The 72,089-nt window shown below is 37.0% G+C and overlaps 6 non-coding genes across 6 annotated transcripts; 1 reads left to right on the forward strand and 5 right to left on the reverse strand.

Moving 5' to 3' along the window:
• Nucleotides 1-30,813: 30,813 nt before the first annotated feature.
• Nucleotides 30,814-30,885, reverse strand: Trnae-uuc (transfer RNA glutamic acid (anticodon UUC)). The gene has a single exon. It is a non-coding gene; the product is annotated as a tRNA-Glu (tRNA).
• A 352-nt stretch (nt 30,886-31,237) lies between these two features.
• On the reverse strand, nt 31,238-31,309 carry Trnae-uuc (transfer RNA glutamic acid (anticodon UUC)). The gene has a single exon. It is a non-coding gene; the product is annotated as a tRNA-Glu (tRNA).
• Nucleotides 31,310-31,616: 307 nt separating this feature from the next.
• On the reverse strand, nt 31,617-31,688 carry Trnae-uuc (transfer RNA glutamic acid (anticodon UUC)). Its single transcript has one exon. It is a non-coding gene; the product is annotated as a tRNA-Glu (tRNA).
• A 437-nt stretch (nt 31,689-32,125) lies between these two features.
• Nucleotides 32,126-32,197, reverse strand: Trnae-uuc (transfer RNA glutamic acid (anticodon UUC)). Its single transcript has one exon. It is a non-coding gene; the product is annotated as a tRNA-Glu (tRNA).
• Nucleotides 32,198-32,560: 363 nt separating this feature from the next.
• Trnae-uuc (transfer RNA glutamic acid (anticodon UUC)) lies at nt 32,561-32,632 on the reverse strand. The gene has a single exon. It is a non-coding gene; the product is annotated as a tRNA-Glu (tRNA).
• A 16,666-nt stretch (nt 32,633-49,298) lies between these two features.
• Nucleotides 49,299-55,993, forward strand: LOC115066210 (uncharacterized). The gene is made up of 3 exons (XR_007422735.1): nt 49,299-50,055; nt 52,370-52,749; nt 55,826-55,993. It is a non-coding gene; the product is annotated as an uncharacterized LOC115066210 (transcript).
• The last annotated feature ends 16,096 nt before the right edge of the window (nt 55,994-72,089 follow it).

Consider the following 72,089-nt stretch of genomic DNA (forward strand, 5'->3'; position numbering starts at 1 on the left):
TCCAGTTACGATCCCTTATAACAGAACACTACCTCAATGGCCGATTGTCAGCCTTACTAAAAGCCAGCAGTCCAAATTTTTCATTCTACTGTGGGCCAGAAGTCTTTCGCAACCCCACAAATGCTGTTTGCTGACCAATGCTTGATGAGTTCGCGCGAAGTCCATAGATTCAACAATTGAATGCTCGAAGACAGGGGAACATCCGTGCTTGTTCCAATCCTGATGGAATTTGGATATAGGTGTCTTTTCTCGAAAGCTCATCGGCTTTATAATTTCCTACGATGCCGCTGTGTCCAGGAACCCAGATAAGTCTAATATGGAAGTAGCTTAATGGTGCTGGTAATGAAGTTAAGCACTCCTGGACTAGCTACGAGCTTGCTGAGAGCGAGCTCAAGGCCTGTACAGCAGGAAACCTCCCTAAAGCAGACGGAAAATACAACTGCCGCTAACTTTATAGCTGCTACTTCTGTTTGAAAGACACTGTTTGGCAGTCTGAAACACGAGTTGATTGAGAGCTGGCCGCAGAAGACTTCCGCGCCCACTTTTTCTTTGAGCTGCGATACATTCGTGGGATAATAAAGGGTGTATCAATCACTGAAGTTCCATTTCCATAACTGACAGTTCTATGCAACCCATAGGAACCCATATTTAAGTCAAATACACTACCTTAATCTCATAAATTATTTTTAGTGCCTTTCATCCTATCACATCTAACAAAACTAGTACAATTATTATCAATCCTCGAAAGAAATTGAGTACCTTGAAGTTATTCCGATTCAAAATTCTCTTTTTGGGATCTCACCTAAAGCATTAATCGTGAATCGTGTTTAGAAAATAATAGAGGTGAGATGAGTTGAAATAACTCAAATCAGGTTAAGGAGAAAAAAAGAGGTGAGCTTAAGTTTAGCGAGTAAATGATTGGTGAGTTCATATCAGCTGTTTTATTTGTGTGGTGAGATAAGGTAAGTTTTAGGTGTGAGTTTCCCAACACTGATAGGCTCACAGGAATTACGATGTCTATGTCAACCAACTTAAAAATAAATAGGCGCAGCTAAAGGAGCTTCTGAAACTTGGTATTAGATACCAATGAGGCCAATCACCAGACGCTGTTTTAATGAGACTCCTAATAAACTTATGTTTCAGATGTGACTGGACTGAATAATTGGAGGATAAAGAGATGCGATCGACAAATTTTCCAGCACAAATTATACATGCGGTTTCAGTATCTTGAGGCATATTTCTGTAGCTGTGCAAAGAATATGTCTGAATTTCGGGTTTCAGCGACTTTTGATCTTTAGTTTATGGTTTCGGAATATTTGTGAATACTTCAGAAATCTGCAAGGGTCTTATAAGTACAACTACGATGAAGAATAACAATGCTAGACCGTAGAAATAGTTAGGCAAACTTGCTTGAGATTACCACCACGAAATAATGAAGTAAGAATGAGCCACTCTGCTGTTTAGTTCCTATTAAGTTTGAGGGACATAGCTGGGAACATTAACTACGAGCTTTCGCAAAATATTTTTTCCACTTTTTATAAGTCTTATCAGATTAGATCGAGAACTCCAAAAATATTTGAAATTGAAAAAAATGTTTCAGCAATCAGCATAGACTTTGACGAGCTCACTCATAGATCCAGTTACTAATTTAATTAACAGAAAAGCGATACAGCGATATGATATTTTGTCCAAAAATAAATAACCTCAATTAATCTTTCAACAGAAATATCAAAATTAATTAATAATATGTATAACTTTAGCTTGGTTATGGCCAATATGTCTGCCTTGATTGACACTTGCAATATTGAAATAATTGAAATGATATTTCGCACACATTTATATTTATTTGTCCACTTAACATGAAAAGTGCTTTGGGGACCATTTAACCAACACATACATACATACATTTCCACACACGTACAAGAAAACCATTCAATTGAGTTAGTCAGAACTGACACATGGACACATGAATTGCCATGCAATTTTGAAGTTGAGGTCACTGTAAATGAAACCGAGCGCTTTCTGTTTAGAAAGAACAACAACAACCAAAAGATTGCAGTCCGTTCAATGATTTTTCAAAAGCGTGCGGTTCCATTCGACCCCTTCTAAAACGCACTCGTGCACTCATTGCCAACAGTTGAGTAAATTATGTTCGAAATTGTGGCCTTGATTGCAACGCACTTGCCACAACAGCTGAGTGACAGAATTGATCAGAAGTACTTATTGCATATTAATATGCAGAGAACCAAAAAATTGATTATATCAAGAAACAGCTGTTCTCCTTAATTTTTTGTTATTTTATTCGAGTCCTTTGACCACTAAGCTTCGGGTGTCTTTAAAGCGGTCCCTTCAACTCGCTGGACTATGAAGGGATAACAATCATTACGTACCAAGTTCACTCGATTATCAAATTACTAACAGTTCTTTAGTCATGCTTATATTCTCTCTTTCTTTAAATACATTCCTGGGCACCTGGACGACTGCGTTGCAGCGGACTCTCTTCGGCTACTCGGTAGTTTTTTTGTCTTGTAAAGACGTAGGGACGGTTTGTCTTCAGTAAGTAGCTCTCCGTCAACATTAGTTTTAGGTTTGCGAACTTCAGAAGTATCTTTCAGGTAGAATTGGCTGCTTTCAAAGAAGCAGTATACTTGCAGCTCCGAAGTACAGCTTCTTCCAGAGCGGCAGTACTAACGTTGAGCTCGCAAACTGTGCGCTCAAAGTTAGTCAATGAGTGTCTAACCTCACTCGATAGACCTAGGCGTCTGGTCTTTAGCGGGTTGCTGAAAACTGCGATGAGCAAGAGGGGTCATCTTAACCCCGCTCAAACGTGTTGAGTCTCTGTTGTTGTCTTTTACTCTAATACTGGACATATGGATCTCGCGAGGCCTTAGGAGGCGTTGGTTGATGATCAGCCACTGTGCGACTGCGGAATGCTTCCGGCTTAAAGTAGAACATAGGAGATTTACTAAACTACTTGCCTTTAACAAAGTTCATATTGAAGTAATCGTAAGAGTTTTTACTGAATATTCTCATGCTATAAGACCAAAAATTCAGTCGGACGCAAACTGTCAACGTTTTACAGAAGAAAGCGAAGTGGAAACATCCAGCCACTTTATCTGTCATTGTCCAATTTATGCAAGTTTTAGGTAAAAATAACTTTCGTCGATTTATGAGAATAGACGTTTTAGATATCGAGACCGACCGTCTGTAAGCTGTCGAAGTGAGATCCCTGTTAGGATCGACCTATCTTAACAGTTACTTCCATAATCACTAAAACTTTCACTACTCCCCTTTGTATTCTCAAAATCCGCTAATCTACTGACACAAATTGCATGTTGCAACAGTGAAACTAGAGCCAAAATGTGCCACCAAATCCACAGATGAACCACAGAGCCTCTCGCTGCATTGACTATGCGTGCCGTTCCACTTAAATGGCATACAATGGTAGATAATAGAAACATCACTGATGCTCCAATAACCCGTGGTGCCATACACGCTTCCATGAAAACTCATCAGCGAGAGCCACGAGCCCGGAGCTATTCGCACAACAAAGGACCACAAAAAAAGATTAATGACTGTCGCTGAATTCGAATAGCGCGTTGTGCGACATTTTGAGGGTAATACATACAGACGTTTAGCCATATATACATATGTATGTAAAATGAATGCCATGAAACCTGAAAATAGAACAATTATAACCGATGCGACAGGCGAGCGAGACGCTATTGTATGCTGAACAAAATTACTTCTCCATAATATTTGGACTCACACATACACATTCGTGCTCACACAAGAGCTTTCATTAGTCTTCGAACCTTTGGGAAGCCGATGGAATGCTCAATGCAGCCACGACGCGGGGTCAGGTCGAAATCAATGTGACACAATGCTGTCTAACAATAAGCAAACCGCATTTGCGGCTCTTACAAATATCGAGATTTATTAATAAAAAGAACAGTCGCACAAAGCAGATTCATAAAAACAGCCATATTGGAGCATGGGTGTGACTTTGTTTGGGAGAAGCTTTTGTGGGCACGTGCAAAGCTGAAAATTACACGTTTGGAAAATAAAAAAAGAAATTAACTGTATTGTTTAATACCAATAACAATTCTGAACTCAGAACCAGCCGAATTTAAGACAAGTATAATTTTTATCTGGACCCAATTTTACGAATTTGCAAGCCATAAGTTCAATACAACCTTCCGCCCGTAGATTGATATGACGGAGAAGAGAACTTTTAGTAGCCTTCGATCAGCTGATTAGTTTAACGAGAAGCGTATTGAGAGAAGATACGTCATTACCTGCAGAGAGGCGCGAAGTTATAATAAAACTTTGTTAATGTTAAATGGAAGATCGGGTTCGAACCCACATCCCACCTACATCGCGGAAGGAAATTCTATGAAAAGCTTGTCAGAAAAAAGTTCGAAGCTTCAATCTGTATTCAAGTCCAAATAGCTAAAGCAGTAATTGGTATAAGGGATCTGTAGGACCGTATCACAATCTCCTTACGCACAGCTGCAAAAGAGACCATTGGTTTTCGGAAAATGGAAAACAACAGTTGGTACGACGACGAGTGCCGTGTCACAATGAAGAGAAAACAGACTGCCTATCTCGCAACGTTACAATCGACCACAACACGTCCGGGATGGCATAGATACCGTGAGTTGAAGAGGGAAATTTCCAGACAAAAAAAAGAGAGACCGAAATGTGACTAACAGAATGTTAAAAACCGGAGCATACTCTGTAGAAGCCCAAAAGGCAGTCTAGTGACTGATGTCCAGAGCTTACCAAAATTATGGAGGAAACACTTCCAGCCTGCTGAATGGCAGTGAAAGTATATCACCAGAAAATGTGAACCTGATTTGCCAATCCATTACGACGGAGCGAACGGAGCGGACATCAGCTTCATTATAGAATATGGTCGAACGAAAGCATGTCCGACGATTGGAATTTAAGTGTGCTCTGCCGAATCCATAAAAAGAGAGACTCCACAATCTGCGACAACTCTAACTAAATCTCAACAAACAGCCGTCGCACTCGCAACTTGGCTCCAACTTCGAAGTCGTAGATAATTTTGTCTATCTTGAAACCATCTACCACCTAAGACCTACAACAATAACAGCCCCCAACGCAGAATAAATCTTTTCAACAGGTGCTACTTCGGACTGAGTAGGCTAAGCATAGTGCTCTCTCGGCGAACAGAAACCAAAGTCTATAAGTCCCTTATCATCCCCGTCCTGCTATATGGTGCAGAAGCTCGGACGACGAGTTGACGTTACGAGTTTTCGAGACAAATAGTCTGCGGAAGATTTATGGTCTATTGAGCATTGCCAAAGGCAAATATCGCATTCGATGAAACATGAGCCGTACCCGCCGGGGAATCAGAGGAAGACCTCTCTCGTTTGGAAAGATCAGGAAGAGAAGGACCTGACCTAGCGCCAAGCTGAGAAAAGGAAGAACGAATGGCGTGCTGTTGTAAACTCGGCAATAACCGTGTAATTGGTCTCTACAAAATTAAAGAAAAAGATAAGAGAACTTCGATATTACTTGATTCTTTTACAGTTTTCAAGTGATTGTAAAGAGCTATCGACTTCTTTAAGAGTTCATATGATTTGATTAAGTTACCGCGGAAATGCCAATTGTCACAAAATCATTATCAGTTCAGTTATGAACCCCTAGACAGACAAAGCAAACTCTCTTCATCCAAAGCAGTCGCATTACAGCTTCGAAGAGAAATACATGACTCATGAGCCTCTATAAATTTTAAGAATTCATCACACGCCCTCAATCTTAACAAAATCCATTAAACTGCATTCACAGCACAGCTACCGACCACCTCTTGGCGTAATAATCATTGATGTAATGTAAATACAAAATCTCTATGCCACAATGCGCTTTTATCGCATTACCCCAACCGTTCGACTTCATTAAATTGCAGCCAACAAAACGCAACCGCAAACTCCGGCTGAACTCCACAAACGAAGAAATTCCTCCTCTACGGCTGACCTCATTAGAGGCGGGTGGAGCTCGGTTTGCGGAAAGCGCCAGCAATTGCTGTGCTGCCAGTTTTTCAACTTAACAGAATTGCTAACACAACGGCAGCGCACGGAAGAGGTCAACAGCAGGATACTGAGGGCAGCGGCGCGGCACAAAGGAAATGGCAGGATATGAGGGATTTTCAGAGGCCGCACTGGAGCGCAAACATTGGAAAACACTTAAGGCGTTTTCAACAAAGTTGCGGTCGAAGTGCAAAAGGTAGCGCTGGGACTAAATGCAGCCAGCACACGCACACACACACACACACAGCGGTACTTGTGTGAGTTAGCGGAAAGTAGGCAACCGCATAGCAGACGGCAAAATTCGATTTGCTGTGGCGCACCGTCGCCGACAGAACGAGATCAGGATATGACTGTGTCAACAGAAGCTTGCGGTGTTTGCGTGCAAGCGCACGAATGATGCATTGCCAGGCTTTGTTGTAAGTTGTTGTATGTTTGTATACCGCGTGCATGTGTGCATTAAAATAATAAAAGGCCACAGCAAAGGAAAATAATAAGAAGTAAGTAGAGCTTCCTTTGTAATACATGCTTTTATACCCAATGATTAGATTTGGCGTGGCTATGGGTAGTTTGTGTCTTCGCACGAATAAGTTTAACGGAAGACTGTGAAGTTATTGACCTCACTGGTTGGAGTGTGCAAAAAAAAATTTTATTTCGAAATGGTAGGAATAGAGAGAGATGACGCATTTAAGTCTTCCTTAGGTAAAGACTTCACTCTACCACAGGTCCGCGTCATACATATATTCTGCAGAAGCTGATGAAGCAGCCAGGACAGGCATCTTCCTACAATTACACTCCGGAAAAGACGGGATTTATATGTCTCTCACTATGTACTTGTAGTTATTTAATCTATAAACAGGTTATAAATGTATATAAGTAGCTGAGTCTCGGTGGAGACAATCCCTGACTTGCCCAACAAGAAGTCATATCAGTAGAGGGTTCTTGGCGATATCTCGGAAGTTTCGCACATAAAACTTTTTCAGTTGATCAACTTCATAAGGAGCACAGCGTGATACTTTCCCCGTGGTTTAGCTTTACAAAATTCATCCTACCACCAACAGTTAGAGACCAAAGTATTTTTTACGGATCCTTCTTCGAAAGCGAACGCTTTCTTATGCTGACGTCCGCGTTTTCCAACTTCTGTATGGAAAATTTTCTGGCACCAAGAATACAAGTATAGACTAACACGCGGACCACAAATGTTATATAGAACGAGTATTTATTACAAATCTCAAACCGATGGTTTCAACGCATTCAAGAAATAGATTTGTTACAAAAGTTTGACAAAAGAAACTGGATTAGCGCCCTTCAAACACCAAAAGTGTAATCGTCATTAGGAAGTTCAAGGTTATTCTCTGCAGTATGGCTGAATGGAAGGATTCAGCTCTCAACCTACTGCTTAGGGATAGTACAATCATGTGGTACTTAGACGGCTCGAAGGCATCGGATGGAATTGGCGCAGGGGTCGCAGGACCACACATTAAACTCTCCATAACTGTGGGTAGTTTTCGGAGCATATTCCACACAGAGGTCTTTGCTATAAGCCGATGCGTATGGATAAACCTCCAACGCAGCTATAGCAATGAACGTTTAGTTATACTCAGGAATAGTCCAGCGGTACTTAAAGCAATCTCTGCCCACGAGATCAAATCACTATTGGTGCAGAAGTGAATAGCACGACTGAACCGTCTATCAGATCGCAACCAAGTACAAAAGTGTAGCCGAGGATAAACTGGCTTATGAGCTGGCCCGCTCCGCAGCATCTGCGAACATGGTAAGACCCGAACCTTTCATTGCGGTTGGTCCCCATACCATAAACGAGATGATCCGCAAAGATGAAGCAGTGGGTAGGGAGAGGTCAACGATACCTAGACATGCGTCATGCCAAGTTTCTAATGGGTGATTTCATTCTTTAAATATGTAAGCAACCTTCCAAGGGATAAACTCAGGCAATTTTCGCCTTTTACATTGGTCATTGTAATCTCAAGAAGCACTAATAAAAAATCGACCTAGCCTCATGGGCATATTGCCATTTCTGTGACATGTAGTCTAAAACTCCAGAACACCTGCTACTCGACTTCACAACATTTTGTAGGCGCAGGATAAAGTCCCTTGGTTCCAAGTTTCCAAATAGAGTTCACATCGCCTCAATAGCACCCAGCAGTGTGTAGGAATTTTTCAATTTTCAAGGGTCTAGGTGAGTGGTTGTGACTTAGGAGAGGGCACAATAGACTATAGCCTTATTCAGATAGTTATTTTCTTTAGAACAAACTCAGCCAAACCAAGGAAAGTAAGCTTTTCCAATATATGGATCTCAAGCCGACCGTATTCTATACATAGCGTCTTGTGATTATTATAGGACAAAGTAGAGCCAGCCTTAACATGTTGCAATTGACTCAAAAGCATTCTTATACATTACTAACATAAAACCACATGCACTGGGTATAATAAAAAACTATAACAACACACCGCTAGCAATAACAACAACAGCTAACAACTGCATGCACTTTCCTGCCCACCACAAAGGAATAAAATTGCAATGCATTTCACGAAAGGAGCCGATAAAGCGCCGTTAAAATAAATAAAAATACATACCAACGGTATTAGATATTTAGGATCATACATTACGGCATACACACACCCAAACACATATGTTGCGGGAAAAATGTGGAAAAAGTAACGGTTGGCAATATGCCCAATAAAGCTGCTCCCATGCGCCTAGTTCTCGGCACAGACACCATCCCATTGCGCCATCCAACAGGCGTTTGTAGCGCCGTCCGACCTGTTGGCTGACTCCACGACCAACTAGCCGACTGTGTGATTTCTATCTCTTCTAAATGCCGGTTTGTCTGTCTGTTTGTACGTCAGTCGATATGAATGCCCGTTGACCGCCAACGAGTCAACGGGTTCAACGCAGTTCATATGTAAAACAGACAGCGACACAAACTTCGTTACACTCGTGCCGACCGTCTACAAGTGGGCCAAAGACCAGTTAAGTGCTGCAATAATAACAGCAACAAGCAAAACCAACAACAGCAGCAACAAATGCAACACAATGCGCTCGTTAGTGTCAGGCAAATGCAAATGCCGCCCTCTGCGCCGCATTTTACCTTAACTGCTTGTATATATGTATATATATATAGTAGATCTATGCAATATATAGTAAATATATATATGTACACATGAGTGCAGCAACGAAAAATGATATTTTATAAGCACCGAGTACTTAGCCCGTAGGACCAAATTGGCAAGTTATCAACTGCATAAAGCTGCCGAGTGAGCTCGTTGCGCCTTATCAATTTCATATTTTCGGTGCTTGTGTTTACAAATGTTGCACTAAATACATACATAAATACATACAGTTAGATTTATAGTTCCCCTGAAATGCCGAAATGCACAAATGGAAAATAAAAAGTTTTTGGCTTCTAATAAAGTTAGACAATTCAAATGATGAGTGGGCATTTCAAAGGCAACTGGAGGCCAGGGTTGGTGAGCAGACCACATTCCTGGGTTTGATAGCAAATATGTTTGGAAATTGGTAAACGAACGCATTTCGAATTATTAAATCGTTTAGTTGGAATTCTAAAACAATAACAGCAACAATTATGTTCTGAAATTAATTTTGAGTTAGTTTGATAAAGTTTTTTGTCGAAAATTTATATTGGAAGTAAAGCTGTTGAAATTATTTGAATATCGAGTTAACATTAAACGATTAATTCTATACGAATAGTCGTAATATTTTGCTACTGAGAGAATTCGAATAGTTGCCTTTCGTCTTGCCCTCATTCACTGCCAGAGCCATTTCCTTCGCTTCTTTGTCCAACCTGGGAAAGCCATTGTTGTGGTCAATGATATCGATATCATCGGCGTACGCCAGCAGTGTTTAATCCAGCAGAAGATTTAACTTTGTCTATTCAGATCTGCAGCTCGAATTATTTTCTCTAGAAGTAGATTGAAGAATTTCTAGAAGCTGAGAGCGCTCCTTCTCGATCCTGACGAAGCTTTTGATATTGCTCAACGTCAGTTTACACAGCCGTATTAGTTTTGCGGGGATACCAAATTCAGACAAAGCAGCAGTTTTGTAATCGACGAATAAGTAGTGTGTGTTGGTCCTCTTCTCACGGCTCTTTTCCAAGATTTGGCGCATGGTGAATATCTGGTCAGTTGTTGACTTTCCAGATCTAAAGCCACACTGCTAAGTTTTACGGCTTCAGTCTTTCACACAGTACGTTCGATAGAATCTTAGAGGCTTATCACAAGGTAGATGGCGCAGATTGTGGAGTCTCCCTTTTTGTGGATTACCTTCAGTGTGCTCTGGGCATTACTCAGTAGATCACCTCTGGGAGTTCTACAAGCGTATCTCCGCTGCGACACAGCAGTCCTCATCGTACCAGCTGTTTTTTAGCATTTTCCGAAAACCAATGGTTTCGGTTGCATCTGTATGTAAGAAGCTTGAAATGCCGTCCCACAGTTCCCTTTTACTGAGTTGTTGATGAGTGCTACCAGAGAGCAGGAGTACAAGTCGAGCAGAAAATCGTTCGGCTGTCAGTAGTAATTGCAGCCTGTCGACGTCGAACGTTCCTTGTGTTTGTTGGCGTCCATTTTTTGCTGCAAAGAGGCGGATGCGTATCTTGGTGGCGCGAATCAATGCTAGCACATGAAAGTGTACGTATATCTAAGCCACTGAATACGTGTTTTCCGTCTATCACAACAAGATCGATTAGTCTATCACAACATTGGTGGCTTTTCCGATCTAGAGACAGCCTGGTAGCTTAATAAATTTTCCTATGCTGGAGTCTAGTACTACAGATAACAATATATCGAGCCCCGGCGAATTCGACCGCTTCAACTCATTTCGCGATGTTTCATCAAGAGACGGAATTTACCGATCGTTGGGCCAAAGATACCTACTTTGCCCACCCTGGCGTTAAAGTCGCTAAGCATGTTTTTGTGGCGGGGGCAGCTCTCATAGGTGCACTCCAAGTGCTCATAACTCATATGACATCTTTGGTCATATCAGCTTTTTCTTCGGTCGAGGCTTTAATGCGTATTGTGGCTAGACGTTCATCCACCGGGGTGAATGCCAGTACACGGCGATGGAGTCTCTCTCCCACCACGAATTACACACCAAATTGTGTATGGTCACTGTATTAAATGCTACAAAAAGCTATTTGCCCCAGTCCTTGTCCCATCCATCGCATTACTTGGACGGCGGTGATGTCAGCCTTTACTCTAACGAGGACATCCATCAGCTGGGGAGCGACACCTTCCCAATTAAGGGATCGGACATTCCAGGTGCATGCCTTAAAATCGTAATCCGTAGTTGGTTTGCAGTGGTCGTCGTCAAAAGTAGGTCTCTCTGTTCCGATGCTGTTGTCTACTTTCATTGGGAGCGCTTTTTACGTCGCGAGTCCCAAACCCAGCGTAAAACAATGGTTAGGGATGTTTCGCCTCCTCATTTTAGCTCGCCTTCAAACGGATTGTTTTTTGAATACTTGGTCTAAGACCGGAAGTCGTGTGCTGCTTGAGCCATATGTAAAGGTTCGTTTCTGGCCACTCTCAAGTGAATGGCAATCAGAGAGCTTTCCTCACTTACGGGAACTTCTACACATGACTCCATCCTTAGTAATAATAAATTTAATAATATTAGATAAAATATACTCAAATTCTTTATATTCCATTGTTGGGTTTATGAAAAATTGTAGGTTCTCGTAAGTTTGAGTTAAAACTTCGAGAAAAAGGTCGGCAAAATGAGTGTCTTTTGAAATGCAGTTTTCTATTAATAGGCCTGTCATACAATTTTTACACCGTTAACTCTTTTGCATTCGAGTCAGTCTTCAGATGACTGTCGCAAAATAAGGTCTTCTCATATGACTCTTTTCGAAGATCGAACCTTTTCGACTACTATTCGGTAGTTTCTTCAACCACATTCATCTAACGTATAATTCGAATTAGACTAGGCGTTTTAAGCCACCTACTTAATATATAGTATGTAATGATTTCATGGAATAAAGCTCTTAAGATGCCTTCAGTTCTAAACGAAAAAAGTTGAATAACTGACATATTTTTCCAGATTTATTTCATATATTCCAAAACTATTCGTAAAACAAATTTCAAATAATATTATTTTTACAATTTGTTCCATTTTTCGTTGTTTTCCATTAGCAATGCCTTCCGCTTCCCGGCCGCTGACATTGTTTTCGAACGAATTCTACAACTTGTCACTTGTCATAGCCAAATCAAATTAATGCCGTCATAAACAATGATCGATTTCAATGCAGCGAATTGAAGACTGCAGACAAACAGGTAGACAGTTACAGCTAAATATATATATATGTATGTATCATCATGTACATACATATGCATGGAAGTACAAGTAGTGCGCTCCTTTTGTGAAATCATTTAAAAAGCCAAATAGCATTACAGCGATCCACATATACATACATACATATATGTAACAGTAGTTGCAAAATCCAACGGTTTGTCATTGCAGAGTGGCGGTGGCTTTGTGCTGGACAGACAAGTGAGACGATAGGCCTAAGCCAGACTGCGCTCATTTCCCAGTTTGCCTTCTCGATGATGACAAGTCAGACCGCGAGCCAGCCAACCAGCCTGCAAGTGGGGAACACAAACTCAAACGTAAACAACGGCAAAACTGTTATAAGCAGATGAGGAATGTCCATAAGCACGAGTGTGTTTGTATGTTTTTGAGTTTTGTTGTCATCGGCGAATCAATGAATGCTGCCTGGCAACAGTTTTTGTTCGGCGACAACAATACGAATTTGAAATGATAGAAGACGTAGTCAACATATGTATGTACTAGGGTGGTTACTTAGTTGAAAAAAAAACACTGTTACTTAGTAGAGAGGAATATCGCCTCCGGAGATCTTGAAACTCCTTACGAAGAACTGTAAAGTTCCACTGGTCTTCAGAAGCTTTCCTCATTAACATTATTCCACATTCTATTATTCCCGGACTACCTTTCTGCATTCCGTTCTTCGAAAACCACATACTGGGGATCTCCGGAGCTACAAAAGCTTTCCACATTAAGTGCCAAAATTCGTAAGGTTCTTTACCCAGACTACCTTTCAGCAGTCCGTTCTTAGAAGACCATCACATTACTTTATTTAGACTACCTTTCAGCAATCCGTTCTTAGAAGACCACATACTGGGGATCTCCGGAGCTACAAAAGTGCCAAAATTCGAAGGTTCTTTACCCAGACTACCTTTCAGCAATCCGTTCTTAGAAGACCACATACTGGGATCTCCGGAGATCTTGCAACTTCTTACGAAGCACAGCAAAGTTCCACTGGTCTTCAAAATGTTTCCACATTAAGTGACAAAATTCATAAGGTTCTTTATCCGGATTACCTTTCTGCAGTCCGTGGTTAGAAAACGACTAACTGGGATTTCTTCCCTAAACTGTCGCATAAAATGTTGGACTAACAGAGTTTCATGTTTCAAGTTTGAAAGGTAAATAAAGGCTTTCAGAATTGGTGAACACTGAAACTCCAAAGGATCAGATAGTCACATATTCGTATTAGAACCAAGATACTATACAAGGATCTATCACAATTTTGAAGGATCAACTATTTTCTTTCTAGTTAATCAACAAATAGAGAGCCCTGCACTCGAAGGTCCCACAAGAGTCAAGAAGAGGATTTTACGCTTTCCAGTTCACATACTTCAGCCACTCAAACAAGATTCTTCCCTATGTTAGCCTCACATAGCGCTACCAAATACCTCTAACTGTGGAAAAATTATGATGAAGACCTTATAAAATTTCAGGAAAGGTCTTGAATTAAAAAGTCGAGAGTCAGTCAGTCGACATAAAACTCGAATCTCTACGTTCCCTAAGGTCATTATCGAAGAAACCAACCTTATCTACTCATTGGTCATACTTAAAAAGCAGCAAAGCTACCGAAATCTATTCAATGCTGAAACGACAACCCTAAACCTGGACAACAACCAATAAATATGTAGCTGGTCGGTAGCTTACACAACTCGCGTCCGATGACAGCGATCCAGTTGTTTTCACTTTCATTCATTACTCTCTACTTACTTGCGGAAGCGTCAAATGAGCGCCTCACATTTCATTCAGCAAAGGCCAGAGCAAAGCGACCAGCGCGTGGAATCAAATTAGGGCAAATCAACAATTGCGATTGCAGCCAAACGCACTCCAACACACGTTTACGCTTATAGAGGCAACGCATTTCGCATAAAAGCACTTTTCGGCGGTGGAGGCACTACTCCGGTTGCACATAAAAGGAGGTTAGGAGTGCGTTAGCGCGTTGCCTTGGTTATGAGCGCGCGCCACAATGGGCTGTCGGCACAGCTGCTGCTGCTAGCCATAACTGTAACAACAAGCGCAGTAAGCGTTAGCAAAGTGCCGAAACGGCAATCGTAATAATTGCGACCATGCGGCAAGCGTTTGTCGCACCACGCCATTGCCATCGTGATAGCCATCAGCAGCAGCAGCCGCTTCGATTGCCTGGCCTAACTGGCTAACTGCCTGCGTTTGCCATTAACGCACTGAACCGTTCGCAGCTTGGGCATAAATTAGAGCAAATACGCGTTGTTAACACGACACAACAACTGCGCCGACAACAACATCGCTTAAAGGCATTAACAATTGCATGCCGCAAAAGTGAAGGTAAACCGGTTGCAGTGTCGCCGCTCCTTCGCTCCATGGCTTACTTGGTCGCCCCGTTACTCTCCATGCAAAGTTGGCCGCATGCATGCTTATGAGCTTCCCAACCGCCACCACCTCCCACAAGCTTGTCGCCGTTGAGGCGTGATTGTCACACTGGCGGTCCAAGCGACAAAATGCCCTGTCGTCAGGCTCCGATTTCGGTGAGCTGCTAGCGTCGTCGGTGCTCTTGGTTGGCGGCTTTTGTCGGGCAGGCCATGCGTGCCGCACCATTCTTGGCGTAGCGCTTTCCGCCTGACCATTTAACGGCAAATATGTTTGTGTAGTGTGGAGTCGGCTTTAGGGTTGGGTCCGTCCACAGCGCTTTGATTGCAATTTAGCTAATTGCGAGGCATTGCATATTTTCGGCTCAAAACGGTTATGTGCGTAAACAGTTATGCACAATTTATGCGCTTTTTTTCTAAGCAATCATTTCAAGATTTATATGTCTCGTCGTTGCAACATTGTAAAGCACTTCACTTTGCAATCTATTTTGCTTGACACTTTTGAATCAATTAAATGTATGAAGCTATGGAATGAACGATTGGACTGAAGTTGCATAGCCTCACTATCAATGTCATCGAACTGCCTGAAGATAAGGCTAATCAGGGTACATGGCTATTCGTGCCAATCATTTTCGGCCCATGGTGGAATTGAAGGGAATAAAAGAACTGATGAGCTTCCAAGGGAAGGAGTTTCTGAATGAGAACAAGTTGAAGCTCCGCTGCCTTCCTACAGTCAACTGATGGATAGCAGAGTTTCAGCTGAATTTAGCGAATCAGATTAGGTTAGGTTAGATGACTGATCCCTCAGAATGACAGGATATCACACTTAGACAGATGAAAAACTTCTATAGTTGAATATCAGCTATCGACAAAAACTTCATGAACCCATCACAAATGTGCTTAAGTTTACTGTTTCTAGTTTCGCTGTTTTACCTTAATGTCTAGAAGTATAAGATTCGCGGTGATATTGCTTTAATCCGGCAAAAGTGGGATATTCGAGGAGGAAGCTTTGAGATGATTTGATCTCATCTCCTTCTTAACAGCTGAAGCAGCTTACGACCGTTAAGAAGTTTATGCAGTGTTCGGTTAGAACTCCTACAATCATGGAAAGGTGGACCTTGCTGAAAGCGAAGATTTCCTTATGCCTCTTATGATTTACCCTCGGTCAGAAGGACCTCGACGCTGCTAGTAGTTGAGCAACGCTTACTGAGCTAGCCTGAGCTCCAGCAGTACAGTAGTTAACCATCATGAGTCAATAGGGCTCCTACCTCTTCTTATTCGGCAGTTATTGCGACTGCTGAAGTACCTGTCCCAGCAAGCTCATCAGCCTTGCAGTTCCCCACAACCTGGCCAGGATACGAAATCCGAATACTCATAAAATAACTCGATGTTTCAGAAAAGGAGTCTGGGCATTCTTTCACAATCTTTTCGTGAGCGCACATTTAAGTCTAATATCGCGGCCTTGTCTTCGGATTAAATAGGCACCACTCAGAAGAAGGTTGTGCTCCGAGCACTAAACCTACTGCTACCTTTATTGCAGTCACCTCCGCTTAGGGGACGTTGCAGTGATCAAGAAACCTAAAACTGGAGATGACAGTGATCTAAAGCCTAAAACTGAAGCTAATGGAAAGTTCTCAACAGCGTACTAACAAGCGACCCTTTCCTCCTCCCTGCAAGATTGTATGCATCAGTTAAATAGCTCTACTTCAGCGAATCCTTTCTTTCTAAGCATACCTCGAAAATGTGTGGGAGAAGCGACAGCTAGGATTAGACTCAGCGACCTTATTATCTAAGTTTTTTGTAACGAAATCAAGGTGGGCGAGGATTCCAGTGTACCTAGGCTTACAGTCATCTCAGTGACCCGATTCTATGAGCCTGAGGACAGCTTTCACGCCCGGTGCAATCTGCAGCAAGACATTGAACGCCGTATACCGATGAGAGCACAAATATAAAGTTTAAACTTCGTAGCTGCTTGAGATCCAATCACAGACGATTTCTTGCTTAAAATAGAATCTTTCTTTAGATATCAAAGCGTGATATCCATCTGGAAGTTAGCCAGCGAACCTAAGTTGGCCTAAACTGCTTTCAACGCGGTGTAAGTATTCTTATTATTCTTATATTTATGTGATGTAGGGGCACTGAGAAAAGGATCACAGACTAGTATTTTGTTTTGAAGATTTGAAGTATTAATAACATTAGCCTACGGTGGACAGTATTAGTTTGATTACCCAACTTCCTATGGAGCATTCTGTAACCCGAATATAATCTATAAGGGTTTCGAGTAGATCGTTGAGGATTCTCATTAGTGATGTCGGAACAGTTCCAAGAAACAGCGATGCTGACATTTCGCGTGATAACCAACGCAATGGATACACTATTGAATGAAGAAAATCATGATCAAAAAGTCTTCATCTATTTCACAACTTTCTTTCGACATATATAGTAGAGACAAGCTCCGTTCCATCCCGATGGTCGTCAACGCATCCATAGAGTGACAGTTAATGCTTCAGGTACGCGATAAGTCATATGAGATCCTATGTATTTGAAAACAAGTTATATTCTAGTTTTTCTATTTTCAGAAGATATACGATCTAGTGGTATCAAGACATCATCATTGAAGTACAATTTGAAGTCTTGCAAAGAGCTTCGGAGCACAGCATACTCCACGGTGAACCAAGCTTACGGCCTCTGATTTCGTACTTTTCTGAGAACTAAATTCAAGGAGTTACCTGGAAGTAGTTCATAATCATTCCGAAGGCAATGCCAGTCTATTAAGCTTTCATACACACTTATTGTATATACAAGTAAGTAGGCTCTTGTGGGCGACAACCATTAGCCGTCTTCAATTGCTCACGCCCTTAAACCCACTTCAGAGTGCTAATTTCAATTTCATAAATGCGATACGAGGAAATTCTGCTTCCAACTTGCTTCTGCTGTCATTGCAGTCTCACTCTCTTTCAAGCTTTAACGCACATTCCCATTCATATATACATACTTACAAGGCAACTGCGGGCACGGGGGCGGTTGGACCAAGTGACATATTAAAACATCATTGACACATTCACAACGCAAACACGCACTCAAAGCTCGAAGTCGGGCACAACTGTGTCGCTGATGCGCTTTGCTCAGAGCTGCGGGTGAGGGTTCTCGCACTTAATATTGTTGTAGGAACCTTTTAAGCGAACGCCACGCATAATTGATTTATTATGTTTAGCGAAATGAGCGCGAAGGGAAGCAACAGCAATACCATATTAGGAATATATATACATATGTATATATACGTATGTATATATAAACTGGTGTCGCACTAGTGGCGCAGCGGCGAAAACTAAATGTCATTACATTAGCAGCAAATGGCAGCGGAGAATGTGGTGCGCAGCGAAATCGGGTCAAGTGGGAACAATGAGCGAAAGTGAAATTAAGATATAATTATGTATGTATGTAGATAAATATGAATTTATATGCACAGTTTTTAATGAAGGCCTTTATGCTTTATCAACGTCTAACTTATTGCAAACAAGTTGCGATATAATTATATTTAAATATTTTTTACTGTGAAAAGGAATTAATGAAAATTGAATTATTCAAAACTCAAAGAGTTGGAAAGATTTTTTAAAGGATTTTTTGAGATTTAATTCAAGTTATTTGTTCAACATACTTGTAGTTCCCTTCAAGAATAATGCACTGATTAAAGCGACTCTCCAACTTTTTGCTACTATTTTCTAGGTACGATTTGTCCTTTAGTTTCCTCAGTTTCAGCGATCACTTCTTCATTCGACGAAAATTTCTTCCCAGCGAAAACTCTTTTGAGATCTGGGAACTGGATATAGTCGCTGGCGGCCAGACTTGGAGAATACGCTGGATGCGGAAGCTTTTCGAAGTCCAATTCATGAAGTTTTGCCATCATTGCGGCGGCTTTTCGGCGATTTTGTCTTTCAAGTAGTCCAATAACGCTTGTGAAAAAAGTTTGCGTAGGCGTCCCAAAATACAGACGCCTTAACTTTGCCAGCCGACTGTTGCGTTTTTTCATACTTTGGAGCGAGTTCATCGTGTGCAGTTCACTCGGGTGACTGTCGATTGGACTTCCGAGTGCAATGATGGAGCCATGTTTCATTCATTTTCATAACGGGTTTTCAATAGGGACGCTACCAAAGTAGATCGATAGGGACAGTATACGACGCCATATTCCCGCTCTGACATTTCTTTTCAGTAAGGTTTGCCATTTCAATGAGTCGAAATTATTAAATTTTACAAACGAAATTCGAAGTTAGTGGCCTGAACTTTATGAGCACTACGTCATAATCGTACTATCAGATCAACAATTGAGCGTCTAGTGGAACATTTTGAATCCACAGACACAGTACAAAATGTTCCCGTGGCAAAGAAGTGCGAATATTGCTCCCGCTAGCTCATCAATTGAGGAAGACCCATATCAGTCCCCATCTATTCCCTTCAAGTGAACTGTAGCATCAAAAAAATCAGCAAAATATTATTTTCATCTAATTTTATGAAGCAGAAAGATTTTGGCAGTAATCCGCTGATCCAATGCGACCGCAGCACTAAAAATCATAATAATCTTGATAAACTTAATTTTATGTATTAAAAGTTAGTTTTACGTAAAATCCAACAAATTTATTATTTTGGCAGTAAAATAGTCAAAATATTATAGCAAGGGTTAATTACAGCAATAAATGTGAAGCTTTCATCAATCAAATTTGTTAAATTAACGTATTTTCCATGCAAATAAGCTTCAAGGTAACTCAATTTAAATGCTAATAAAATTTATTGCCCTAAATAGTTACTCATACGCACTGACAGTCTATAAGAAAATAATAAAACTCGCAGTAATTTGAAGGCTGGCACACAACAACACTAAATACAACTCACATGCATACTTGTATGCATATATTACCGTTATATTTTATCTAGACATGATTTTCTTTTATCTAAGCAAAAATTTGCTGCTCACTTTGGCAGCAGCAATTTCCTGGTACAAACACAAATGTTGAGTAAACAACAAAGCAACAACAAGCAGCAACAATAAAAACGCATATAACTGTATTGTAAACAGAAATAAATGACTGCCTAGTGTGACTGCTGAAGACAGGGATAAGTCAAATGCTGTGCGTAAGTGAGAACCCTAATAAATAAATTCCATGTGTACTAATACACATACACCTTCAAATATGTGTGTTTATGTACGTGTGTGTAGTTGCGTAAAATTACATTTGTCAGCGATAAATGTCATAAATGCCGAAGGCGCACTCATGTAATAATATAAAATTATATAAATTTGGGCTTAAGGATATGCAAGCATTAGGGATGTGCTTATTTTTGGTTTAGAAAATTTTTAATTAAATTTTTTTATTTTTTTTTTATTTTTATATTTAAAAAATATATATATTTGGAAATAAAAATGCACCGTTTTTACACTTAATTTATTTTTTCCAAAAATAATTTTTTTTTTCAAAATTTTTATGTGGCAACATTGGTTCTGAAAATTAATAAAATAAGAAATTAAAGTATAATATTAAAAAATTAATTTTTTTTTAATTTTTGGGCACACGAAAATATTGCGCGACGATTGTCATGAGCATCCGAGAAAAATTCTATAGAAAAATTCAACTATTTTTAAGCTAACTCGTTGAAAAATTTTGGAATGGGCTGTTCAAACACATAAAATACCTAACTTGAGTTTTAAAAATTAATTAAGTAAAATTAACTCGTTGAAAGTGAACCACCCTAATGCAAAATGTTAATTCAAGCAAAAAAATAACTGTTTTAAGGTTGCAATTGCGATTTAAATTAGGTAAAATAAATTTTTAAAAATTAGAACCACCCTAACGATTATATATTTTTCTGCATACTGAATTATTGTGACTCCCCAAATACTTTAAGGCGCTCAAACAATTATTTGTCACTGCAAATATGAGATTTACGCATTTCATAAAAGCGAGAAGTAATACATAAGCACACATTAATATACATATACATATGTACATACATACATACATACATATATACATACAAGTATATATACACAGATAAGTAATCCCTCACATGCCTTATATCAATGTTTGAATTTAGAAGTGGAGCGAGCGAGTGTGTGAATATACATTACATAATCAATCCACTCTCTAAACGAGGCAGCGCGGAATGAAAGTAATTTCAGTTATACACTTCTGCAATTTAATGAGATTTTCCAGCAGCAAACCACAGCAAAGTCACTCCACTTGCGGCATTGTGTTTTTACGCACCTACAACGCACACACACACATACTAACACATGCTCAGGCATCAATATATAAATATTAATACGCCGTTGTAACCGCAAGAGCCGCAATCGCATTTAATTTTCTTTCCACTTAAATGAGCCTGCATCGCGGGGAGAAAGAGCGGATGCTCAGATTGTTGGCTTGTATGTTTGTGTGTATGTACTTGTATGTTTTTAAGAAAACAGTTATTTTTTTAATTTACATGTTTATGTAAGCTGTTAAAACAACTTGTACTCATACCAAAACATATTTTCCCATGTTAGCAGCATTAATTAGCTGATGTTTGTTGTAATTTACACATGTGTCAACAAAAACATTAAAATTTTTACTATTTTGCAATATTTAATTCATGAATATATTTAATATCATAGGCGTGGTACAGTAAGTTAGGCAATACTGAATTAAAAAAAATTATAAAAAGGTAGCAACTCCGTCAAATATTATTTACTTCAATAAAATAACTAAATGACGATATAAGTAATATTTTTTCATAAATATAGTATTGATGTAATAGCCTTTGAATTTTTAATACGTTAAAATATCATTAAAAAGGTGGCAACTCCATCAAATATTACTTTACCTCAATAATCAAATGAAACTAAGTTACAATATTTAGTTCGTTAATATTACATACAAATTTTATATTTTATGAATATTTAATATATCAAAATTTGTTTTAAGAAATATGGCAACTGCGTAAATTTTACATATGTAACTTCGGAAAAATAATTCAATGACAATTTACGTAATATTTATTTCAAAAATATAGCTTATGAATTTTTAATAAATAAAAATATTTTAAAAGTTATAAAAAGGTGGCAACGCCGACAAATATAAGTTTTCCTCAATAATTAAGTGATACTTTCTTATAATATTAAGTTCATTTACATACATACTTATGTATATTGTATATGTTATAGCTGATGAATTTTTAATAAATCAAAATTTGTTTTAACAAATGTGGCAACTACGACAATGTTATTTACTTCAGAAAAATTATTTAATGAGTATGCTATGAATATACATATATAGCATTTTGTGTCTTAACGTGTGAAATGTAAATAAATATACATATGTACATATATGTATAAAATATATTTAAAATGGTGGCAACTCCGTCAATTTTATTTACTTCAGAAAATTAAATAAATGGTAATAAGCTCAATATTTATTTCAAAAATATAGTATTTATACTTATGAATTTCTAATAAAATGTTTTTGAAAAGGTGGCAACTCCTTTGCATAATACTTTACTTAAGTAAGATGATTAATTTGCTATCCAGAAGATTGGCGTATATTATTATATTGAAAAAAAAATATTTTTATAATTAAGCGGCAACTCTGAATAGAATATGTTTTACTCCAAGACTTCAATGAACACCTTTTGAAAATATTTAGAAAAACAAATTATTTCATTTGTTAATCTCACCTTCCAAGCCTCTTAATCTCAAGTCAGTGCTATTAAGCGCCCCTGGGTATAACATTTTAATAGTTATTTGAGTGGTTTCGCAGCCGAAGTCTTTGACCTACAAGAGTACGAACAAATACCAATTCCCCAATAAACATTCTCAGATTCCATTGAGAAGAATGGTTACCAAAAAATTTACATATTTTCCTTCCGTGTGTTAGATGTTTTCCAAAACAAGACTCTCTCTCTCTCTCTCTCTCTCTCTCTTTCTGTAATCACATCTTACTCTTGCCACCTGACGCCTATAATTCGCATTTGTTTAATTAGATTGAGAGATCTCTCGTCGTCAAATAAGGGAACATTTCTACACAACACTGATAAACATAATCCATAATTGAACAAGGGAGGGTGTAAGATACTACCTTGATTGCCAAGAATTAAAAGTAATAGATGTTCGAGGTTTTTGTTACTCAGGAAAAGGTCTGCCGAAATAGAGATTAGTTCATGGAAAAAATATTAATAAACCGATCTTCTGATAGAGAATTTAGGATCTCAAAATAAAACGACAAAAAAATGTTCTGACTAACAATATCATGCCTAAATACTACTCTCACCAAATCACAAGGAGGGTTATACTTAATACAAGTCAAGCAAACTATCATCAATTTAGCCTTCTTAACATCGAAAATGTGATCCTACGAACGACAATACACCGACTCAATATTATCTGCGATGTTTAACGCCTTCGAAATGCTCATATAAAAATAGGCGAGTGGAGAGAACTGATTCGGATTTGTAAACAATAAAAGATATTATTAATTTTTGTAATATGAGAAAGACCCTAGGGAAGGCTTAAGTCCACCTTTCGGAAAATTGGCGTTGAGTGCTAACGCAACTCCACCAAAACGACCTCAGCATATCTTTTGATACCAAATGAGAGTTCTGCTGAACAAATCGTGTAGATTTTCTCATAAAGCATACAATGAGGGGAAACTTACGAAAGAAGAATGCAATTGTAATTCTTCTCCATCTTCATTGAGATTTCTTCAAACTATTCGGTTTAAAATGTCATTAGCCTTTACATCCATTCACCAGTTTTAACTTTAAATACTATCAGCAGCTCTCTGCATCAAACAACGCCTTCTCGTCTACCAGAGTTAAAGACTCATACCCCGCCATCATCCAGTTCTCTGAAATTTATTGCATTGTTAATTTTCCACAATAATTTTATGATTTACATATGTACGTCGGGAATGACGGTTGAATGTTCTTTTTATCAAATGCAATTTGCTTTGTTCTCGGAAAACTGTTCACTTTTCAGGCAATCCGCAGATGTATGTAGATATACTAGATGCAAATCTAGCTTACAGACATATTTACAAAAGCGAAAATAATTAGAAATAATTGAGGCGTGAAGTCACGTCTTTATTTACATACACACGCACAAATGCGGACTTCGATTGAGCAAGCACTCTCCGCACTGCAATCCCCACTCACTCGCCCACACATAATGCCTCACACCCTTGTATCGCTTTTTATGCTCTAATGCACCCTTCAGCCGTTCATTCGGTGCATAAATTCAGAGAAGTGGGTTTCAGCTCAAATTTCATATTAAATATTAAAATGTCTGGAAAAAAGTTGGTTGTGAAAAAATTCCACTGCATATTTGTAAATATGAATGTATTTTACTCATAATTAAAAACATTAGGGTGGCGTCAGCTTTTACGATTTGTTGCGGTAAATGATTTTCATTTATCTGGTCTTTCTTAAAATACAGAGGTTACTACTTGCGGAATGTTCACGCGAAACTCAACAACTTTATCGAAGATTGAAGGCTCTGCAGAAAATGTATGGTCTGTAAGATATTGACCTCAAGTGGCCAAACAAGTGCACATTTACACATATGTTCGAAACGAATTTCAATCCTCAACTTTATTAAGGACGCGATTGTCGGCAATAGGCTTCTCCCGCTAGATCAAACAATATTATTGTACCGTCAAAATGTATACTAATCGTCTGCTAAGCGATCTCTACCAGTCTTTAGACTTTTGTCCAAGAAATATTTCTTAGCCATATTTCCCTCACATTCATTGCTTAGAAAGGAGCTAATCAAGTTTCATGTCATGTTTCTGAACCTCGGTCGATCTTTTATTCAATAAATCGAGAAAATATGGAGAGGATATGGAGAGAATAACGAATCGAACAAGCAACTGATCTAAAAACGTGCCAATACCAAGATAACTATTATTTATTTGCATTTGTATAATAGTTACCAGATTACTCCAAAAATGTTAACTGGATTCCAATAGATGGTCCGACCTGTACATCGAATGGATTCAGCATTCTCTAATTTTATTTCGATTAAAAAAAAATTATTTTATCGTAGACCCGAGCAGAGCTCACACTTTAATGTGGATTGTTTAACATTTTATATTACATGTTAAGTACTACAGAGATAATCTTTCTAGAAAACTCAGAATGTATAATCCTTTCAATACATGATTTGTGGTTTGATTTTCATTGGAAAATGCTTAGACCTGCATGGACAAGATAATTTAATAAAAATGGTAGAAGGAATATTAACTTTTTTTATAAAAAAATTAAGGTGGCAACACCGAGCATTTGAATTTTCCCCCAAAAAATACTTAAGTCGTTTTTTGAAAAATTGGTAGTTACTTTTGCTTTATAGATATACATATATCTGTATTATTATATTGTGACTAGATGGCAACTCTAATAACATATTTCTTAATCCAAGACTTCTGCAGGATTTACAATATACCTTTCTATATCTCAGAGATTGCAACGTCTACATACGTAAAATTTAATTTTTAAAAATTAAATGGCAACGCTCTGAAAAATATTTCTTGCTTCTAAACTTCATAATTTAATCATTTCGATTTTTCCGAGACATAATTATGTAATATATTTAATTTTTGATAATTAGGTGGCAACACTATCAAAAAAATATTTTGGAATTCAAGACTGCAGCTGATCTATAATGTGCTCATTTCGTTGGTACAGGGACTCAATGGTACGTTTTATTTAATTTGTGTAATAAAGTGGCAACTCTACATAAATTTTACTTACTCCAAGACTGCCGGCGTGTCTATAAGAAATCATTTCGATGTTAAAGAGGCTCTATTATACATACATATATATTTTTTATTTTTTAAGAAAAGTGGCAGCACTATAAAAGGTTTTTCTTCTACAAAGCTTAAGCATGCGTATAATTCATTCCGATGTTTAAGTGATTCAATCAGATATTTAATTTCATTTTTGTATACATGTATATTATTTCATTTTTGTAAAATAGTGGCAGCGCTATAAAAAGTTTTTCGTCTTCAAAGCTTTAGGCATAATAACACCACACAACTTTTTCTTACTTCAATACTGCTGGCGTTTCTATAATGTACTCATTTCGTTGCTTGAAAAACTTAACAACGTTTATTATTTAATTTTTGTAATTAAGTGGCAACTCCATAAAAAATTTATTTCTTTAAAACTTTAGGCATACCTATAATGCAATAATTTCGCTGTTTCAGAGACTCAATCACATTTTTTTATATTTTTTGTAATTAAGTGGCAACACTACACAAATTTTTCTTACTCCAATACTGCAGACCCGTCTAAAATGAACTCATTTCGCTGTTTGAGAAGCTCAACCACGTTTAATATTTAATTTTTGAAAATAAGTGGCAACACCATAAAAAAAATTTATTACTTAAAGACTTCCGGCATGGCTTTAATGCAATCATTTCGATGTTTCAACAACTCAGCTCCACCAAAACGCCATTACTGCCTCTACTAAATGTTAATAGGTAAATGCGAATATTCATTTCCGTATAAAAATCTTTCAAAAAATATCACTTAAAGAAAGCAAGCTGAGAAGGTTCAGTGTCCGTATCCGTATTTAAACTTGCACCGTGGACAAAGCATGACTCGGCGTTATGCCATAAAGGTAAATGCAAATAATACACGCTTTTATTTTTATATTCAACCGAAGGCACCACAGCCACCATTCCACGCACACTCACACACACATACACACCCATAATAACATCTGAACCTTTTAATATGCGCCGCAGGATGAACTCTCGTCCTTTGCATTAATATTACGGTTCACGCCGCACTCGGCGCTATCGGAACTTAGTGGTGCATAAAATTTTTAAATAAAAATATTTTCCTTCTTCCAACTGTTTACTTAACTGTGTTTTTGTTACCGTTATTTTTGTTGTTGGTGTTGGTGTTTGTGTTGTTGTCAGAGTTGCATTGCATTAAATACATAATGTTTCGGTTTTTGTATTTTAAGTGAAAGAGCAAACGACCGCAACAGCTACGCAGCCAGAAAGGGAGCTGATAAGCAAAGCTGAAGGAGAAAACAAAAAGAAAAAACAAGAAAAAATATTCAATAAAAGTCATAGCGTTGGAATGGGTAGTGCAAGAAAAAACGCACGAGAGTAAGGTTAAATGAGGCCAAAGAGCCAAAAGTGAAATGAAATTGCGATTTTCATGCGAGGTTTTTCCTTCTCGGCGCTGCCGCGGCGCCGGAGCATTGGCGGGTCCTGGGTTAATGAGTTTTTTTGGCTCAGTTTTTTGTTTCAACTTTTCGTATATCCATATTTACATGTGTATGTATGTTTGCTTGTAATAACATATGTGTGCTTCTTCTATACACGAGTATAAATATCCAGGCTTGCTCTCGTTTGGCTTCCTACGCTGCCAGGATACGCTTGTTACTCCATTTTGTTTTATTTTCACACATCGCTTGGCTTCATAAATGCTTTGTTACTGTTGTTAATGTTTACTTTTCTCTTTGTTTTTTTTTCGATTTTTTTTGGCTTTGCATCGCGCTGTAGGAAGCATCCTTTCACATACATGTAATGGAGTCTGCGAGCGCAGGAAGGCACGTTTGGGAATCCTTAGATGTTTAACACCAATTTTTAGCACAGTAATTATGGCAGTGTGGCAGGTTCATTAAATGATTCGTTATTATTGCATGCAGATACATATATACATAACTATATACACATATGTACATATGTGCATGCGTTTCCTAGAAAATTTCATTTGTCACTGGTTATTTCCGCGTCTTCGTCCTCGTTCGAACCAAAAGTGTGCATATGTATTTACCGAAATTCAAGCATTTGAGAACACTAATATCTAAACTGTCATTAGAAATTATTAATTCCAAATTTATATATTTTTTTAACATTAAACAGGTGGCAATGTCATAAACTTATATTTTTGCTAAAACATATTCTTAAGAAATGGTATGGTGGTTGACAGGTGGTAACATCCAAAAAATATATTTTTATATTAAAAGACATTCCTAAAAAATTAAATTAATTTCTGATAAGTGGCAACATCAAAAAATAATTTTTTATTATAAAATATTGTTAAAAAATGAAATTTATATTTGACAAACGGCAACATCAAAAAATTATATTTTTGTGATTGGACTTTCTTAAAAATAAAATAAATAATTCAATTCCAAAAGTATGGTAGCACTCTCCAAGATTATAAAGTCAAGTCTTCAAAAGATTTAAGGCCAAAATATAGAGTAAAGTTTTTCAGGGCACAATAGACCGTAGGTCGCGGTGCAGAACCTCAATTAATATTCTATTCTATTCTGAAGTAAATTTTCAACTTTAAATTTATTTTTCAATTTTTTTTATTCAAAGTCGGTTGGAAACCCTGTAATACAACATATTTAAACTAAATTTTAGAATAACGATATGAATGTATTAACCTAAACTCAAGTCTTTAAAATCAATAGTTACACAGTATACATACATATGTATGTACATATACATATGTATGTATGTATATATTTCTTTAATTTTAGACAGATGGCAACGTCAAGCATCTTTATATTATATTTTTGTTAAAAAATAGTCCTAAAAAATAGAATTAATTGTGGGTAGGTGGCAACGCTCATATAAATATTTTTTCTTACACTTTTAAATTTCTTTCTTCGACTTTAAACAGGTGGCAACGTAATGAAATTGTATTATTGTTAAAAAATAGAAATAATTGTAGGCAGTTAGCAATGTTTTTATACGCATATCTCATTTTTCTTAATTTTTAAATAACTCAATTTGAAGTTCCATAAAGTTGGCAACCCTATTCAAATATGTGTATGTATACTTGAAGTATATTTTTGTTTTAAACATTCTAAAAAAAATTCAAACCGTTTTTTCCTATTTTTAAATAGTTAAATTTGGAAATTCCACAAAGTTGGCAACCTAGTTAAAATAATACATACTTAAATTGAGTGTGTAAAAGGTTTAAAATTTGAAACTAACATTCTGTGTAAATTTTCAACCTAAAAGTTTTTCCATACAATTTTTTTTGAAATTAGATGGCAACTCTGTAAAAATTTAAGGTTCTACATTCAATTTCAAAACTTATATGGGTTTTGTCGTATTTGCTGGTTCCAAGATGGTTGAAGTTGACTTGACATTCCGTTTACAATTGTCAATAACATCATCTGAGCGAGCTTATGACTATACTAACAATCCCAATTATTACCGAACCACGTTTAAAAGCCGGACCTTTTTCCTCATTTTCTTATCCCGAAAAGAAAAGATGGACCTCTTTTCGCAATTCCTCTATTACAGTTGTTCTACATACTAAACGGTTAAGTCTTGCAACTAAAATTTTTTACCTTAAGGTCAAAAGTCGGAAACCCCAATTAGTAATGCCGATTTCTGACAAAAAATTAAATTTTCCAATCTAAAAGGATACTAATAAGATCAAACAATTTTGTTCAATTTGTATTCTCTGGAACTCTGGTGGCTCCTTCTCTGCCCATATAGCGATAAGGGAGTTGTGAGTGAGAAGAAGCCGTTAAAGGAGAGAGACAGTGAGCTTCTTTGCGGATGGGTCAAAGCTTTGGGGGAAGGTTGGTGGAGGAATTTACTGTCATACTGACTATTGTAGGGTCTTCCAAAGCGAGGTTAAGGTAACAGTAGATCTATTGCTCCGGAGTGCAGCACCATCAGTGAAATGATCATTCACTCAGATAACAGAGCGGCGATACTAGCATTGAACTCATTGCCGTCCACGTGCGATCTTTGATCAGCCATCTAACCTGACCTGACCTGTCATCACAAAAGAGTTCTGAAAGAAGATTTTCGGGTTCTCCATGGCAACAATTGCAATATATTTTTGGGTAGAAGGCTAAGCCTCTTTCTTGCTAACCAAAATATTTTAAATACATTTTCAGTTACTCAATTGAAAATATTCATTGCCTCACTTAGCAAAATTAGCATTACAAAAAAGTCGTTTGTGGTAAGTTTATATTGTTATAACATGAAATCTCAATTAAAGCCACACTATCAGTTTTACTGCGGTTTAATTGCAATCACATGAATAATTGCACAGCCATCACCAAAGTACCAATTTAATTACTAAATCATAAAATACCAATAATTATAAATGGATGTGTATGCAAACATATCAATTTTTATGACATACCGTAACCCATAGACGTCAAATCATTTGCTGTCTGCACACCACACTCATATCGACTGCCATCGACTCAACGCACCACGCCAAATTGGATTGGCGCGCATGCGCAAAGCCAACGTCGTCAAGAGTTATCTAACCGCACCAAAGACGGATTATGTGCCAAGCCGCCTGCCTACGTAGCAAAAAAAAAGGCGAGCAAATTAAATATGAAACAAACGGCAAAGTGAGTCACTGCGTGCAAAAACCGACCGGCGCAGTTTTGTTGTGTAAATGGATTAGGTAAACAAAAGTAAAAACAAACAGACGCACTCAAATGTCGTGTACGAGTCCGAGTGCTTGCCGCGAAACGCAATTACGTCTACACTTTTGATTTTCGCCTTAAATTAAGCGGACATCGAATAGGCGTTTGACACACTTGACCACCAGACAAGCGGGCAGGCACGCACGCGCACACAGCAACAAACTGTTAAGGCGTAGTGGACGTCATGCGTTCCCCATGGCTTGTTGGCTTGTCGGGCTGTTTGCCCGACGAACTGCGATTTGTAGCGCTTGCACCTTTTATGGTTCATTTGCTGTGGACTTCAAAGTAATTATAGTTTGTTTTTTTGGACTCGCACCTAAAACTAAATTTAGTTGGGAATTTCTCGAATAAAATTGTATTTTAATTGCATTGCGACGCAACAACTGACTTAATTACTCAATTGTATACATAGCTGTATATAATATATAGTATATTTTGGTCTACAAACGTGAGTAAATCAGTCCATAGTGAATGGGCGCATGAATTTCGTGCGTTTAATCCACCTTTTACAATTTAATGCTAAGATCCAACATTTTCCAGTTTTCTGTCCAATAGATTTTTGATCAAAAGTAAGTAAAAATAAAATAAAACCTCCAAAAAAATATCTTCCCATACCGGGAATCGAACCCGGGCCTTCTGGGTGAAAGCCAGATATCCTAGCCACTAGACCATATGGGATGGTTGGTAACACTACTTTTATAGACTTACTTATCTAAATGCTATGTTGATTAAAAAAATTTCACTACGTAAATGCTTACAATGTTGCCTGTTTTCAATGCTGTAAGCCATAAACTGTAAAGCATAACATCAGCTGAGGTAGATTCTCATTTATTAATATGAATAGGCAGAGCAATTCTGAATCAACGTACGTAAGTACATACTAGTTTATTTTCAAATTTAGACAGTAAACTGCATGGAATGAAATCTTTAAATAACTCTTCTTAAATTTAATAAATTTTTTTGAAATATAATTAATATATGCATATATATTTTATATTGCAAACGATGTATAATTGACAAAAAATATTACTTCCCATACCGGGAATCGAACCCGGGCCTTCTGGGTGAAAGCCAGATATCCTAGCCACTAGACCATATGGGATAGTTGGCAATACTTGTTTCATATACTTACTTATGTAAAATATATGTTGTTTTACAATGTTGCCTGTTTTCAATGCCATCAAACTGCAAACCGTAAAAACATGACGAAAGCTGGGTTAGCTTCTCATTTACTAAAATTAATAGGCAGAACATTTCTGAATCAACGGAAAGATGAGTTTATTTCCAAATATAGGTAAAAAAAAACTGGCCCTCTAACTCTGGTAAAATTCATTTTTTTCATAATTAATATATGTATACATATATACATTTTTTATTTTAAACGCTGTATAATTTACAAAAAATATATCTTCCCATACCGGGAATCGAACCCGGGCCTTCTGGGTGAAAGCCAGATATCCTAGCCACTAGACCATATGGGATAGTTGGTAACGCTGTCTCTAACTAGTTTCTTATTGTAATATTTATTCAACGTTTATTCGCAAAAAAAATAACCTAAAAAGCTATATAACCTTTCACAACAAGTTTCAAAATTTATATATCGACAAAAATATATTTTTTCAAATTGTCAAATAAATTACCATATTTTTATTACAGTTCTTATATAAACCATTCGCATAATTCTAATATTATCATTAAAATAATAATATACTAAAAATACTAGATACTACGAGTATTCATCCAATCAGATAAATTTTTGAGCTCACATTGGATTATTGAAAACTGCTCTTTATTATTTAAAACTTTTACTTTTTTTTTATGAAAATTTCGAATATTGAAGCATTTTAGTCTAATTTTTAAACCAAGAGAACTTCTAACAATACTAGTCTAGTGAGAAAACATTTTAACAAAAAACTATTTCCCATACCGGGAATCGAACCAGGGCCTTCTGGGTGAAAGCCAGATATCCTAGCCACTAGACCATATGGGAGGTTGGCAACGCTGACGTTAAAGGTATACTTGAATCTTTGAATGTTAGTTGTAAGTAGGTGCCATGCTCCTCAGAACTTAAGATGGAGAATATTTAGGATAGTGTACCCGATATACCAATGAACGTATATAAAATTTTCAAAATATACCGATATCATATATTTCAAATCTGTATTTTTATAAGTACATACATACGTCAAAATTTTTATTGGATGTATACCACTAAGTTATGTACTATATGTATACGTAGTAATGAAAATTCAGCAATACAGTCACTAATTTTCTTTATTATTTTATTACCAAGAAATCTTAAATATCAAAATTCACATTTTCAAAATATTTTTCTAGTGTAAAAAAAACTATCTTCCCATACCGGGAATCGAACCCGGGCCTTCTGGGTGAAAGCCAGATATCCTAGCCACTAGACCATATGGGAGGCACAATATGTTGTGCTCAACTGCTGTCTTAAGTTGTTCGGCGCGTGCAGTTGAGTGTTCGTTGTGTGTTTTGAGTGACGTTCTTGAGTATGAACAACAACAATAAGCAGCAAGCGATGGCACATGGTTCTTATTATAGGTATGATAGGTGTATTGTATATTATGGATATTACAAGTACAACGAATTTTATTGGATGCGAAAATAACGTGGATATGCAAATGATATCTATTTTGAAAGAACACCCATATTTTGATAAAGAAATGAAGCAAATGAGTCACGAAAATATAATTAAGAAAAAAACAATAAAGAGTTTGAAGAAACCTACAAATATGTAAGTATGTAGAGTAGTACTTTTTAGATTTTATTTGCAGACATAAGTAACGTAGTATCTAAAATTTTCTATGATTGGTTAGAATGCTTCAAGCTTTGATACTTGCGAATTCATCTTCAAAATTGAATTTTGAATTCATTTCCACGATTAAATTAATTATATTTAAAAAATACCTTTATTAAGTTGATAGTATGATTCACTGAGTCCAAAATATTGGAAAAGGTGACGTATTACCGTTTTGAGTCCGATAATACCTTTGTGTGATGGAAGACAATATTTTTATTCTTTGAAAAGTTAAAAAACAATGAAGAAGCTAAAAAAATACTGAAATCGAATAAATATTGGAATCAAATTGGTCTATCATTTTATCAATTTGGAATGAAGAAAATAAAGCAAAATACGACCAAGTTTCAAAAACATTAATTCGGTTAAGGGAAGAAGATGTCAAGTTTTTCCGGACAATTTTTTTATCATCGCCCTATATTATCTAGCAGAACGTGCTAATTTTAGAAAAAAGTTATGAAGAAGGCTTGCTGATTATTCAGTTTTATCAAAAACAAAAACCTACGAGAGATACAAAGTCTTCAAAGCCGGTCGAGAGATCGTTGAAAACACGCCTCGTTCTGGACGACCTTCGAACTCTTCAACTGGTGAAAATATTTAAAAAGTGAAGGATATGGTACTTGAAGAATCGTTAGAGAGATGACAAGAGAGTTCTACATCTCTCGCGGGTCCAATCGAATGATTTTGGTGGATATTTTGAGTATAAAACGCGTTCTTGCTCTACTCGTCCCGATAAAGCTGAATTTTTTTCAAAAGAATTCCGTAAACGAGTCTCTTTGGGTATGCTTGGTCGTGCGAATTCCGATTCCACATTCATAGAGAACACTATAACTACCGATGAGACATAAATTTATGCGTTTAACATGCAAAAAAGTCAACAGTCAGTGGAATGGAACGCCCTTAGACAAATGCCAAACTTTCTGCTTCTCTCTAAGCCCATTTTGCCTTAACAGCCTGTTCGGGATATAAATATGTGTAGAAGATTAGCCAACATGTCACCCAAAAATGCTTGTAACCTAGGTGATCGCCTAACTTGCCTATATGGACAGGCCCTGAGAACATCCATAGCAAGCTTACTTGAATATTGCCGAAAACATATTTATTTGGTAAGCAAAAGGCTTCAAAGAAACTGCGTCGAAGTATTTTTAAGAAGTAACCATACATTCGGAACAGTTCCTCAAGGTCGTATGGAACACTTTCGAACATTATGAAACGTTTAATAGAAATATAACCATATAAAGTCTTGCAAACCTAACAGAAAAGTCGAAACATCTCAATTTTAGCTCAATCAGACAGCTCGCTGGATTGATGAACTATACAAAACTTCTAACGAATTATCAATTATTACAAGCACCAGAGCTTCTATCCTTAACCAATGCTAGATTCAATTATAAAAAAAAGTCGCAAGCATTTTTTTCGAATATTTCAAAAATTTCGAAAAAATAAACCACTTCTAAGCGGCTAAATGCCAATGCCAAAACAAATACCACTAACACTGCTATTTATGCGGATTAGCGTCATTAAATCGGATATTAGTCGTTAATTGCCAAATCATTGTCGCGCATTTGTCGCTCCAGAACATCGGCTCAGGCTAATTGCAATTGCGAAAACCATTTAAGAGATGCAAAAACTCCAATGATTGGCCTGCCTTTTGAGAACAGGCGAGTGGCGGCAATTGGCCGTTTGCTGCATTCTATGTAAATACACACACACACAGGTACACATGCACACGGATGTCTGTCCAAAAGCGCGCACGCTGTGCGGTTTAATTGGATTTTTGTGCAGCAACAAGCGACTTCAAACGAAGGTGTGGCCGAAATTGTAAGTTTGCACTTTGCAACACACACACGTTTGCATATACACACACACAAACTTGCATTTTTATGCCATTTATGTTTGTATGTGTGCATGTTTGGGCAGTGGCCATGATATAAAGTTTCGGTGCACCGAGGTGTCGTTTAATTATTGCAAAGGCTTTAATTACTGTGGCCAGAAATATTTATTATTTGTACAAAAACAACGAAATAAATCAAAAATGTTGTTTAATTAATGCATTTTACGCAATTAAAGTAAAATATTCTTGGAAGCCGCATATGGCTTTATGTAGTGCGTACATATATTTTATATTTATATGGGAGTCAATGTTGATATACATAAACATGCAAAATTTTTTTTTTTATTAAAATTAAGTGTGGAATTTAAAAAAATCATGAGAATCAACCTATACTGAGAAGAAAAATTCTAAGTTCGGGTGTAAGCGAATATTTTATACTCGTATTCTTTCAACTTTCGAAGGTCAAAGTCGGTGAAACACTTTCAGATGTTTCTAAAACAACTGATCGATATAGACGGTATACAGCCCACCGGGAGTTATATGCGTATTTTCAGATGCTCGGAATAACCTGGGGGCTCTCTCTCTCTCTCTCTCATGCACTGGTGCTACACAGCTATTATATACAATATAAGATCAATTCTGCTCTACGGTGCAGTAGTATGATGAACAGGCAAATGTTTAAATCCACCTACCGGAAATCAATGGAAAGGGTTCAGAGGCTCGCTTTGCTTTGCAGAACAGGAGCTTTAAGAACAACTCCAACGGCGGCTCTGGAACTGGTACTAAACCTGCCAGCTATAGACCTCTTCGCTGAAAGCTGTGCAGCAAAATCGGCGAGACGACTACTGGCTGCAGGAAAATTTACATAAGAACCCTAGAGTAGCTCCGTGGGTAACAGCGGTTGGGCAAACCCCGACCATATGACCCGACTTTTAAACTGGGAAAGAAGATTCAAAGTAAGCATAGAACAAGATGGCTGGCGTAAAGGTATGTTTGCTACGAGCAACACTCTAAACATTTATATGGATGGTTCGAATGGTTCGATGGTACGGGAATAAATTGTCCAGAGTTAGACATAAAGCAGCTTGTGTGTGAAACTGTAGACCGAAAGTACACAAAGTTCCTATTGGAACTCGGCAGAAAAGACTATACGAACATAGGAATACTACCTGGTTACTGTCTGGTGGGGACACACGCCCGTAGGATGAGACTGACAGAACGAGATGACTGCAGGAAATATCTAGAGCAGGGCAACAGGGAAACAATGAAACATCTCTTTTGCACTTGTCTGGCATTTGCAAGACCTGCTGGAGTCCCCCCGTATGATGCACTGGAGAAGGTATCGATAGTGAGGCCGCAGAGTCTGTTAAAATTCGCGCTAAGTACAGGTATCTTAAAGAAGGGGATCAGTCTTGGACCTAGCAACTGATCTCCATCTGGTATCGCAAAGGACCAGAGCTTGTCTATGCGTGGCTTGCGGGCTTACAAGATAAACCTAACCTCACCTATCGATTTTCTTATCTGAGTCAACCATATGTATTAGAGTTCACATATTTCATGTCTGGGTTCTTGAAAAGCTATAGACCGATTTCGACAATGTTTGAGTGTAGGGACCCATTTATGCAAATTTTTGTTCTGATCACTTTATGGATTTGGAATCGGTTGGAATTATTTATAATATTTAGGTAACCTCAATAATCAACGTTGGTTGAAAATGGTCAAATAGTTCCTGAGATGTAAGATCCCACCTTAAAGTGGGCGGTACCGCGCCCCTTGTAAAAGGTTTACACCCAACCAATAGCGCTCTTCCTTACCATCTTAATTGAGCTAGCCGACCCGAAAGTGGCAACGCTTTTCAAATATACTTTTAACTTTCTTCATTTTTTGTATTTACGTACCAAAATTTGAAAATTGAAATTTCCAAGAAGGTGGCAAGACTTTCTAAATATTCCTTTTTTTATAAAAATTTATTTACATAAAGACATTTTTAATTTTTTTTAATTTAAATTTCCAAACAAGTGGCAACACTTTCGAAATATTTTTTTAAATTTTTGTAAAAAACTTTTTATTTGTAGAATTTTTAACTTTCAAATTAAAATATCCAAACATGTGGCAACGCTTTCGAAATTTATTTTCAACCTTAAATTATTTTTTTAATTTCAAAATTATAAATCAGCGCTTTCTAATCATATTTTTAACGTGTTATAGAAATGTATTTATGTAATGAAAGCAAGTGGCAACACTTTCGAAAAATATTTTAAACTTCATAAAATTTACAATCAAAAATTTCAAAATAGCTGGCAACCACACTCTCAACATGTTCCACCCAGCACTTCCTTTGCGAAAAGGCACCTTTTCGATTTCGGCATTTGCGCGAAAAAATTTTAAGCCAAAATAACTCAGAGTAACCGAGTTCGGAGAAGCATTTTAGTTGGTTTACACGCAACAAAGGAAATGACTGCCGCTGAGCGCGGCGAAACAAAGCAAAGCAGCAGCTTTCAATTTCCTTTAGTCAGAGGCGAATTTCAGCACTCGCAGTGTGGGTGCGCGCTATTTATCGTTTTTTAAATGCAACGCAGCGCTTTAAAATTTCATTTTTCTTATTTTTGCAATCTTTATTTTTTCTACACGCCATTATTGATCGACTTTGACTCATGCACACACAATTTCCGCACGAAAGAGCAACGTAAGGCAACGCAACTATCTTCTCTCCTCTACACCGCCGGCAAATGTAGGTACCGTTAGTGCATTCGCATGCCATGCAGTCTATTACCAAAACGCTGCACATAAACCCAGCCGCGCTGGTGGTGCAATCACGTCGGCATTCAAGCGGAAAGCGGTGCAATGCGGCGGGCCAGCACTGCGTATACGCAACTTTTTCTCATTTTTATAATTTTTTTTACTTCCTGCGCACTTTTTGCAGTGCGCTTTGTTGTGCCTGGCTTTTCCAATATTTTTGCTTACATATGCACCCACACATACATGCACCCTCGCTCACATACACGCAGTTACACATTAGTATGCGTCGAAAGGCACGCACGCTTCGTGACTCCTTGCCATGCCTCTTTCGCACGCATTTATCTACGAGCATATTCTTTTGCTGGAATCACTATGCACAGCTGTGCCGCTTCGCAGCCGCTGGTGCGTATTTGTGCAAGTGTTGTTTATGTTTATGTTTATGCTCTTCGATGCACTCTCCCAGGACTCCGCCGTTCAGTCGAGCGTCAACTTGGTGCGTTTAATGCCGTCAACTTTGCAACAAAACACGCAACACACACACATTCCTGCCACATTTTCTACAGCTATTTAAGTTGTTTTTGTCGTTACGTTTGTTGTTTTTGTTGTTGTTGCTCACTCATCGCTTTCTGTTAACATACTCATAAAATGCTGCTCAGTTGCACAAAGTGTAGCACAAAGTTAGCATAAAGTTAAACATTGTTATGGTTGCATTCACAAAAACCAGGGGGAAATGGCGCATAAATATTTACAACGCTGCGCGCACAAAAGTATGCTTTAATAAATTGTTGCACTCGACGACGGTGTGTGTTTTGGCGTGTGCAATGAAGCTGCTTTCTTAGAACACTGCACCCAGTGTAGCGACTTCAAAGCAAATGCACTTTCGAAATTATAAAAGACAGAAATAAGTTAGATTAGGTTAAAGTGGAGTAGGAAGCATAATAGAAATATAATGAGAGATAATGTCATAAGTGAAAGTGCTGCTGGATAGGTGATGTTTATATAAAGTAGGGTGCGTAGGCAAAAAGGAGAAGAAAAGTGCATAAAGGAAGCGAGATTTCAGCTTTACAAATACAACTTTGCAAATATTATAAAAAGGTGCCAATGGAAAAAATTTTTGACTGGAGGGGAGGCCCAAGAGAGAACTTGTTATCACGATAGATTGTTAAAAAGAAGTAGTGACTGTTTTGTTAAACAACATGCATCCTCTAAAGGACTAAGAACAAGAAAAGGCCATAAGCTAGTTCCTAACATGTTTATTTTTTTAATGTATCCACTTTTTTTTACGATTTCATTCTTCAAATATTCACATAAAGCTAGCTCTATTGGAGATTTTGTCTTTTTTCATTTCTTTCCAGATAGAGTCTACACTCATGTCTAATAACTGGACTTCGGATCGTCCATTGTACGATATGGACCCATAAATTAAGGTTTACTATGATTGAAGAATTTAAAGCACATCTTTTGCCTGACCAAAATTCTGGAACAACACTTTCAATATTCCTTTAAAAATCTTGATATTTTTTACCTTAATAGTGTCTTTAGGTCGTCCACTATATCATATCTATCTTATCTATTGTCTATAGTTCTCATGTATGCTCTACGGAATTTAGAAAACCACTATCGAAGTGAAGTTTGTATTTGAAGCAAAATTTTGTATCAGAAATATTTTTTGCAGACAGGTTCCAGACGCCGGAACACGACCATGATCATAATATTATTTCCATTTTCTTGCAAGTTTTTTAATAATACTACACATTTTTTTTGGACCTTAAAAACTCAATTTTTTGCACTTGAGTCAACCCACACGAACTACAGTTCTTCTCGATAGAATTTATTTTTTATGGTCTCAATTGTCTAAAGGCATCTTCCTTGGAGTAAAAATTTGAGTTTCTGAAAAAATAAATTTTTTCCATTTGAGTCATCCTACATAAACTACAATTCTCCTCGATAGAATTTATTTTTTATGGTCTCAATCAACTCAACGCGTCTTCCTTGTAGTAAAAATTTGAGTTTCTGAAACATAAAACCCCACAGAGCAAAAAAATCTAGATAACGGACTTACGAGATGGCATGTTATGTAAACATCTGCTTAACAACAACTACGCAAAACTAATTTTGTAGAAAATAATTTTTTTCATATATGTACATAATTATGACTCCGATTTCCGAGACTTGAGTCAACCCAAACGAACTACAATTCCTCTCGATCAAATTTATTTTTTATGCTATCAATCGACTCAAGGCGACTTCCCTAGACTAAAAATTTGAGTTTTTGAAACATAAAACGTCACAGGCCACCAAATAATCAAGACAAAGGACCAGCGAGATGACTTGTATTTATATTGTAAAAACTTCTTACGCGACGTCTATCCGAAACTGTTTTTGTATTAAATAAATTTTTACCTATAATTATGACTGCGATTCGGTTTTTAACTAAAAAATACTCCAAACAATCACAGAAGGTTCTTATCCCAAAAATGTTCAAAATTATCAGATATGCTACACACACCATCACTTTGCACAATATCATCACTCAACTCAATATTCCTCAAAATGCTCAAAAAGTATTAAAGACGTTAAACTCAGCCACGTGCTTCCACTTTAATACCAAGTTGAAACTTCCAAAGTTCCTGAAATATTTAAAATAATGAATAATAATAAGTTTAATCGTTTCCTTACCCGCGGCAATATACTCGTACGCAATTATGTAAGTAGGCCGCACAGCGCTGGGCGCAACCAGCAATTGCAACAAATACTTAGTGGTTAAACTGGCATGAAAGTGAACCGAACTGTTGGTCACCTTCGTATAGCCGCCGGCATATATTTCAATTATGGCGTAAAATTACGAAATTTTCTATATGCACACTTTCTGTTGGCGTGACGTGACGTAGTGCGGCAGGGACGTGCGTGTCGTGCGTACCCCACGATAATTTGCCACATGCCACACGCTAGAAGCGCAAAAAAGTTTCCCACCGAAGCTGTTGCATATGCATAAAGGTAGCCATGGCGAGCTGTCCGTATGTATATGGATTCAACGAAATCGTGCTTATGTAAGCCGGGATTTTTTCCACGTGCGCCGCAATTTAAGCGCGTGTTACAACTCAATTTCGACGCGCCGGTCGCTGTAACGCCGCGACTGTATTTGTGGCGCAGGCTGCGGCCGCGCGGCATATTTCACGCTGCGGTTAATGCGTACGCACTTTATGACTTTGATTAAGACCTCAGCCAGCTGTGACTGCTTGTGGGCTGTATGCTGCCCGCGTCGGACGGACCGGGCCGTCCAAGTCCGGTGGCTAACGATTTTTCAGTTCATTGTTGCCCATGGCGCTCGTAAGCGCACGAAACGCCGCTGAATGCTTAAATTAATTGCAGCATTTATGCGAAAATTTTCAAAATTCTACTGACAATCGCTGATTAACTGCAAGTAGCGTGCAGCAGGCTGCGTGTGGAGCGCACGTTGCATGCCACATCGTAGCGGCGCGCATAATTCATTTTACAACGAGCGTCCTTTGTGTCACTCGAATTATGGCTACACACATGCACAATCATTCATCTTCTCATTGCTCAATGCAGCCATTGGTCCATACACAACCCAGCGCTCTCTGAGCGTCCCCTCTTATCTCTTTATCGCACTGATAAGTGAATCACACGAGTTGCGCGCTTAAATTTATTGACATGCAGTTATAATGGAGATTAATTGCTTGTTTTAACAATACATGATTAATGACGTTAGCATTCGGGATTTGTTCGCAGTGCTTCGCTATGTTCGTGTTACATACGTTGTCACATACTAATGAGACTGTCATGTCACGCACTTTTTTCTCCTCGATTCGACATTAATCCTCAGACAAGCGTGATTTAATTACCTAATAGGACATTGTCATTTACTTGAGGTGGCGCAACTCACTCTCTCAACCTCGCTTTGAAACGATGTACCTTTCTATTTGGTAGTTCTCGTTAACAGAGGTGGACTTGACCTTGCAGAAGGATGGAGTGCACATATACCATATACTGCTAATCACTAGTCCTTAGTACTGAATTCTACCTTATCAATACTTAAGTGTTATAAACCTTATCTATCAAGTATAAATCAAACTCCGCCATAGCCGGTTCCAAACCCACGGTCTTAAAGGTTAACGATATCCGTAGTGCTTATACTAAGTCTTACCACGTAAGGTTTTGTAAGGAGCCAATAAGACTACTGAAATTAAACCAGTAAAAATCATATGGATACGCACTCATAACGGAATAGAAAGAAACGAAGAGGCAGATGAGTTGAAAGGCTCGGAGAAATGAGTTCTTCTAAGCTTTCCCTGAGAAGCTTATTGAAGGGTTGCTTGAAGCAGGTGGACTCTAGAGGAACACTAGTATGAGAGGACATATCACAAAAGTCCTTTAGATAGTGTTGACAGTGGACACATTCTAATCTTCTACTTTTAGATAAAAGAGAACTAAATAATATTGTAGGCGTTATCACAGAACATCTACCTCTGACATTCGTCGGAATGCAGAGCAGGCACAAAAGAAGTGAGACTCTGGAACATTAATTTTCCTAATGCTCAGTCTTCAGCCAGTTCAGATAAGCTATCTTCCTCGGTTACCAATGTTCCAACTTAAAAGACATTGGACAGCTGGGGTGGAAAAGAAATTATTCGCCTAGTAATGGTATAAGAGCGGTCGCCTGCGGTCTGGCGCCTTTACGCTTCGACAAACCAATGAACTATACAGGGCTTATCCGGAAAGTAATAGGATTGAAGGGCCGGAAAGAGATCGCCCTCGTCCTCGCCCTAAATAGGAAATAATGAGCAAAATCCAAAGTGAAAACGATGCTCATTGTCTTTTGTGACATCAAAGAATCAAATCATCCATTATGAATTTGTGCCTCCTGGACAAACCGTCAACGCTAAGTTTTACGTGGAAGTCCTCAAGAGACTCAAACGAAGTGTCAGTCGAGCCTAAAAGACACCGCAGCCGATTGGAAGTTGCACCACCACAACGTCCCGGCTCACACCGCCTTTCTTGTGAACAGCTACCTAACCAAGGCCGGCACCCCAACGCTTCCGCAGCTACCCTACAGCCCAGATGTGGCTTCCCCCTTACTTTTTTTGCTTCCTTGCCTAAAATGGCCGATAAAGAGGGGACCCAAGCAGCATGCACCTCGGCTCTCAAGGAACTTATTTTGAACGTTTTCAATGAATTGTAACGATTGGTTCAATAATTATTTTTTAATCGCCTTAGTCCTATTACTTTCTGCACAAACCCAGTGGAACTAGATGAAAATCGAAGTAACCTCAATGGCAGTGAAATCTTTCATAATTCGTTCAACGCATTTGTGACTTTAATTCAGTTATTCTCGTTGATATAAATCATCTTAAATACCAAAGAACTTGAAGTCAAGTGGTCGTACCGAATTCAGTCAAACAGAGACCCGAAGTTTTTATGAAACCATTGAGTTGAAGAAAGAATCGGTCCGCATTAGATTTCTATCTCATTAACCACTGGACTGGTGGGGACAAATGCCCGCAGAATGGAACTGACAGATCGAAAAGGCTGCAGGAAATGTCTAGAGCAAAGTACCAGGGAAACAATGGAGCATCTCTTGTGCATTTGTTCCGCATTGGCAAGACTACGCTGTAAGCATCAGGGTTTATTTCGCTCCCATTCACTCGTTCACTATTCATAGTTTTTGATTTTTCTTGAAGAGGATGGAGAGCCTGTGTAGAAGTTCACTTGGCAGAGACCATAAACGATTATTTTACATATAGCTCAAGCAGCTCACGACTTGCGGTGTTAGACCCAGTATCCTCTTGGTACCCAAAAACCATCCTTTTGAAGGCGAACCATCCCTCCGCAGGGTTAGGTCCTGGGTTTGGAACCCTCAACGTAGAAAATACTACTAATGAAAAGAAAAACATAACTTCGAAGTCGTAGATAATTTCGTCTATTTTGGAACTAGTACAAGTATTAACACCAACAACAATGTCGGCCTCGAAATCCAACGCAGACTAACTCTTGCCAACAGGGGAACTAGGTAGGCATTTGAGAAGTAAAGCCCTCTCTCGACGAACAAAGACTCACTAAGTCACTCATTATTCCCGACGACGACATTGACATTGTTCAGCTAATCAGGAGACAGCGGCTACGCTGGCTAGGTCATGTCGTCTGAATGGATGAAAAATATTCAGATCCATCATGAAAGTATTCTGTGCAGTACTCGCCGGGAGAAGCAGAGGAAGAGGAAGAATTCCAATCCGTTGGAAAGACCAGGCGTCAAACAACGAAAAGGAAGAACGACTGACGCGCTGTTGTAAACTCGGCTATAACCACGTAAGCGGTGTCTACGACATATGAAGTATGACCACTTAGAAATTTTTAATGAATCGTCCCGTTTTTCTTAGAACTTCTAGGGGATCAACCTATTTTCTCATTCATCAAACTTCGGTCTGATTTTTTGTGTTATTCAAACATTTTTCTTGCTTACATCTTCAGCTCTCCGTGAGTTCCCGTGGAGCTCTTGTTTGGTCAGATGGTTACAATAGATAACCTCATCTTATGTATATACATACTCGTATATAAATGTATAAGTAATTGTTATTTATATATACATATATTGCATACATTTTAAAGCAAATGAAACCGCATCAGCTTTGGGCGTGTCAGACGTGCTTGCTCGCCCCGTCAGTCTCTATTAAAGCACTGACATTGGCATTAGACAAATCTACGAACCCCACCTGCGCGTAACAATGGAAATTTAGCAGAATTCTCGTGGCATTTCGCATTTGCCCACAATATTTTCCCAGCAACTACAAACGACTCTAGCAGAGGGGCTTGTGCGCGTATTTATTCGAAAAGCCTCCGCAGTCTGTCTAAATGTGAAATCAAAATTAAATCAGCGAATTCTATGTTTATCTGTATGTACAAATGTAGGTAGTTAGACACGCTGTATTTATTAGCGGTATTAGGCGGACACACCTTCGCGGCTTCAAATAAATGTTTGGTCTAATATAAACTACAATGTTTAACGAGCAGAAGCAATGCGATTATGGGAGAATATACGAGTATGTATGTATGTATCTATATAAGTGTAGTATTATATAATATTAGCATGTATTTATAGCTACGTAAAGCCGGCGTTCATACAAATTGAAGAACAATAGAGCTGCTTATAAATATTTATGTATATGTGTGTGCATGCAATTTATGGCAGCAAAGTCATGTCTGTCTGCTTGTCAAGATGATTGCGGATATTAATTTGCTTTTAGACAATTTAATGCAAGCAGATTTATATAAAGACACACCTACACCTACACCTACATATATACATACATATATACCTGATTATGTGTTTGTTGTATTGAAATTCGCGCTGAACCCCGGCGGCAGAAGAGGCGGTCGAAAAGTCATGTTGCAAGTCAAAACTTTTGTATCGAAGTACTGCTGCTGCCACTATTGTTGTACGTATTATGTTGTTTTTGTAATCAAGTTATTGCTGTTGTTGTAATTAAATTGTTGTTGTGATTTTATAGTTATTGTTGCCAATTTTATTTTTTTGTTTTTGTTGTTGTTGCTGTTGCTGTAATTCAGTTGTTGTTGTAATTTTATTATTGTTGCAATTTTATTTTTGTAGTTGTAATCTTTTTATTGTTCCAATATTTTTTTATTGTTGTTGTAAATTTTGTTGTTGTTGTTGTATGTTTGCTTGTTGTTGTAATTTTTCATACTGGTATACTTGTTGTTGCTGTAATGATGTTGTAGTTTTTGCAGTTTTAGAGATGTTGTAATCTTGTCATACTGCCTTTTTTGCTGTTGTTGTAATGATCTTGTAGTTTAGTTTTCGGAGTTATCGTAATTACCTATTCAAAGTACGTTGTTATAATTTTTGTAGTTGTTTTTACATTAATTTTTGTTGTTGTTGTAATTTTAACATACTAGTATTTTTTATTGTTGTTTTTGTAATGTTAAATATTTTGTTGCATTAATTGTTGTTGTTCAAATTTGATCATATTGTTATTTTTGTTGTTATTGTAATGCTATCGTAGTTTGTGCAATTTAGAATTGTTGTTGTAATTACATATTCAATGTAATACGTTGTTATAAAATTTTTTGTTGTTTTTGTTGCATTAATTGTTGTTTTTGTTGTAATTTTATGATACTGCCATTATTGTTGTTATTGTAATGCTATTGTATTTTCTGCAATTTTGGAGTTGTTGTTACCTATTCAATGTAATACGCTGTCGTTCCTATAAAAGTTGTTGTTTTTTGTTTTTGTTATGGTTGTTGTTGTTGTATTAATATTTGTTGTTGTTGCTCTTACGACGTAGGCGCGGTGGGCATCCATGCATGCACTATTGAGCCTCTCCGCTGCAGCGCTGCTGTTGTAGAAGTTCAACTTTGGCGAACAGAGGCCAAGAGAAAACAGCAAAAAATCTCAAAACTAAAGAAATTAATTGCTAACTGTACACGAAAGCAATTAAAAAGTTAAAAACTACGAACAAAAGAGGTAAACAAAAAACTTAAATTGCAACTTAATACGCGCAGCTCAGGTATTTTTAGTTGCTCTATAAAATTGCTGTTTCTCCCTCTACCTCTCCCCCTCACACTCCCACTCTCTTTCTCTCTTGACTCCGTTTTGTAGTCGAAACTTCTTTAGCTCCGCTCAGCTCCTGAAAATACTTAAGCAGCGCAATAAATACTTTAATTACAGGTAAATTGCGTATGCGTTAACAAGAACAACAACAATAACAACAAATTGCGACAACAAAAAACACTAAGGAAATTCAGTTGAACAAATTGCTGTTAAGCGTAGATTTTAGTGGCGCGTCTTAAGTGCGCGACACGCCGGCAGCCCGCCTCCCCGCCATGAAAACAAACCGCCTGGTTGCCGGTGTCATAAAATTAAGTGTTTTATTGCTTCTTGTTTATGTTTTAATTTTATTTTCTACGTAAATTCTTACGGTTCACACAGCCACCATGGAACGTAGTAATTCATTTAAGTGAGCTTTTAAGTGGTGGTCGAATGCGTTAAAAACATTTTTCAGAGCATTTCATGAAATTGAGGCTGTCAATTAAGATAAATTACCCAGAAATTTAATAATAAGTTCGCAGCTAAATACAGTTAGACACAGGTGGAGCACAGTCACGGCTTTATTTTTAGTTCTGCGCAATGTGGAACTTGAGGCGGAGTACAACAGGATTGTCAAAAGTGAGGAATTGAGTAGAGAAGAGGTTTCAGTGTCTAAAACACTACCGAAAAGTCTGCTATCAAAAATCCGAAGTCTAATACGATCCACTTAGAGACCAAAATGTTCTTTTTTTGGGTACCAGACTGATCCACACAGAGTGTTGAACAGAGCTGAAATTAAAGCGGGACTAACAGTTGCTCGGAGTCGGATTAAAACTTGAAGGAAGGATGTACCTTGTCCCTATATATTTTTATATTCTCATTTGAGGTCACCACCCTAAACGTTGTGTCCAATTGTCCTATTCGTTAAGTCCTTAAGCCACATGCTGAACTTGAGTATACTGTTCACTACAAACGAGGCTCTGTCGACCGAGAAAAGGCGGTATAACCTTAGCACCTGCGAGGAGGAAATTCCTGCGCCATTGCCTGCCTAGAGCCGAAACCGGCAGGCCCCACTCAGGCGAAATTACAACAACCTCTGGCGAAAAATTCATTTTTTCTGGAAATACACTCAAAGAAGAGAGAATGGCATCGGATTTCTTCTTTCTAAGTCAGCCTCTGTATCGCTTATAGAATGGAAAGCTCACTCGGACGGAATTATCTCAGCGAGGCTGCGCACAAGAGCTAGAAACATGACTGTAGTACAAAGCTATGCTCCAATGAATGTAGCAGAAGTGGAAGTTAAGGAAGCCTTTTATAGTTGCCTCACAAAAGTAATGAGTGAAATCAATAAGGGTGGTATAGTCATCTTAATGGGTGATATGAATGCTCAAGTTGGTCATCACAATAAGGGGTTAGAGGCGACGATGGGCCGCCACGGGTTAGGCACGAAGACTGAGAATGGCGAGATGTTCACCGAACTTTACGGTAATTTTAATCTTGTTATAAGAGGAACACTATTCAATCACAAACGCGTCCAGTCAGACTCAAAGTTGCGGCAATTATCGACTCGAAAAAGAAGACACAGAAAAAATTCGACGTAGAGAAACTGAAAGATGAATCTACCTGCGCAAGGTTTATCGAATCGCTAAATGCATCTGTCGAAACAGAATACACTGAGGCCCTATGTTCCACCTAGGAACTACGGGAAAAAAAATATACATATGTATATATTTCTTATCAGGGTAATTTGAGAGTAGTCGTGAAAGCCCTCAAACCTCTAACTTATGCTTTTGACTTAAGCATAGCTAAAATATTTGTTGTAAAATTTTGGATATGAGTTGGATCTTTATTTTTCCGAGCTTCGTGAAACCATAATTTTAAAAGCAAACCTTACGTCTTTTGTGGTTTTCATGTAGTTATCAGCCTTGCTCATATCTCTTAGCAGAACCTTTTATGAATCGCCTACGCATGTCTTTCACTGGAGCTCTAAGTTTAAATGGTTGTCTCACCTCCATGTTAATCATCCCCTAAACAGAATACATCAAGTAAGGAAACGTCGGAGGCCCTATTTCATCCCTCGGTTTTTGAGATATCGATGTTGTTGTTATTTTAGCGGGTACCTAGTCCCCGTTAGGATGGTAGGGATTAGCTAAGTTGTCGTCGACGTCATCTAACGGATGGCCCAAGAAACGTGTTGTTTCGACGGGGTCGGACCAAAGGAAGAAGGGTGTCAGATGGGGTTGGTGGCGCATGCAAAGAGGTGGCTATTGTGTCATGCGAAATATATTGGATATGTCGTGATCTATTCTGGATAAGTAGGAATTTAACCAGCTAGAGTATCCAGAACGAAGCTGCGCAAGGGTCACTCTCGCGACGCCTCCGACTGTTGTTTCGGTAATCTAACCCCGTTTAGATCGGTAATTCTTCTGGAGCAACGCTTTGAAGCAGGGTTGCTCCGTATTCTCGTGACTCGTGCTGGCATTTAGTGAAACCCGGGCCCGGAAGAATTTTTCTGCTGCGCTTGCGCCAAAAGGCTACATCCAAACTCGGTCAGGTGTAATACATGCAATGGATGGAGCCATCTTAAGACATTCAGGGAGTGAACCACAAGTTACGTAGCCCCATGTTGCCAACGCACTACTGTGACCTTAGGCTATGCAACCTGTCCTCAGTTCGCGCACTGCGTGGACTTCCACGGTCCATAGTAGCTCAAACAAGAAAGAAAGCGAGAGAAATCATATCTGGGCTAATGTGGAGCAATGCTGCCGAGTTTACAGTCCATGGCTGAATAAAAATCCAAATCCGTCCCGGTTACGTAGACTGCACTGCCTTGAAAGCGGCCTGAACTCCTCGGTTGTCTAGCAAAGCCATTTAGAAATAATTAGATTTCTTATTAAAAATTATTATGATAATTATTATTTAAATAATATTTTATGAACGTAACATTACAATTGCAATTTATTTATTATTAACACATCTTCCATTTCCTACTGGGTACATACTTCGCATGAAGCTTTCGTGACAAAAGCATTTTGTTTACAAACAAGATCTGACACACTGATTTGTGTTGTTATTGTTCTCGCTTGTGTGGTGTTTTTGTTTTGTGTTTGCTTGTACAGCCGGCAAAGAACATTGATTATAATACACGGCAGCCGGCTGCCGCTGCTACCTTTGTTTTTGTTTTTGCTATTTGTATTTTTGTTATTATCACAGTTTCATTTCTTTTCGCATCATGCGCTTTTCGCTTTATTTCTTTCACGTACAACAAAAAACAGCTGAGTTCTGACGTCTGAGCAGAGAACGACTGCGACTGCGCCGCAAATGTCAAATTGTGCAAATGCAAAGAACACAAGTGAAAAGCCGAAGAATCAATTGGATAAATCGCTGTGCGGTAGGAAATTTGCATTTGTCGACAAATTGGAAAGTGTTTTGACTATATTTCTGTGCTTTTCAAAACGTTTAATTCACATAAATAATCGTGAGCATAATTAAGAAACAGAAAAGACTAATAATTTCCGTGAGTTTTGCCGAAAAGTTGTGCGGGTGTTCAAAGCAAGTGTGCCGGCAAACGTGACAAGTTCCAGTGAAAATTTTCAGCCGTAAATTTGTTCAAACTTTTGTGTGTGAGAAAACGCAGAAATTACGCAAGTTGTTCAACGCAACGCATTCACGCCGCCCTGGAAGTGTGTTCACATCGAAAGAAAGTAGCCGCTTGGTGTACACAAATCTGTGCGTCATCACTCAATTGTGTGCGGAAATTTAGCACGCCCCCCAAAAAGCGTTAACAGGAAAAATTATTGGAACTGATTTATGCGGCTTTTCTGCTCGCTGCGGCATTTAACAAAGAAAGCGCAACGCCTTTCTGCCACCGCTACCGCTTACACAAGAAAGGTACACAACCATAAACACTAATCACATCGTCAACAAGCCTCTAACACATTACATACTCACAAACTTAGTACATACTAATAGAGATAACTCATGTTTACTTCGCAAATCGTATTTGTAAACCTTATCAGCATAAAAGTTTTCACAATTTTTCCATTTGGCGTTTATGGGCCTGAATAATTTTAATGTTTCCATAATTTTCTACCGCCTGCTGTGTCGTTGCTTGACTGCTGTGCGTATAATGACCCCCCTTCGATTATTTTTTCGGGAAGAAATACATATGTTTGTACATACATACATAAATATGTATCTAAGCATCATATGTGCCATTTTTTGTGGGTGCGTTTGGGAGATAGGCCAATATCCATGCTGTCCACGTCTTTCTCCTTTGTTTGTGTCAAAAATTTTTGCTCTGATTTCAGCCTGTTTATACGTTGTATCGTAGTTTCCTCGCATTTTTGGGTTCACCTTCTGCGCTTCTTTGGGGTTTTTCCACGCATTTCCACAATTTCTTATTTTAGTATTCTTGTTTAGCGTCATATGTGCTCGTCCATACATATGTACATACATATGTACATATGTATATTGTAGATAAATATGGTAATTTAGTTTGTTTAGTGAAGTCATACAAATGTGTGTATATACATATTTACATACGAACAAATGTGCGCGGTGGCATATGGCTACTGGCATGTGCCTGAGTTTATCTATGAAGTGCTTCATTAAGGTGTTTTTGTGTTTTCGTACTCACTCGGGCACAAAATTATTCCATCAATATATTGTATGTATGTACGTATGTATGTATATACATCTATGCGCACAGTGCTAGAAATTACAGAAAATTAGCCGTAATATATTTTCTATATATAAAACAGTTATTAAGTAGGAAAGTTGGTTGATATTTTATGTAACTATTAAAAAAATAACATTTGTGTTATCCCCATATGTGTACATACAGTGAATATTGTGCTGTGTTTGTGTCAAAAATGTATCCTAATATTTTATAAAAATTATTGTGAGGATTACCTTTAATTATTATTTGACGATTTGTAAGACACCACTTTGTTTCGTGGATTATTCTAAATCTTTATATACGTGTTGTTGCTGCAGCTGCATAAAACATTCGTGAAGGAATTTAAAGGAACACTGTCGATTTGAAAGCCTTCGGCCGCATAAAAATTTTGGTCCGTTCCGATTATTTAGACCCGATTGTTTTGGGAACGGCAAACCTCAATCCCTTTGGTTCTATTCCCGCAAATTCTTTGTCCAATGTATTTTGATGCTTCACCCATCATCGGCGAAACTCTTAAGTTCATTAATTTCTTAATCATACCACATCTAATAATAAATCCGTGAAAAGATCTGCCACAATTGAATGTTTTTTTCACACAAACAGCGTGAAACTCCAAGGTAATAGTAGTAAGCAGAACAATCTACTGGGAAGAACTCCTACTACAGCGTTACTCCACTCATCTCAATTTAGCCACGTCCGTCCTTCCTTGTTGTAGCGGAAATAAAGATTCGACTCAGTGTTTTTCAGATATCGGAACCGCTGTAATCGGACCGCTGCGATACGAACTAAATGGTCAAAATCTAGTTCTTAAGAAAAAACTCTTTTATTTAACAAGATATTTTCACGTAATTCGTTATGGATTACTGTCGAAGTCAACGGTACAATCTCCGAACGAATCTGTCTTTTTGTTTTTTTAGGAACCACCCTTATAGGGAGGCTCGTCAAGTGAAATTTCCTCAATAGAATTTAGGTCTAACTCTTCAATGTAGGATTTTTAAATATGTACTGTGTGAAGTTTTTGCATTAAAAACAAATATTATTTAAAAGCTTTTTCAAAAAATTTCTGAAATTGTTCAAAAATAAGCAGAATTCATTTACACACATTTCCACATATGTACATACATATCTATGCCATTAAAAACCATAGGGAAATAACCAGATTCATAACCAGACAACAATTGACACCCTGTGCCGTACTTAACTACACAATTCTTAGCATACATTCAGGCTGAACACTAAAAAGTTGCATTTGAAGTGCATAGCTTTCAAGTTGACGCTCCAATAACGCAAGTATAAACATGTTAGCATGTGTATGGCTTACAAAACCAATAACAACAAACTTTAGTTAAGCGGCTTTTACTGTCTAACGGTGCAGAAGCGCTTATATTTGTACATACCCACACACACACAGAAAAGCATAATTTCACTTTCTGGACAGCAAACGTTGTCCAACTGTCAAAACAATTTTTTTTTAATTAACTGCAGTTTGTTTTTTCTACTCCATTCTGCTTTGGGTTTTCGCAGAATTCGCAAAATTTTGATGCCACACAATTTACCAGCTCATTAAAATTGCAGACACGCCGAAACTTTGAAAATTGCAAATAACAGCAAACAAGAAAAGATCTTTTTGATAGTAAACTGTGCTAAGATTTGCTGATAACACTTATTTACACACAAACAACAACAATAAATATTATAATAAAACAAAAAAAGTAAAAGCCAACAAGCACGTTGTGTGAGCTTTGAGCGCAACAGGCAAAGTGTCTATAAGAAAGTCATTAACTGCAGCTCTCCGTCAGGCGCGAACCACTGCAGCAGCCACCGTTAGTTTTCAGCGACTTCAAGCGTACAAAACGAAAATGTCTAGTTTCGAGCAATCGGCGGTCGTCAATGCAGCTGCACTGGTAAGTATGCGCTTTTTGGCGTTTCAGTAGTGCCATTCTACTCGCTTCCTACTGCTTTTCGGCTTTTGACTCGTTAAAAATATTTTTTAAAAATTCTTTATTGCTTCAGTTTTCTTCTTATTTTATTTTGATTGCTTTTTAATGCTTCATTAGTGCCGCTATGGAATTTAAATTTCATTTTGATAGAAGAGAAAAAGTTATCTAAAGTTCTATAAGCTTCGTTGCACTTCGAAGTCCACGCTCTCAGTTGCATAAGTCAATGACTGCTTAAGTAGAAACTTTATTTTCTCGAATCTGCTTAGAATTAAATATTTATTTCTTGATAACTGAGTCTGTGTACCGCTCAAATGCCTGTACTTTATGCCCTACTAATCGGCCTTGACCTTTCTTTCACATAATTACACGTCAAAAGCTTAAAATTTTGTTTGCTGCGCTCTCTTCTTTGACTTTTTGGGACGCATTCATACTTTTTTCCTCCAGAGTTATATTAAAAATATTAAAATTCATTGTTTGGTCACGTGATGGTATCTGAGATGAAATTTTAGTAAGTGTAGCGCCAATCCCCTTAGCATTATATTTTGCGTCTAATTATTAATGTCAATGTAATGTATACATCATCACATCACAGTAAAATCAATAATTTATCCTTCTCATAACTTTCTTCCCGAGGGAGTTCTCTTGAATTGCTAGAATTCGAACAGCCGTTAATGTTGAAATCATATTTTTTATAACAAAAATTGAACCAACTTGGGTCCGTTCTAAATGTTCATATTTTCCCAACAGTTCCGTATTTCCATATTCTAAACTCTTTCGCACAGTCGGATCCTCAACCTTTCTATTAAAAAGATAGTTATATGTATGTATATCTTGCGTTCTCGTACTAAAAGCTCTAACTAACCTCAAAATGTATATTGTTGACCTCGTAAAACGTCAACTTGCATCCGTTCCACATGTTCATATAATAAATTCACCAGTCATTCTTCTAATTAATATTAATTCCGTTGGTGTTTTATCGTAAGACATCCACAGAGCTTAAAATTGTATCTCTAGGGTCTTCATTTAGATATTTTTTCTTCTAAAACTCGTGTTCTGTATTGCTGTTTTCAAAACTTTTTCGAATAATCGTTCAACCCGTACACCTATTTCTGTTTTCAAAGCTCATTCGAACAACAGCCTGAACACGTATCCATCAATAGACAATTTGACCCCAAATCTCACTGCGACTTATATCGCCGAGTTGACTTTGATACTGATGGGGTTCACAACCTCTTATACAACGAATTTTAGGTTCACTGTCTTGAAATCCGTCGAGAGAACCTAAAAGACCCCCAAATTACTATCCGCCTTGACTACGTCTTCCAATGTTTCTACTTCCTACACCCCTACTAGCCGGACAACTCTTTTGCTGTAAAAATATGATGCTCGTTTATCGACAATATCTAACTTGCAAAGTTCATAGAGTCAGACGGCATTCCCAGATCTTGGTGGAACATAGGCTTTATCTTCACCACAGATCGAAGAAGCCCGTTACACTTCAACCACTCATGGGCGATTCTCTCTACAGCGATCAAAAAGTCTGGTTCAGTAGAGTCGACAGCCAAAAACTTTTACAAAGCGAAGATCTCGGTCGCGGGAAGTTGGAGATGTCTAAAGGTGTCAAATTTCTTGGTCTCACATTAGCCGCAATCTTACGGCAGAATAGTCTTGTGGACTCCAACTGTCCAAAGTCACCAAGGCACTCATGACATGCAGACGACTAGCCGGCAGATCCTGTCCAACATGGGATAGTCTTTTGCGTAAACTGCCGGTTCTGCGACATGGATCAGGATACTCCAGGACATCTCATTCTGGATTATCCAGCAATTTGCAGAAGTATGCTCAAGGCCCTTGGTTCCATCCACGTGCACAGGGATCACATCACCTCAGTCGCGCCCAGCAGGCTCCTCAAATTGTTCAGGATGCTGGACCTTTGTGACATATGAGATACAGAGGAGGGCACAATAGAGCTTAGGTCGCAGTGCAAAACCTCAATTTTTACTATCTCTCTGTCTAGAGTAGGCTCACCTAGCTGTAAACATTTGTTTCGCGCCTGTTCGCAGTTCCCTAACAAAAGAACCGCCTCTGCGAACTTTCTCTCCTTTGGTAACAGTCGTCTAATTGCTGAAATTAATGGTTCCTAATAAGAATGGTGCCCAGACCCAAAGCTCGACCAAACGAAAATTAAAGTTTCCTGCATCAAATTTCGCATACGAAAACTAAAACAATGCCAACAGCGTCAGTTAACTTAAAAATATAACTGAAAATTTCAATTTCATACTCCAACTGGCACAGTTAGTTTATATGCGTCCTCATTGTGTCACGTTACCACTCCCATTGACACACAAAACTACATACATACAAACGAACATGCGAAAATAGCTCGTAACACGAGCGCCGTATGTATGCCACGTGCCGCATGTTGCCTATTGCGCACTCCATCACGGCGCTGCACGCTGCTGGCTTCATTGGAAGTTCCAATTTGGAACTTGCAGTTTCGCTTTGTTTGCCACCAACTAGCAATCTCACCAAGGCAATATTCAAAGCGTCCAAAGGAAACAAAGGAAACAGTGCATTGCGCATACAACGGTATTTGTCATCCGCAGCGTGACGTAGAATTACGATTGCTTGCATTGTAGGCGCACTGCTGCCCAGCCAGCTTCGCTTTGGGGTCCTTATCTAGTCTCGCTGTGGGTCATAAGCGCCGGCTTGATTGCGTTCGTTGTTCCAGTTTTATGATTTTGGTTGATTTTAGTTACTTTTTATCATACTTTTTTATTATTTTTTTTTTGCTAACCTCAATATTGGCTAACTCTGGTCGCATTTCGGCGTCCAGTGCTAAATTCGCTATGTTGCATTCGCATTTTTATCTCTTTTATTTATTTGGCATAGTAATCATTTTTGTTTCTCCATTTCTGCTTCAATTTTACTTTAAATTATTTGTAGTTACTTTGGCTAATTTTGAATTATTTCTTTTTCTTTCTTTTAAATCATTTCTGCATCTCAAATAAATTGCTTCTGTTGCTCTTCCTCTTTTCAGCCAATGGCGGAGGAAATTGACAACGCTGTTGACCTTATGACGCCACGGTCAGCGGAAAAGAAATACTACCGCAAAGCCAGCAATAGGTAAGTTCAATTTAGATCTAAACTAACGAGTAAGGTTCTCCGAAGTATGGTACTAACGTGTAAGATTCCCATTTCTAAGTAGAACATTTGAAGTACCGGTTTACAGGAAATGTAATAAATGTCTCTGTGGTTCATTTCTAGTGGCCTTTTAGGTATCAATTCAGGGATTTGCATGGGTTTCCTCGGGTAAAACATAGCCTTTCTCCAACAATTTTTTTTTCATACAAAAAATGAAATATTTTATAAGAATTTTTTATTATTACAAACATACACTATTAACAAAGAAATTCTGAATTTTTTGGAAAAAATATTTTAAATCGGCCATTGTGACGCCATTTCCGGTGACGCTTCGGAAAAAAGATGCACCCGCGTTGGCAGAATAACTCCTTACCGGATCATCTAAAGTGAAAAAATATGTGTTTGAATTAAAACCTTAACTTAGAACTTCGACGAAGAAGAAAAACTGAAAAATGGATTTTTGGCAGACATTTTTAAAATGAAAATTTCACGACATTTTTTTTTTGGTAATATAATAGAAAAAATTCTTCGTCCAAGTCTTAGAATTGTACCTGAAAGGCCGATGAAGATCGGTTGAATAGTTCTCGAGAAATCTTGCCAACCGACTTCAAAAACTTAACGCGTTCTCTTCGAGAAAAACGCGTTTAAAGACGGCGCACTTAGCCTAACTACCCTCGAGCGCACAAGTTCCAAGGCTGTATCTCCGAAACTATTACTCGGATAAACTTGAAAATTTAGGACAATATTCCTAGGTGTTGACGAATTTGGTAAGACAGAAAAGTACTATCTGATCAAATTTGACCCAGACTGGTCCACTTATGCTCCGCGCCAAAATTGAGTCAATACATTTTTTTTGGATTGACACAATATTTTTTATATTCGTGTGAATTTTGTTTTCCTTATGTCAATCACTGTAAGTTTAACAGCTGTTTCTTTACGTTGCAAAAAGTTTGGTCTGGTGATTTTTACCTCGGGGAAAAAATTGAACAACGAGTTTGCTCGAAATTTTGTACTTCCAATGAAATCAAGGCTACGAAATCGGTAAAAATGTTGGAGAAATGTTCGAGGAGGCCAACTTTGTGAAGAACATAAGTATTTGATTGGCACAAAGCAGTCAATAAAGAACATGAGGGGTCATTGGAAACTTACCTCATGTGTGTTGTCCATCCAACGCTGTTAATGACGATCGCATCCAAAAACTTTAAGAAACAGTGCTTAGAAATTGTCCAGTGGGTATCAGAGAGATAACAGAGGATCTTAACATCTATTATAGATCGACTCACTAAATTTTACTTAATGTTTGTTTATGAAACAAGTCAATGCTAAACTCGTACAACAGGACTTAAATCTTTTGCGACGTCGAGCAGAGATCGCAAAAGAGATATTTGATAAAAGTTAGCTGAGGACACTACATCCATGAAACACATTATCACTGGCGACGGAACGTAGGTTCATGAAAGAATCTAGCGAATAGCGCCTCAAAAATGAGCTGAAACTGAATTAACCAAAATTCGCTGAAAGCGCTGAAGGCCATTACAGCTGAACCTTATAACAGTTGTTTGAAAAATTGGAGTAAGCCTTGACATGCTTGTATCCTAGAGTCTATTTTGTGGGTGATAATAATGATTTGCTTTAAAATGCGTAAAAATTGTTTTTGGTTTTGCTAATCCGGGTATCTCTGGGTGCTTATAAGGTCTCCAAAATCAAATCAGTAATTAAGTATCGATCTAATTTATTTTCAGAATAAGCTTATCTCTGCTTATGGACTTAAATTTTTGGTATTCCAGCCTCAACTATATGTATAAGCTTACACATCGTGGTTTAGGTTAGTTAAGAGGTTAGGTTTTAGTAGTAGTAGTTCCTCATTAGTCAAAATGTGATTAAGGTCTCTTAAGTGAGCGACTATTAAAAATATTTTGACACAAATATTTTTGTTTTTCTCTTTAATAAACAGCAACTTAATTAACACACATTTAATTTATTTCCTCAGTGGATATGTTTGTGCATTCAACGTCGGGATTCGAAAATATTTTTAAAAACAATTACTTATCGTTCGAAATTGTAACAGCATATGAATAGATTACTCGAGTCTAAAAATAACGCTTTTGACGCACATTTTTTTCGAGTCCAGTTTAGGGTCAAGGAGGTTCTTAATTACGTTTGATAGGAATGTAATTCGGACACAGGCATATATACTATATAATATAAATATAGACAAAATATGTATACATGTGTATTTCGTCATTCAAAAACAAATATCAATGTTATCAATTGTTTAATTGATGGTAATTTTCCACTTGTTTTTATTTGTAAACATATAATTTTTATATATTATTATGTAAACTCCCAACGTTCTGATAAAAGGTCATTATTGAGTGCCCTTTGATGTACCTTGTTGATGTCTGAAATGCATTATTTGGTCCTCATATTACTTCAAATACAGTACATCCATCGCATTCTCTGTTTCTAACCACCAGCGAGCCTTTACTACTTTGAAGCCTCAAGAGAATGCGAAAATGAAGAGATAATCATCGATACTGCGTTCGATTGCCACCTTAAATATAATAAGTTAATTCTTACGTAGTGGAATTTTTTCTGTCAATTGTTGATTCTCCGATTAGCAACAAATAATGAATTTATTTAAACTTTTCCCCAGCAAGCGCTCTTCCACACACCTTATCAATGCTTGAGCATAAATTATTTCGCTCATTGTGCTTCTGTGAGTACTTGCATACTTTTACTACTCTCTCTGGTATATTGTAAACACAGTATGAGCGTGAGGTACTGAGAGCAGCTGATCATGAACGATTCTTTATGGCTAACTTTTTAACTTATTTCGGGCGATTTTTTAATATTATTGTTGTAAAAACTTTAGTATATAAAGGGTGATCCATATCGAGGTTCTTACTTTTTGAAAAAAAAATACAGAAACTTAACATTTAATGGGGAATATGTATCCATTCGAAAAAACATTCTTTGGTATTTATTTTTTGAAGGATGGTCCATCCGTTGAGTCCAATTTTCGATTACTTGTTTCAGCATTTAGACTGGTAACTGGCGAATGACACGCCTGTTGTTTTCCTCCAAGGCTTGAATCGAAGCGGGATTGTTCGCATAGACTTTAGACTTTACATATCCCCACAGAAAAAGTTTAACGGTGTTAGATCACACGATTTAGTGGCCAATCGACGGGCCCAAAACGTGAAATTAGCTGCTCACCGAAGTGTTCTCTCTATAAATCCATTGATTGATGTGATGTGTGGAAAGTGGCGCCGTCTTGTTGAAACCGATTATCGCTGAGATCACGAGCTTCAATGTCAGGCATCAAATAGTCGGTTACAGTGTCGCGATAACGGTGGCCATTGACGGTTACGTTCTCACCGTCATCATATTTGAAGAAATATGAAGCGATGAACCCACCGACGCACAAAACTCACCAAACCGTTGTTTGCCTGAATGAAATGACAGCTCTTGAATCTCTTCCGGTGGCTCTTCGTCCCAAATGCGGCTACTTTGCTTTTTTGCATACCCATTGAGCCAGAAATGGGTCACCTTCACTGAACAAATTTTTGTCGACGTAAAATGTATCAACTCGTTCCACACGTCAGTCCGAATATTATCCAATTATGTATGCTGGGTCTCAAGATGGGTAAACATTGTTCAGGGGTAGATCTTTCTATGATGAAATGCCAAACAATTCTGAATAAAAATAACATGACAGCTTGACACAACTCACGCATGATATGTCAAAAAATATTTCAGGAAAAAAAACCTCTGCTTGGAGCACCCGTTACGATCATATGTAAATACTATGTATTAAATATATATATATGTATTTATATACTTTCAATGGATTTTCAAAAACACTTTCTCTCATTACTTCGCTTTCCAAAACTTCATAAAACATCCATTTCTAGAACACTGCCAGCAAAAAGTAGCAAACACAATCTTTAAACACGCCGCTATCTTCCAATTGTTTTTTATTTCCAATTTGATTGTTACTTAATTTTTATTTTTGTTTTTTGTTTTGTTGTTAAAGAAAAACAAAGTCGCTGACTATATAATGAAGACTCTACAAATAAATGCCAACGAGGTGCGCTGACCTCATAAACCCCAACCTCCAACACACCACGCCACACCCCTTCCAATGCCATTGCCATTGCTTTCGTAGGCAAAACAAAATGCCAACAATAACAACTCGAATTCATACACCTCGAAAATAAAATTGAAAATAATCATGGGAGAATACAAACTCAAAAGCCAGTGCATCTTATCAAGAGCGTCGAGCGAATGCTGTTGCCTTGATTAGCATGCATTGGTGGCGAGCACAAGAGAGACTATGTAAATGTCGGGTGTAAATGTTCAAGTGAGTTGTAAGTTATTAAGTCAACAAACGATTCAATTAGAGCAATAAAATGAGCCGCATATAAATTATATCTACTTCACTTGTTGTTATTAAAAAATTAGAAATTTCAATTGCAAATTCTATGCGCCGAGTGTAGGAGAGCGGACTGGTAGTCTGAACCACTTATTCCAGAAGAATATGGCAACAGTCACAGCATAAATCACCGTCATCAACTTGTGTATTTGTTACTCAACCCTTGGCTGGCTTGACGCCAATCGGCACACTCGAGTCCCCCGCGGGATTACCGTTAATTCTATGTATTACAATCTCGCGATCCAATATTATGCTGCTTTGAGTTGTTGGGTCATTGGACCGTCAAAACAATGCTTATCACATATTATATCAATAGCACATCATATTTGAGCCAACACCTCGCCAGCTCGCTGTCAATGACTTTGGTTTGATTTTTTTATTTTTGTTCCGATGGATTTACGTACAGATCTAGATGCGCTCATCTATTTCTGTATTTGTTTGTTGTTTTTTGCGCATCACGTCGCCTAAATTATGAGTTTTTTTTTTTAATAAAATCATTTCAATAACAACATGATGATGCGTTGTTATTGCCTAGTAATTCACTGGCGCCCACGTAAAAATTAATTGTATTCTTGTTATCATCATCCTCGATGCATTTTTAATGGACTCAAGGGAAGTCACATATATTCAGCATTGGGGGGATGGTATGAATCGCTATTGTTAATTTTGTTGTCGGATCTTATTATGTTGGCCGAATAATATCTACAAGGTGTGTTCCAAAACAAACAGGACATTTTGAGTCTAGCGCCCTCTGGTGGCGCCATCTACATATATGTCGACTGGTGCGTTAGAATCTGCTGTTTGCGTTATCGTTGCGAAAATGAGCTTCGAAGAAAGAGCCAACATTAAATTTTATTTTAAAATTGTTAAAACTTTTCCGAAACGTTTCAATTGATGAAACAAGTTTATGGCGATGATTTCCTATGCCGTAGCAGAGTTCACGAGTGCTTTCAACGTTTTCAAAGTGGTCGTGAGGACATAAATGACGATCAACATGTGGGCCAATCAAAATCCGTGATCCCCGGAAATGCCATCGAAACTGTTCGTGAATTCATCAAAAATCAGCTGAAGTCATCATTGAAATTCATGGAAATGGAATTGGAAGATCTCCAAAACATTAATTTATTGCATTTTCACCGAACATTAGGGCTTATGAAAGGTGTGTGCACGGTTTGTTCCGCACAAAGTGACTGACGACCAAAAATTGCTAAGAATCCCACATTTGATCGACGCTTGTGACCGATTATTTGACCAAAAATCTCATTTTAACTATTAGCCACTCCCCGTATTCACCTGATATGGCACCGTGCGACTTCTACCTTTTCGGAATAATGCATTTGCCCACGTCATCTGAGTGTACCGAGACGATGAACACATAGAAGTAAGCAACAATCGGCTGGCAAGGTTATGACGTCTGTATTTTGGGATGTGCATGGAATAATTTTTATTGACTATCTTGAAAAAGGTAGGAACATCAACGGCGACTCTTACATAGCGTCCATGGACCGTTTGAAGAACGAAATCGGCGAAAAAAAGCCGCATTAGAAGAAAAAGAAAGTTTTGTTTCACCAAGGCAATGCACCTTGTCACAAGTCAGTAAAAACGTTGACAAAATTCCATCAACTGGGCTTCAAATTGCTTCCACATCCACCGTATTCTCTAGGTCTAGCCTCCAATGACTATTTTATGTTCTCAGAGCTCAAAGAAATGTCTGGCAAAAAATGTTCGTCGAATGAAGAGATGATCGAGGAAGCTGAAGCCTATTTTGAAGCAAAGAACAAATTGTACAATTAAAATGGTATCGAAAAGAAGAATGTATCACCTTGAAGGGAACTACAAGTATGTTGAATAAAAAAACGAATTTACTCAAAAAATGTGTGACCGGAGACTTAATTCTGGTACCACAGGCAGCAGGAGCCCTTAGAGTTCGCTACAAGCTACTCTTGCGGACTGGCCCTTCAAGGAGTGTCGTGGTGGTTGTAGTTAAAACCCGAATGCGGGAAGAACTGACACTTTATTAGTTGAGTATAGAGTTGCATTGCAACCGGGTGCCGGACCCAAAGTACAACAGAAGTTTTAGATAGGCCTCGAACCCTACCAAGGTGGCTGGCGTGTCCCTTCCACACTGCCAATTGGTACTGAAAATGCCAGGCAACGCTTTGATTTGATCCGCTGTGCTTTTGAGGACCGTTCTTCTATAAAAACTTTCACTATTAAGCTCTGCGGAGCTTTTAGTGCTGCTCAAAGTTAGCTTACACTGCCGTATTAGCTCTGCAGAGCTATCAAGTTTCTGATATTGCACCATAGAGGTAGTTCCTTTTCTTGCTGTCGAAGCCGGCTCACTTAGGACTTAGCGTTACATAATAATCTAATCACTCTACAACTTCGTCTAATCTCATATCCATAGTAAAATGATTTAAAATTATTATTATTTTTTCCTTTTTTCAACCGTTTTAAAAATAAAACTACTTTGATAAGACACAGTGGAAATTTTATAAACAAACACTCATATTTCAGGTATTTATAGCGCAAACGGTAAACAAGTAGCGCCACTAAAGTGTTGCGTCTAAAAAATCCGCCCACACAGCGATTTTTCCAACGGCGAACGCAAAACGCCCAAGCTTGCGTATTTTGCATATGGAGACAATAATCGGACGCCCGACGAAACATGTGCTAAACAAATGCTGTGATTTTCGTATAAATCTTTTATTTTCATTTTCGAAGCGCTTAATTACTCGCTCGAATGGGCAAAACTGTCCGCACATAAATATTTTCGCATTAGTTTTTATATAATCACAAAGTTCGCTCGACCGTAATCACTATGAAAGAATTTTAAGACAATATAATTTACTGCTATTTTGTTTTGTTTCTTTGTTTAAATATGCATATTGTTGTTGTTGCTTGGCTAGTGTTATCAGCGCGGCTTATCGCGAAGCTCGATTCGAGTGACTACTGATTGACTAGCAAACAAAATTGTTGCTCACATAAAAATATTTACAATTAAATATTACAGTCATAACTTCATAGACTCGGTATTATTAGTGGGTAGATGTGTAGTATACATATATGTATAGGTATAGGTACATACATTCATATATGTAGGTAATATCTATCGAGTAATATAAAAGCCCGTATTGTAATGCGGATTGTCAATCGTACAAAGCATTTCACTCACGTACGAACGGAAAGCAGAACAAATGTCATAACGGGTATTATACCCGTGAATTTTTAGTCGCGTCAAATATAGTTTGACAGATTTATTATGATTTGTTTGTATATAGTTATATAAGTAGTATTAACGCTTTCCAATACAAATTATACCCATCGCTGATTGGAAAATTAAATTTCTCCAAATTTAAAACACTTCTATTCCATCGAATTTATTTCTTTTTTCAACTTCATTTTCAACGCTTTTTCATTTATTATCAAAGCTTCGACGGTAAATTTTCGTTCTCCTATCCATTTTCAGTCAGTAAACCGGGAAATTCTCCAAATATTATTTTCTTTCATTCACTCTTGCAAAGAGGGTATACAAGTATAAAGCTCGCGATCACTACCATCTTCACGTTCATATTTGGAAAAGCGATCAGTCGGCCAACGCAGTTTTTTTTTAAGTGCCAGTGGTTTGTTGACTTTCTTACCATAAAAGTTGTTTAGGTGGGATGAATTTACATATGTACTTGTATATGTATCTAAGTACTAGTACATACTACATATATATGTACTATATACATACATATAAGAAATGTGTTATGTTTACGTGAGTGTATGCATGTATCTACGCGTGCATAATGACAAGTGCATGCTTGAGTATTTGAATATCAAAAAAGTATGTCATTCATAACTCGATATATGGATATTTTTAGGTATGGCAACACTGTGAGAAATAGTTGTCAATAAGAAATAAATAATAAAAGTATTGTATTAATATACATACATACATACATATGTGTAAATTAACAGAAAATTTATTCGTTATTTTCTCAAAAAGATATTTTTGTGAATTTTTCTTCTGAGAAAATTTTTCTGTTCTATGATTTCTATATTTTACAAATTTTTAAACCAATTTTTTTAGATTTTCATGGATTTTATATGATTATAGATAAAAAAAAATTAAAAATAAAATATATATTCTTAAAAATATTTATTTATAAAATTATTTTATTCAAAAAATATTCTCTCTTATTATCAAAAAATAAAGAATTTTCTTCAAAAATCATTTTCCTAAAATTTTTTAATTTAAAATGTTTTCTTTGAAATGTAATAATTTTTAAAATGAATATTTTCTTTAAATATTTTGATTTTAAAATAAAATTTTTATTATTAAAAAAAAAATATATATTCTTCAAAAAATAAAAATATAAATAATTTTTTTTTAATTTTTATTAAGAAAAATATATTCTCTTCAAAAAATATTTTCTTAAACATTTTTATTATTAAAAAAAAGTTTCTTCAAAAATATTTATTTATAAAAAATATTTTTTTTCGAAATGTTAAAACTTTTAAAAAGGATATTTTCTTAAAAATTATTTATTTTCAAATAAAAATATATTTTTTAATAAATTTTCGAAAAAAAATGTTCCTTAAATATTTTATGACTTCTCTTAATAACAAAAAAAAATTAAATTATTTTAAAATTTTTATAAATAAAAACATACTTTTTCGGACACGAAAAATTGTTTAGAGGATTAAAAAAATTTTATTTTTTTAACGGTTTTTATGATTTAAAAATTGCACTTTTTGCTTCGAAATTATTTGAAATTTTGGAAAAATAATTATTTTGATTCTTGTTTTTTATTCTTAAAACAAAAGAGTATTTTCTAAGAAATTTTTGAAACAAATTTCTTAAAAATTATTTTTGAAAAAATTTTCTTAAAAGTTATTCTCGTTTTTAAAAAAACAATACTTTCTTATAAATTGCAGATTTGTAAAAAACCTGATTTAAAAAGGCATTTATTACTTCGAAATTATTTGAAATTTTCATAAAAAAACATTATTCGGATTTTGTTTTTGATTCTTGAACAAAAACCAAAGAATATTTTCTAAAAAATTTTAGAAGAAATTTTCATAAAAATTAGTTTCATTGGAAAAAGATACAATACTTTCAAATTGTATATTTGTAAAAAAAAAAAAAACAATTCTATGAAACTATTAAAACGAATATTTTCTTAAGAATGTTTATGACTTTTGAAAAAAACAAAAACAAAAAAACGTTAACTTCGGTTTAGACTATTGAAGATTTCTGAACAAAATCTCAGGTTTTTATCTGTCTTTGGTTAAAAAAATTATTGTCTTAAAATTTTTAACGATTTAAAAAAAATATTGCAGTTTTGGAAAAAAAAAAATAGTTTTATCACGAAGATTTTGAAAAAATATTTTTTCTCAAAATTTGTATGAATTAAAAATAAATAACAATAACAATTAACAAAACAAAAAGTATTTTTTATTATTAAAAAAAAAATATTTTTATGGAAAATGAGAATGAGTTAGAGTTAAAATGAGATATCGATAGTTAATAACATATTTTAGAAGTACGAATTTTTGAAAAAAATCTTCTGAAAAATGGTTATTATTTTGAAAAATATTTTTTTTGGAAATTGAAAAATAATTTGAAGATTTCGGTACTTAATAAATTTTGTAGATTTATGAATTTTGAAAAAAATTTCTGAGAAATTTTTTGAAATAATTGAAAATATTTGTTTTTATTTTTATTGTTATTATTTTTATTGTCATTATTTTTATGTTTTCTATTTTTGTTTGTATTTCATTTTTATGTTTTATATTTCCTCATTTTCATTTTCATTCTCATTTTTACTATTTCTTTTTGATTGTAGGCTGCACTTGACAACCATTTACGCATTACAACATGTTAATAGGCAAAAAGTTATGAAAAAATCGCTGAAAGCACACTCAAGTTCTATTTGTCATAATCCCTTACTTTCTCTTTGATAAGCACTTAACTACACATGACAGCTGTCAGTTAAACAGCTAGACTGCAATCAAATTAAACGCCTCAAATGAACAGTAATTAAACGGCAAATGAACGCAAGAAATTGACAATAAATACTTGAATAGTATCTAAATAAATAGACGAACATAAAATTCAAAGAGTGCTTACATGGAGAAAGGTTGTGTGACTATTTTGATGGAATTTTATGAGCTGTCTGTCAAAGTTCAAATTTAATTTGATATGCAAGTTAATTAGGCACGTAGCGGTTATAAATCATAAACATTATTTGAAAATATTCTTAAAATTTTTCGGGAAATCCCCAAAATTCAACTGAAGCTTTATGCTATACGAGTATAATCAATTGTCTTGTATACTTAAAGCTCAGTTTCCGGTTAATTATACGAAGCTTCGGTTCATTCTTGAAAATTGTGTACTGACATGTGTGCATATGTGTTTATATATATAACTTCAAGAAGTTTAACTTTTTCGGTTTACGAAATTGGACACGATTTCGTGAGAACAAATTGGGATGATACTTCCTGTCAAAGCATTGCTGATAACAGTAATGAGTTACCCATAAAATCTAAAAGATTTTTTAAACTTTCTCAGACATTTTCCTTTTTTACTGCCATACATATGTATGTATGTATAGTCATGTATTTACCTACCATAACCATAAGCTATCGACACACCCTTCTCTTAAACTGTCGAACAACAATACTGAAATCAACCGTCATAGACTCTGTGACTATCCGAAGGTAGTGACGTCGTTAGAAAATGTCTTGGCAGTCAACTTCTCATGAAAGGGAAGTTATATTTGAAGAGTCTTTCCACCCAGCATATCACCACCATTCTTTGAATAACGAAAGCTGGTTACTGCGCACTGCACTGTGCCACGTTTTCATAAAATATATAGGCAAAAAGAGTGAGGTGGGATTTATTAACACTAATATTGAAAATCTGGAAACTCACAACATTATCGTAAAGTTTGGCATTTTTGATGCTATAAAGGATGATTAATTTCGAGGTTCCCTACTATTTTAAAGAAAAAACACAAAAACTTTAAATTTAGTGAGGAATGTTTATTATCATTCGAAAGAACATTCTATGGCATTTATGTTTGAATCTCTTTCAAATATTGGCCGCGGATAGTCAGATGGTTCATAAGTTTAATCCAATTTTCGGTGACTCATTCGAGAATTTTAACTAATAACTGACGAATAAGACTAGTGATGTTTTGCTTCAAAGCCTTAATCGAAGCGGGATCGTCCGCATAGACTTTAGATTTTACACACACACACGATCTTGGTGGACAATCAACCGGCCCAAAACAAGAAATTATCTGCTCACCAAAGTGTTCTCTCAATAAATCGGTTAATTGAAGTAATGTGTGGAAAGTGACGCCGTCTTGTTGAAACCAAATGTCGCCGAGACCAAGAGCTTCAATTTCAGGCATCAAATAGTCGGTAATCATGGCATGATAAATGTCGCCACTGATGGGTACATTCTCACCGGCATCATTTTTGAAGAAATATGACCACGGCTCACCGGCCCACAAACCATCCAAAACGAATGGCACGCATAATGTTTTACTGCAAAGCGGGATTGTCCGCATAGACTTTAGACTTTACATATCCCCGCAGGAAACAGCTCGAAAACGTCCTCATCGCTTGGAACTTTTGGCTCGAAAACGCGATCTTGGGAAGATCGAGCGGCTTCAGTTCTTGCAGAAGCTGTACACTTTCGATTTAAAATTTCGACGTAAAATTCGTCAAGTCGTTCGTTTCGACGTGAATTAACTCAGCCACATTGCATTGATGAACTTAATTAGGTTTTTAGCGATGAAGCTCCTTCAAGGATAATTTTTTATCGATGGTATGGCGAATTAAGTCGAGCTCGTAGATCACTATAAGATGAATTTCGTGTAGGTCGTACAAACTCAGTTACTGTTCCGGAAACTATTGACAAGGGGCGCAAATTGATATTGCAAGTTCGCCATATGACTTTTTGTATTGGTTCAACAGCATCCAAAAGTCTTCTTCTTAATGCGGAATATTTTGAAAAACAAGCAATTTTCGATTAAAAACATTTGTTTTTGTTTTCTAAAGACGCAATTTAAAAAGCAACCTTCGTATTTGATAGCTTCGAAGGGAGCTTTAAAGTTTATTTGGTCTTCTAGAACTTTACAGGCTTGTTTTTGGATAACGAGCGAACATAATACCACTACACGATATCTAAGACTCCTTAAGCCTCTCTGTTAGATCTTTGATATCGAACTACAATATACTTGGTCGCTTGCTCTTAGGTTATAAGCACCCGATTTTAACCTCAAAACTTGCTCCATGTATATTTTCTTCATATTTTAAAAATAAGTGGCAAAGTGTCGGCGTTTTTTTAAGTTAATTTTGTTTGCAATGTTTTTCAATGTCGTATTGAATACTCGTGCTATGTAATTTTCGCAAATTTTTCATCACTCTCTCTCCACTGTGCGCACTGTGTGCTCTTTCTCTTTGACTGCATCAAAAGTTTCCACAATCGGCATAACCGCTCTCAGACATTTTTATATGCTAAAGCACACACAATTGTTGCTGTAGGATCGCTAGCTGATTGCTGGTTACTCGTTGTCTACATGTGGAAATAATTACTGAGCGACGGAGCTGCTTCTTTCTGCACGATCAGTTGTGCTTTTTACCCCGTACGGTGATGTAGATTTCAGTATATGAGCGGCTATAAAACTGGAGTGAGCATCGCGTTAAACATTGTTTGTGTTTTAGGCTGAATGCGTGAACTTTTTTTTTTATAAAATATAAAAAAAAAAAATTTATAGAAAAAAATTATGAAAAATTAAAAAAAAAATAAAGAATGAAAAAAAATTAAAAAAAAAATTAAAAAAAAAATTATAAAAGAAGACTTTATGAAAAATTATTAAAAAAAAAATTTATGAAAAATTAAAAAAAATAAGAATTATTAAAAAAAGTTATTTTCATTGAAAAATATAAATTAATAAAAAAAAATCGGTTTTTTTTTGATAAAAATAGGTCAAGAATAGTTAAACGAGTCTTCGTATGAAACGCGTAATTTTTTCCTGAAGTATATGTATGTATGTATGTATGTGTGCTTATGTGCGCTATATTTTTGCTGCGGAAGCAATATTGTATTCTTTTCTATATCTTTCCGTTTCGTTTTTTGCTTTTGTTGGGCATATTGCTGATGGACAAATAAAGTAAAACTGCACACACACACACACACACACAAAAAAAGTAAATAAAAGAGCGAATAAAGTGGCGTGCCGATGCGCATAATAATAAAATAAACAGCGAAGCGAACAAAAGCGGAAAAAATTCACGAAGCAAAAAATTGCTATGTAAAAGCTTTAATTCGCTAATGAAAGCAAAAGTGCAAAATTCCGAAACAAATTTATTCTAACGCAAGTCATTGCGAATTTTGCACACCTTCCCCCTTCGAATAACAATTTATTTTTAAATGCCAATATTTAACAATAACCTGAAGGCAACAATAACTGACTTTTTTTTTAAATAAAAATTAAAAAATACAAAATTCTGAACAAAAACAACGCAGAATTGCAAGTAACTCACGGACACTAAATATGCAACGTGAACAAGTTCAGAAATAAAAACGCATGATGTTTTTGTATTTTTTGTTGTTAAACAATAAAAATGTGAGAGAGCACAAGTAGCCTCAGCAGGAGAGCGCAGTGTTGCCATTTTGCGACAGAATAGTTAAGAAGTGATGGATTTTATATTTCAAACTTTTTTTTTTTACTCACACTGCATTTTTTTTTCGAGGAGACTATATTACCGTAGTCTACATATACTTCCAAACTTTCTTCTATCTCTAAAAGTACATTGTGACAGAAAAGTACTCGCAAATTGTAAATAAAACGCAAAATATTTAATTATTCAACAATATTTATTTTGTCGCCTTCAAAGTAATCCCCAACAGATGTAATACACTTATGCCAACGAATGTTCCAGTCATCGAAACACTTTTCATATGCATTTTTTGGGAAGGCCTTCAGCTCCCCCCGCGAATTTTGTTTGATCGCTACGATCGACTGAAAACTGCTTTCATGGAGCGGCAATATCAGTTTGTGGAGGAAGAAAAAATCCGACGGAGTCAAATCTGATGAATATGGTGATTGATCAATGGTATTCATGGCATTTTTGGCGGTAAATTCGGTCGCGGTCGTGACTCGATGCGATGGTGCATTATCAACGTGTGAAATCTATAAATTGTGCTTTCACAATTCCAGCCGTTTTATGACACAAACGCCTTAATACAGCCAAATGCAACTCCTTATTGCCCGACTGTCCCTCAGGAAAAAATTCGTTATGCACCAAGACGCGAATATCGGGAAAAAAACAATTCGCATCTCCTTGATTTTCGAGCGGGTGGGATTTTTGATTTCGGCTCGTTTTTTTCCCCCTCCATTCCGATTGTTGTTGACTTGTTTGAAAGTCGAACTTATAAAGCTATGTCTCATCGACATATACTATAAAATGTTCTCCATGAATGTACGATCGGAATTTGCACAATCAGTATGTCCAAAGGACCTTTTTACGGTACTCTTTTTGGAAAAAAATGCAGCTTTATTGGGACGAGTCGGGCAAGAACGGATTTCTTATCCAAAATATCCACCAAAGTCCTTCCAACGGACTCATGAAAGATGTCAACACATCTCTACCATCTCTCTAATACTTGCACTAATTTTCAAGCACCATATTCATCACTTTTTTAATATTTTCATCACCTGAAAAAGTCGAAGATTGTCCAAAACGAGGCATGTGTTCGACGATCTCTCAACCCTCTTAGAAGGCTTTGTACCACTCGTGAGCTTATGTTTTTTGATATATAGTAAGTAAATCACCGTAAGCCTTTTCCAACATACATTGTTTTGAAATATTATTTACCCTAGGAACACTGTATGAAAAAGGGGCTTACCAAAATGAAAACATATTTTTATTCTCTCTGGAAACATAGCAACTGGAACTTAGAAAATGGTCTCATTAGCTCAAATCTAGTTAAGAACATAAAATATTATAATATACATATATAGTATTTGTAGGGTTCTGGATGTATACATATTGAAATAAGGCACACAGAGCTTACTGATTGCACTGATCCATTGAATCTGATTAGCGCAAAATTTCAAACAAATCACTATGTTTCCATCTTCTCACTCGACTAAGCAATTTTTCATAAGGACGCATTCGGGTTTTCAAATATCTGGAAAAAATATATCAATACATCATCTTATATTTTTAAGAAATTCAGAAAACGGTATATCAATCCAACGCGGAGACTCACCGCCTATAGCGTTCTGCAAGCTTTGTGATACCATTTTTGTAGTACTGTTGGTCTTTCCTAACAATAGGTCACTATCTCGGCAATTTAAATTCAGAAATCATTCTCTTGAAGTCCGAAAACAGTAAAAATCTGATAGAATCCGATCCGAAGAATACGATGGTTGCATAAGCAATCCGAAATCCAGCTCAAGCAATTTAGTGATCGATTTCGCTGATTTGTGCCACGACGAATCCGTCGATTGTGAGCTGGTGACGCGTTTATCTTACATAGAGATTTCACATTATCAAATATTCGGTCAAAAATGTGTCTAACCTGATTCTCTGATATTTTTTAGAAAGTTTAGATACCTCGAAAACTTTAAAGAAAGCATCTATATTGATACTTTCGATCGTAACAATGAGAAGTCCAATATCGGCGGATCCGACAAATTAGCAGTTTCTTGAT

This window comes from Bactrocera dorsalis, chromosome 4 (genome assembly GCF_023373825.1).
Source record: "Bactrocera dorsalis isolate Fly_Bdor chromosome 4, ASM2337382v1, whole genome shotgun sequence".
NCBI lineage: Eukaryota > Metazoa > Arthropoda > Insecta > Diptera > Tephritidae > Bactrocera > Bactrocera dorsalis.